At 41.7% G+C, this 72,089-nt stretch overlaps 1 protein-coding gene across 2 annotated transcripts; it reads left to right on the forward strand.

Moving 5' to 3' along the window:
* Positions 1 to 12,137: 12,137 nt before the first annotated feature.
* BTBD3 (BTB domain containing 3) lies at positions 12,138 to 32,507 on the forward strand. Of its 2 annotated transcripts, XM_074916556.1 has the most exons (5): positions 12,138 to 12,241; positions 24,160 to 24,415; positions 25,000 to 25,090; positions 25,592 to 25,710; positions 29,879 to 32,507. In XM_074916556.1, exons 2-5 carry the CDS (start codon positions 24,273 to 24,275, stop codon positions 30,909 to 30,911), a joined length of 1,386 nt encoding a protein of 461 aa, XP_074772657.1. In that variant the 5' UTR covers positions 12,138 to 12,241; positions 24,160 to 24,272; the 3' UTR covers positions 30,912 to 32,507. The 2 variants fall into 2 exon arrangements, with proteins under 2 accessions (XP_074772657.1, XP_074772570.1); XM_074916469.1 differs by lacking the exon at positions 12,138 to 12,241 and having other exon boundaries at positions 23,161 to 24,415.
* Positions 32,508 to 72,089: the final 39,582 nt, after the last annotated feature.

Consider the following 72,089-nt stretch of genomic DNA (forward strand, 5'->3'; position numbering starts at 1 on the left):
CTCTTCACTGCACATTTGGTTTTCTTCATTAATTCTAATTAGTATTTGGCCAAGGAAAGCTCTAGCTGTGCTTCTAATGCTACCTGTCCCCAAGTGACCAGCTAAGACATACTTCACATGTCATTACATGGTTTTCCTCTGTCTTCACCCAAAATGTCTCACTTATGGATGAAAGGGTCCCTCCTGGTAAATGATCCCCACACATCCCAACAAGTCTGTCAATCCTGTTCTGCAGGGCACGTGTCCACCCCAGATACCTGATGACAAATGAACTATGATTGATATCCCCTTTATACCCTCCAATGGCAGCCATTAACCCTGCTGGACTTGTCCTGTCACACACTGAACACTACAGGGAGGATGGTTTGCCAGTCTTTTATACCTAAAACACAGCTATTTATATCCTGAATACTGTACAGGGATGATGGGAAGTAAATCATCAAAGATGTTTTGATTACATGAATAAGATTCAATTTGAAGTTTATCCTAATGATGCAAATATTATTCTATGGCGATGCATGCATAGTCTCCTACCATGCTGGAAGCAGTACATGGTAGGGCTTTGCCCCTTTCAGATCTGCCTAATTAAAGAGAAGAATCTGATCAGTAATTTGTTGGGAGACCTCTAAGCCAAATTTGGCATGAGGGACAGAGTAGTCACTTTTACTCATTACATCACAGATTTTTCTATCTGAATTCACAGAATCATTCAGGTTGGAAAAGACCCTTGGGGTCATCGAGTCCAACCATCAGCCCAACTCTACAAAGTTCTCCCCTACACCGTATCGCCCAACATCTCATCCAAATTCACACCAAGCCTGCAGATCACACTGTCCAGGAAGGAAGTTGCACCTCAGCTGTCTGGAGCTGTCACCCACAGGCAGAGGTGGCTTATGTTGGCAAGGCTTTAGAGCTTCCTTCAGCTCTATTTTATGCTCCGATCCTACCATCTTTTATCATATTCCAACTCAGTTTCCCACTTGCAAAACACCAGCTGAGTAGTCTAGCCTGAGAAGGAAAACCCACAGCAAGGAGCCTGGAGATGGGGAGCCTTGATGCTACCCCAAGGTGCACCACGCTGCCTCCTGACTTGAGGAACTGGATATCTGGGTGGGTTTTCTGTGAGATGAGGCTTCCCAGTACTGATGCCCTGGTTTAAGTGTTACATACTGGTATGTGCTGCCTTCCTCCAGTCTGCTTGCAACAGGACAAGATTTTTCTCCTCATATTGCAGAGTTGCAGAAGCTGATGAAAAGCTGAGATGTTTCAGTCTGTAGCTGGTGATTGCAGGCATGGTTTCTGAACAGCAGATACCAGCTGATGGCACTCATTACTATTATTTATTACGCTCTGTAATAGATTCGTAAGACCCCACTATCAGAAGAGATCAAAAATAGGGTCCTTCAACATACAGTATTTTGAGGAGCTTCTCCTTCCCCCACTACCTATAAATAGCCTCACACTGGATGTCTTTAATTAAACAGAATGGTTTATACTATCATCAGAAATATAAGTCTGGAGATGCTGATGCCCTCATCTGGTATTTCCTGCCATTGTCCTGCATGTTGGTCATCTTAAAGCCTTAAAATATTTAAGGTACTTCTGACAGAAACAAGGAATGGCAGCTAAGTCCCGTTTTCCATGTGTTCCCAGGTGGGATGCACCTATATCATGCATATATAGTGGGAAGCTAGCTTGAAATGCAGGCACTTTCATGCAAGCAAAATATGCATGATGAACTATTTTCTACCAGGCCTGTGCTAGGTCCAAGATACAAACCAATGGCATTGCTACATGAGGAAACATTTCCATTGAATGTGGGTTATTTTTCCCCTTTAGTTTCACTCCTTTTGTCAGCACACTTACCTATAGCAAATATTTAATTTTATTCTTATAGTCACCACTGTTTTCAAGAGGAATGGATAGTTCCTACAGCACAGCCATCTGCTCCTTGTTGCAGGCTGCTAGCAACCCACTGTTTTTAAGCACAGCTACATCTACGAGTACACCTGAAAGCCTGTTGACTCGCACCCCATCCCTTTTCCTTCCCTTTTCCTCTACCTATTTTTAACACACTCTCAAATCCGTGCTTCCCCTGCCCCCCCCCCCCCCCCCCCCCCATTAGTTTTTCCAGTTTATGTCTCTTTGTAGAATAAGAAGCCTTGACTCACAATCTGTGCTGTGCTTATGCTGGCAGCAAGCAGAAATGCATGTGTGATGCTGGGGGGGCAAAAATAAGAAACCCCTGATTTGGGAGGAGTGCTCCCAAAATGCCATGGGTATGTTTGTTTTCCTTCATTGGGTGTTTTTCTGGTTTGTCTCTCTCCTACTATAAAGTTCCAATTGCAAATAATAATTTAAAGAACTATATCATTTATTATTAGTATCTATTTTATTTCATTAAAAACAAACAAAATAACTACTCATTTCTGTGCAAGCATGTTCTTTACCCCTTAGGCTGCCACAGGTTGATTAGCCCACTTTCAAGCTCGGAAAAGCTGTGCTGGTGGTAATGTGCTTCTGCCAGCCTCCAGGAAAAGCAAAAAACAAAACAAAACAAAAACCCCACAACATTTTTTTTACTTAGAGAATTGAAAATCAATGTTAGTTTTACTGGCTGAAGCTCAGCTATCACAAAACTTAGGCCACTCTGCAGGTGTAAAGCAGTACAGCTGCTTTGGCTGGAGAGTGCTACTGCCAGCTGAGCCAGCTGGGTTTTATTGCGTATTTGATCGAATTAAAGGATATTCGGGTCTCATGTCAATTCTGACAAAGAGATTTGTAAGCAGCATTAAGGATGGCAAAAAGTCATGCATATGACCACTTATTATTAAAAAATAAATCAAGACTTGCATTGTCAGCACAGTATCCTCAGTCTGTTACTGACCCTAAGACCTGTTCTGCCCCTGGTGAGGTCAAACAGGGTTGTTATTTGTGTGGTGTGAGCAGTGATCACCCTAAAACCCGAGAGGGACCCCACTGTTTGCACCAGCAAAGAGCCTGCCCCATTGGCTCCAGTGGTTACCAGTCCTGTAAAATCCTGGGGGCACATCGCTTATGGGGACTGGGAAGTGTAAGTGATGGGAGACTGTCCTGACCAAGGAGGGATGTCCCCTGTGGGTGTCAGTCCAGCCAAAGACTGAGGGATCTTTATTCATACAGTTTCTCATACTGTGCAGAAAACCAGCTCAATTTCTTCCACTAAACTCAGATGAGCAAACTAGACTTTTCATCATATCCTTGAAAAAACAAATAAAAATTGCAATGTATCTGCCTGCAGGTGATGAGTACAATTATATCCCCCGCCTTTTCTCTTCCGCAAAGAAAAAAAGCATCTTTCACTGCAGAAAAATATGTCCTTCATTTAACTAAGCCGGCAGTTGTCAGGAGAGGAAAGCTGCAGATTAATGGAGGAAAGAAAGAGCAAAAGAGCTCCCAGAACATTGTACAAAATAAATAAAAAAAAAATCTTAAGATGTTCACCTCATGTGGAAGTGTGTATAATCAAAGAAAAACCAGCAGTATAATGTCCTGGTTATTTCCTAAATGGGAATACCACATACACTGCAAGGTATCCCACTCTGAGAGCTGCAGTTATATTTTTCTGGTGATATTTTTTCCCTCCAGAACAGGAAATCTGGCATGTTTAGAGGTTTGTCTCCTTGTTTCTGAAATCCTTGAACTTTTTTTTTTTTTTTCCTTTCTTGATCATATTATGGTCTGGTTTTATCAAATTACTCCAGGGTTGACAATCTGCAAGGGCACCAGTGCAGTTGCATTAAACTGGTGACCCATGTGAGAAATCACATAGTATATCATTAAAACTCAAATCATTTAGAAAAAAAAAAAAAAAAATTTCCATCTCCTCTCCTGGAGTTCATGTAGTCTTTGAATTTTTCCTTCACTTTAATATTCCTTCTGTCTATAACCCAGTTCACTTCCAAACCCTGCTGTTCAGCTGTTACTGAAACGTCATCTTCAGAAACACCGAGCGAGGAAATGTTGATTTGTTTTGATCTCAGGGGAAATAATCCAGCTCAGCGACAAGCCCACCAACAGCAGCTCTTAATACACAGCTAGATAACTTGCAGAGAAACCACCTTGCTGTTAGGCTGTGTACACATAGTTAATTGCATTTAATTCTTGAACGCTGATACAACTCATTTCAGCTGTATGAATTACAGGGGCTTTTTTGGTTCACTGGATGAACCAAAGGAGACTAGAGGAAAAAAAAACAACCCAACATAAACTGTTTGGTTTCATTTTCAGGTTCTTTAATCCTCTTTGCTACATGGCCTTTTAAAACTCGTTGTAGTTTTAATTATGAAATGGACAAAAAAATGTCGTTTCAAAATGAAAAGCGGAAACATTTCATGCAGATATTGCCTAAAGATAATCCCGAGGGGGTGGGGGTGGGGGGGAAAGGTTGAAACGCAACATTTGCGCATACCTCCAATTAGGCTTTTGGGTAACTTCTGCCCAAACCTACATCGTTTCAGCTGTGAATGTGCATTTTGCTAGGCAGAACTGGGGCAGGCACAAATGCGAGGCCAACGCACACCAAAATGACCTTTTTTTTGCCCCATAATCGCACTGCACTTCTCACACTGGTATTATTACAAATGCCGACTTTTCCACCTCTGTAGATTCTCACGGTATTAATGCAACCATGCTGGGAAGAGCTTTCCTAGGAGCAATTCCTTACTCACAAAATGAAACTATTCTTCACAGCCCTAGAAATGCACAAGGTTTGGCCAGGACTGATGCACTTTTTACCAGTTTATCAGGCTACCTGCTGGCCAGCCAGCTTTCCTAATGCAAAGTATTTTTTCAGAACAAAAGTATTTCAGATGAAAAACTATTAGAGCAGCAACGCTATGCCTGCCTCACTCCAGAGGTCTCCCCTGCCAAGACCCAGCAGGCTGGTGGCACCATCATGCACCACGCACCGACAGTGCTATGATGGGACCATCATGTACAAAGCATTTGTCATCCAGTGGCTTCCTGAATACAGAGGTCAAAGCATCCTCTGTCATCCAGTGGCTTCCTGAATACAGAGGTCAAAGCATCCTCTGCCCTCAGTGAATAAATCATGAATGGATTTGAGGCTGGCATTATTTCTACATGTGGGGCATTGCAGTCATTATCCTGCAGTATATTTAATTTCCATTTGAAGCTTCTTCTAGACTACCTATTGAGCTTGAAAGTTAAATCACTAATCCAGACATCTCCAGTGCCAGTTAATGTCAAGGGCTGAATGCCTCCTGCTTCCACAATGCTTGTAGTTGAAACGTTGGCACTTCAATAAAACAGTCCTGAAATACCCCACAGTGCCAGAGTCTTCCCTCTACCTTGTTGTCCCCACACTGTTCCCACTGCAGGCAACCACCCACCCTCCGGTGAGGGGCTCTGGGCTGTCAGGGAGATGTGGGAGAGGAGATGAGTGGAGGGATGGAGGAGAGGAGGGTGGTGGGGGAAATCCAGACTGGAGGATTTCAAGGACCATGGTACAAAGACATGAGCTGTCAGCCAGGTTCAGGGACCTTGAAGCAGCTTGCTACGAAATGAGACTAACAAATAAATAAACCCTGGATTTTAATTAATGTGTTCTTTCATTCATGCACAAAATTAAAAACCCATCCATCCTCAATCACCATCATCTTTTTTCCTTTTTTTTTTTTTTTTTTTAATTAGGAGGTTTTGCTACACTAATTGTTACATTTGTCCATTTCCATCAAATCAAATCAAACTAATGACAGCCAGATGGTCACAGCTCTCAAGATGCCTCACTCAGGGCTAATCCATGCCCTCTGCTGTGCAGAAGCAAGGAGCAGAGGGAGCCTGTCATCTTCCGGGCACTGAAAGGATGGGATTAAAAAATACGTAGTTAGCAGGAGGCAAAGCTGGTGAATATTGCTCTGACCAGCTCTCCCCATGGAGCTGAGGTTGTATTATCCACCGCATTCATACACTGTCATCAAAAAACATGCAAAGGTGTGAATGGGCAAGAGCAAACTAACATCTCTGGAGCAGAAACAAGTTGTGCTTGATCTCTTCAGTCACTCTGAAGGATGCAAAGATTTGTACGTGCCCCCTGCCCACAAGCTCCTGGCATGCTGTGTAGATGCTCTGTGCATCCCCTTGCACACCCTCTACCTCCTCCTTGGTCCGTAACCCACACACACAGAATTATCAAGGGCAAGATTTGTACTCAGGTCTCTCACTCCGCAATAACAGGCTCGAGATGTTGTTCTTGACAGCTCTTGATAATACATGCATATTAATAATTACAGCAGTTTATTTAAGCAGCAGTGGGTCAAACCTGTTGTGTTCACTTGAATGATACTTGAAATTATTAGAGGGTGCACCCAATGTAAGTTAGCATAACGAAGGCTGCTGTTATTAACACTCTGCCCTTCCCTATAGCTGGTTTAATTTCCTCAAACATTTTTACATCCTACTCCTCATCCTGCCTTGGGGTTTTGTAGTAAAATTCAATAACTATTTTCCTTTCTAATTCTTCTATTAAAGCACCATCTTATTTCGCCATCAGAGCTCAGAAGTGAGTTAAGCCTCCATGCAAACTCATCTACTGTTAGCGCTTCCCCCTGCTCGGGGCTGACAGCCCAGCCAGAGACCAGGGGAGCTTGCGCAGCTCTTTCATCACATCCCACAAGGACCTGCTTTTGGAGACCTCCCAGTTAATAAGAGTTTCTCTGAGGACTCTGAGGCAGGCTTTAACACCCACAGATTTCAGGAGGCTTGACTAGTTGACCACTGGAGCTGACTTTTCAGAGTCATTGTTGGCCTATTAGTTTTGTTGGATATTTTTTCCTAACTTCACTCTGGTAGATGCAGCATGCACACACATCCAGAAGATAGACCACCCATCCTATACGTTGCCCCTATACACAGCCAAGAGTCCTGGCTGAGGAGCGCTTGCCTCCCCAGGGCATGGGGCAGAGGTGTGCAGCCTCTCAGCACACCACCAGCACGGCTTACTGGGACGTGGGCACCAACGTACAGGGCAGGGCTCTGCCCCCACCTGCGATGCACCCGTGTCCAGCCTGGTGCCAGCACACAGGCACGCAGAGCCAAAAACCTGGGCAACAACACCCCGATAGAGGAGGTTTTTTAATTCTGTGTGCTCCCAAGGTCAGGAGGAAAACCACTGGTCTGCCACAGCCATAGTCACCACCAGGTGCAGCCTGCCTTTAATAGGAGAACCTTAGCCTTCCATCTTTCCCTTTTTTGATAGGAAGATTAGGAAGAAAAAAACGCTACCATGGACTGTGGTTCTTCGATCTTGGCTACAAAAAAAAAAAAAGTGAGTCATTTGTTTATTTGTCTTTTTTTTATGGACACAGGTAGAAGCTTGTTAACCTGCCATTCAGGCAATGCTGTCTCTCTGTAATTTGAATGGTTGAGCCAAAGTTTCAAGCTCAGGGAAGCTTTCCTTCATGCCTTTCAGCCTCTGGGGACATTAATGTTTCCTCTGAGATAACCCTTGAGCTCTGTCTCCAAAAGACAATGCTGAAGAGCAGGTTTTTTGGGGTTTGGATCCCTTGGTTTGCATCAAATGCCTTATTCTGGCATGTTTCAGAAAAGCAGATGCTCCCACAGATACCCAGGGGTTTCAGCTGCTTCTCAAGTTCTCAAGCTACAGCTAATGATGTCAGGAATCTATCTTCAGGCTATTTAAAAGCAAGTATTGCAAGCAAGGTTGTGATGGGATATTCTCTGTGTCCAGGCTAGGCTGACTGCCTCAGTTAGAAGTCAGCATTGGGAAGGCTCCCATCATGGGACTTTTTCCCATGTCTTAAACTGTTTTACAAATCACAACGGCCAATACTTTCACATCCAGACACCAAAACAAGTGGCACTGCACTCACAAAACATAGGCAGCACCTGTGGCGGCCACCAGTATCACCGGCCCTCCTCAGACAGGCAAGGAAGGGTTAACAGTCACCTGGGACTGTTGCACCTGGGGCTTACTTATGATGTGCTCTGGCTATAAAAGGCTGCTGGAGGAGCACAGCCTCTAGACTGGGAGGCTGGGAGTTGGGTCCTGGTGTAGCCTTGATGCAGGAAAATGTCTGGTGGGAAAGGAGGCGTGATAACTGACTGCTGATGAAAGTAAGTGATATTTAGGGGAGAAGGTCCTGGTGCTAGGGTGTAGTGTGTGTGGTGGAGAGGTGCTGGTGCATGTTGTGTGAGGCTGGACAGTTCTTGATAGGAGATGTTGGCTTTCAGACAGCAGTCAGATACTTCTGCTAATATAACATTTTCCTCCCTTGTGATTGACACTGGTATCTACTTGTCCACGTGCTTTTATTTTGGAAAGGTTAACAACTATTTGGTTAAGCCTGAAGGGGTTTCTGCCCCAACTCTTGACAGAAGGGCAGAATTGGGAGAGATGAAGAAAGCTGTCTCTAATACACTGGACTGGAAACCAGCATCTTCTAGCTGCCATTTCACAGCCTGTGTAACCTGACCTTATGGGTCAAGGGGCAGACAAAATTCAACGCCATCTGCTATTAGTTAGTTAATACTTAACCCCAAAGTTGCGGTCAACAGCCTCAATGAGCTACAGCTGTGCTGGAGATAATGGGTTTAGCTTTGGGAGGTATCCAATGTCTGAATAAACCCAGGGGATGTGGTAACCCCCAGGGACATTTGGGATGGTGCTGAGCTGACCCCCCCTAGACATCCGACTCTACTTCTTGAAAGCCTTCCCTGACCTTGGGATGCCGATGCATCTCTCTGGCTGGTCCCAGTTTGGGTGCCCGGTTTCCAGCCTGTACATCTGCAAAACACCTGGGTGTTTAACTGTGTGTTTCAAGGATCTTGTCCTGCCTGCCAAGAGCTTGCAGCAGCTGCCCAGGCTAATTTTACAAGTCAGGTGTTTGCCTCTGACAGGCAACTCGTCATATCTTTATGACTAGACATTATTATATTGTTCTTTCATTTGATAACTGCTCCAGTAATGGCTTCCATTTGCAGTAAATCTCTTGCGCTGTCTTTTTCCCCCCTATTAAACATAAGATGATAACCTTTGTGGGAGGCTATACTCAGAAATTCAGCAAAGCTTTAAGATGCTGGGGAGGAGGGGAGATGGGGAGGAGAAACGTGATCAGAACTAGCAAAGTGCCCAGTGGGAAGATGATCTGGAGAAACTAATTATACCCTGGAGCACTTGGAAGACCCTACCCTACATGCAAGTTGAACTGGAAAATGAATATTTAAATGGTTCTTCAAGTTAGTAGGTCTTCAGAAAGTGCTGCTCAATACCTGGAAAATATGCTTGTGACACCAGAACAGATGAGTCTGAATGTGAATCAGCACAAATATTTGGCTTTATTTTACCACCAGCACAGAGCAGAATCTATCCCAGTTATCCCAGCTTTGCAGACACCAGCTAAAATACTTTGAGCAGCTCTCCCCAACACACAGTCAGTTCAGCTTCACCCTCCCCAGTAGCATAGCCCTTGGTTTGCAATAGGTGATGCTGGAGCTTGCCCAGAAACCTGGGCTGGGAGCAGGCAAGACCCCAAAACTGAAGGAGCACCCCAAAGACCTCTGCTCTTGGGCTACAGCTCCTCTTCCTCATGAGATTTTTAATACATATTTTATATATAGTTAGTCACCCTGGAGGGTGACAACATGAGGAGAGAGGACATCAACACCCAGCAGCACCAGCAGCTTTGTACTTTCCGTCCCCTCTTGCAAGATGGTTTTGCTGGTGCTGCAGCTGTGGCCAGGTCTGGTTTATCTGGTAGCTCATTTGCTCTGGAGTTGAGCTGAAACTTGCTAGAAAACTGCAGTGCTAGGTAACTAAACAGAAATGCAGCGAGCTGTGCACATGTCTGCCTAACTTGGGTAACCACATGTCTGTGTGCCTCGAAGCAGGTAACTAATCCTTGAGTGTGCAATTGCAGGAGGAAGGGGAGAGACTACAGCTCTGCACCTCAGTGCTTTGGTGCCAAGCAGCAGCACTGTGAGCATGTGTTTGAGCTGGACCATGCAGACAAGGTGTAACCTGTCATCCCGTGTCTGTAAGTCCCCACGAGTGAAGAGGGCTGAGGATGTGGTGGGACTGGTGCTCCGGTGCTGTGCACGGCCTCCGGCATCACTGGCTGTACAGGAGCAACTTCAGCCAGGTGTGCAGTCTGCTGAAGGGTGGTGGTGATTGCTGCAGTTTAATTCAGTGTTGATACTGGCATTAAACCAGAGCCTGGAGGTCTCTGAGGTATGCTAGGGAGTTATGGTTCAAGCCCCTGTGCACAGCTCAACAAGATGGGCTGGAAATGCTGGAAGGAGCCCAAAAAGGAAGACAAGTGTTATGGAGTGGAATTTGGGCAGCCCCTGATGCCTCTCAATCAGAAGTGCATGTGTGGAAAATATCCCAGGATTTGATCTTCTCACTCCTGGATGTGTTTGGGTTATGGCCAGAAGATATTTTCCCACTCCAGGATTTCAAATTCAGGTTGCAAAATAACTTCCTCTGAACTGGAGGAAAGGGCTGCTGCCTACCACTTGCCCATCTGAATTACACCAGTTACAGAATGGCCTTTTACCTTCAGTCTGGAAAATGACAGTGGTTATCTACGGTGTGGTTAAGTTCACTTCAGACGACGAGTATTTTGTTAGCTTCCCAAGTCCCAATTAAATCATCATCATTTAGACGCTACAGTTTAAAGCATGTACTCTGCCAGTAAAATCCATAAAAGCTATAAAGCGTGTGTGTGCATATGCAGTCATTATTGTTGCTATTTAGCTTCTTATCTATTTTAATAGCTAACATATCAAAATGGGAAAAGCAAAGTACTGAGTATCCACAGATATGCCTAACTTCTTATTGCAAAGGTATCTTCTAAAATAAACATGTATATAATATAGGTAAATGAATGCTCATGGAAGACTAAAATTGGAACACAGCAGCAATTCCAGAAATAATTGTTTCTTTAGGGAGAGGAAAAAAAACCCAAACCACACAACAATCCACCCCAAAGCTTCAAATAAAGCCTTTTGCTATGCTTTTAAAAATAAATGCTAGCAACGCATTTTAATTTCCCACATGATTAGATACACCAGCATTATGAGAAATCCCTTATTTATGAAGCTCCTGGATAAACCCAGATTCTGATCCTGGAAATGCCTCTATCCTGTCGATTATTTCTTCAGCAGCCCCAAAATAAAAAGCATTGTGCCTTTTTTTTTTCTCCTTTTTAACCCAAAATCCCTACATGCAGAGCCGGATGGGAACAGCTCATGCAAGGAAGGATGTATGGCATTAAGCTCTTGTTGTGTGATTGGGTTTATTTGGAAAAAAAACCCTAAAAATATGTGAGGGGGAAGGATGGCTCATCCCTCAGGCTGCCTGTTGATGGCCCTGGGATGAAATGTGGGCACTGCAGATGGATGATTAGGGATTTTTTTTATTTTTTTTTTTTTGGGGGGGGGGGGGAAGTAAGAGTGAATGAACAAATGCAATGTTTTACGTGGGAAAAGTATTTTATTATTGTAACTTTCCAAGTCCAGAAAAGCTGTTTTCTAAAGCACATCGCAAATTCCTGTCCTACTTTTTTAGAGGGTGAATCCTCGAACAGGTTGGATGCAGTAAGGCAAGCACATGCTTCTATTTCAGGCACTAATGAGATTTTTTTTTCATTTAAAGAAAGGTGCTGTTAGCTTGCCTCACACCTTTTCTAAACTTTTTTTTTTTTGGGGGGGGTGCCAAAGCCCTATTTTGGGGGGGTGAAATGTCAAATCTTTGCTGCTGCTGGGACCCTGTGGGTCCTTGGGTGAAACAGCACCTCGGTGGGCTGTGGGGCCAGGCCCTGACTGGCCTCTTGTGGGGGGAGAACTGGCGGTGCCCTGTCCTACGGCGGGGCCTTATTTTTGAAGGGGGGAAAAAAAAAAAAGAGGCCGAACTGGAGGAAACGCGGCTGCCGGGGCACTGCCCACGCACGACGGCCCCACTGGCGGCGTGAATTCACCGCGGAGGGAGTGGGGGGTGGGTAGCCCCGGGCGCGGCCTCACCGCAGGGCCCCGCCCCGCCCCAAGGCCGCGGGGCCTGAGGACTGCGCGCCCCCGCCGCCACGCCCCGCCCCGCCCCTCCCCTCCCGCCAGAGGGGGGCGGTGGCGCCGTGCGCGTGCGCGCGGGGCGAGCGAGCGCGTCCTCGAGGCGGGGCCGCGCGTGCCGCTGCGAGGGGCCGCGCCGCCCCGGGAGCGCCCTCAGGTCGGTGACAGGCGGGGGGGGGCGTGAGGCGGCCGTTACCGGGCGGTCGCGCCGCGCGGTGATGGTGGTGACGGGGAGGGAGGGGTATGGTGGTGGCGGCGGCGGCGGCGCTGGGAGCGGGGAGGGGGCCGGGGCGGCCCCGCTGGGCCCCGGGGCGTTGCGGGGCCGGGGGCGTCCTGCGGTGGGTGAGGGAGCTGCCGCCCGCCGTGCCGGCGGGTGAAGGGGCGCGTTGAGGCGGCGGCGCCGCGGCGGGCCGGGCTGCGGTGGTGGCGGCGGGGGAGCCGGGGCCGAGGCGGGCAGGCGGCCGTTGGTCCCCGGCCGCCCTGCAGGGACGTCTCCGTGAGGGACGGGGCGGAGCGGCCGCACCTGAGCGCCGGGCGCTGCCCGCGCCCGCCGCCAAACTTGGGAAGAGAGAACCGGGGGAGTTGGGGTGGAGAGCGGCTCCCCGAGCGCCCGGCCCCGCTGCCGCCGGGTCGGCTCTGAAGCGGTCGCCTTCCCCGGCACAAAGAACCCCTTGGGAAAGGGTCTTTCCCGATCCAAGTCACTGTTGGTGTCCGCAGCCGTTTCATTTATTTTTTTTTTTTTATCCTGAGCGTATGCAGCTGCCTTTTGTGCAGACCTCGTGGAGGTCCTGGGAGCGAAGCGGCGGTGATAAACCGCTCTAACGGGCGAGTGTTTTGGGTTCTAACGTGAAGTGCGATGAGCACCGAAGCCGGGACCTGGCAGTGCCAAAACGCCTGGCCAGGGGATCCTCCACGGCCGCGGCTGGAGGCCAGCGCTTCCCCTTGGAGAAATCCGGAGTTATGTCAACCTCGAACTTGGGGTTTGGGTTTTTTTTCTCGGCTTAAAGTAACGCTGCTTTTAAAGTACTAGTATTTTAAGTATCGATTCAGTAAACTTCCTAGAGGAACAAATAATAATGGCACCCGGTTTGACATAAATACCACCTCCTCTTCCCCATGCTGCTGGCCAAACTTCCTTACGTACAGTCTTACAGACTTACTTATAGTCTGAAGACTGCATAGTTTCAGTTAAGGGCCTGCACCTTTACAATTTACTGTTTTCCTGTTTGTTTTGAGAAAGTCCACCAGTGTTAGCCTTCAGGTTTATAAATTCATTTGCCTGTAGATTCCTGAACGTTGATGCGTTTAAAACCAAGGGAGAGTAGTGGGTTGTGCTCACTTGAAGCGCAAAAAAGTTTGAATTGAAGTTATGATATTTAAGTGTTCCTAAAATGATGGTTACTAACATGCCTGATTAAAACAACAGACTGACTGTGTCTCATCTGAAGAGTACTGGCACAGGTTTTCTATGTTGTTGTTAGTCTTCACCATACTTTGACATACAGATTACATGCTGAAAACTAACTTTAATCCCTGTCCTGGTCTTTTTAATGCCTTTCTGTCGGAAGGGGTGATGTTGGGTTATCAGTATACAATATGATATTGAATGTTACTTTTAAGTTTTAGGCTAGAGGCAGGCTCAAAATAGAGCTTATTTTGGTGGGAAGGAAGGGGTCTCACCATTTCCTACAGAAAGGATGTGCAGTATGTCACAGTGCATAGTATCTTGGGTTTACTGGGTAATTAAACTTTGCATATCAAATGTCTTAGGGCCTTACTCATTTGAAATAAATTCTGCCGGATTGCCAAATGTAGAGCACAGTACTCTTTCGCTCTTTTTTTTGTTGTTGTTTTGTTTTAAATTCCCCCATAGTAAGTACCCTGCAGCTAACTGCACAATAACTTTCCTTGTGTTTCCCGTCCAGTGATCCTCAGCTCTGCCCTGGAGGAAACACCTTTCAAAAGCACTATGGAATTCCTTCAGCTTGCCTTTTAAGGCTGAGGAAAAAGATTCAAGTTGCAACAGTGATTTTTTTGTTACGTGGACACTTGTTGTTAGAGCTTGTGAGCAGATATTTTTTCCTGAAGTTACCAAACAATTGTTATGCTTATGATGAAAGCATCAGTGCTTGAGTAGGCTCAGTTAAAATGGAGGCCTGATGATGACAGATTGTGCGTTATATTTTCAGAAGTAATTTAGGTCTTCACCTGTTGTGTGAACTTGTGCAAGTGGCATGTTTTGCAGCAGAATGAAGTTCATGCCCTGCATTAGCTTTCTCTAATAATTCAAGATAGTTCTCCTGTCATACTTTCTCCACTGTTTCCTCAAACCTTGCCGGCATACCTGAGCAGTCATGGAAGCCCTATTTTGTGAGTCACTATATATGTGATAGGCAACAGTTTCTATCTCAAAGAGCTGATAGATAAGGCAGAAGAAGGAAATAGGAGATGAGAATCTTGGAAGGAAAAGATTAAAAGCTTTCTGTGGTGGAAGTTGTCTTCAGTTCTGTTTTCTGCCATAAAATTGAATTCCAGTCCTGTGCCTTAATTACAAAACCACGTTATATGTATGCATATCAGAAAACTGAGTAGGGGGGAAGCTTAAGTAAAGGGTGACTTCATTTGTATTTGCAAACTTCCCATTTTCTGGGCCTGACTTGTCTGTTTTCTGATCCTGCTGCCCTGTCTGAGTTTGATAACTCAGCAAGCTAGAGTAAAAGAAGAACAAGAGCGTCTAACCTCTGAAAAGTGTTTGCATTTTAAAACACCGGTGAACTGGTTGGTGATCTGCGAATGTCTGCTGGCTGTCCTGGGTATGTAGGGCATAGAGTCACAGAAAACAGATTTGGAAGACATCTTGATACATCACGTTGTCCAGCCCTGTTACCTTTTTCCTGAGATTACCTGGTATCCTGAATAAATATTTCACCAGAGGATCGTGTACCACTTCAGTAGAGGGCTGAATGACTTGTTGATCCTCCTGTGACAGGGTATTTATGTGCCAGGTTACAGTCTGTATCCACCCTAGCTGCAGTTTCTCCTCTTCACATCCAAAGCAATTTAAAGGAGTCATCGTCTTCAAAAAAGTATATTTTCTGGAATTACAGCTTTGCTGCCTCCCTGTTTGCTCAAAGTGTGCTTGGTTGCAAAGGTTTTCTGAGTGTGTGAAAGCAACTCTTCAGTCAGGTAGCTTATTTGCTTGTGCCTGATAGGTGTAAGAATTTTTATATAGGTTTGCAATAGTTGGTGGAACAAAATCCCTTTAAAAATCTAATCCACAATATGCTAAGTGCTTAGTGGTGTGTCACCTTGCCCTCTTAGCACGGGAGGAAAGTGCAGCCATACTCTTAACGCCGGGGAGGAGCTGAAGCTAGCTGTGTATTATTTACAACAGAAATGTATGCAGTGGCTTACACTGGCCCTTTGTTGCAGTATTTTGCCTTCCTCTGGAGTCCTCAACATACAGTTCAACTCGGAGAGGAAAGAAATTTCTGCCCTGTTAGCTTGCTCAGTTTCTGTCGAGGAACGTAGTTCAGAGGGATACCCTGTAATGTTAGGGTAATATAATGCACTTAAACATCTACAAAGTGCACCTAGGTGTGTTTGATTTCTTAGTGCTATTTGATTTTTGTCTTCAGTAACACTCTCCTGTCAAACCAAGGTGATACTACTCCATGTATACCAACAAAAAGGTTTTCATACTGTATGAAACTTTATAATACATAAAACTAGTGTTATGTGTGTTTACCTTGTACAGTCCCTTAATTGTGCTCTTATGTTTGATTACTTGCTCCTTAATTTTTTTATTTTTCTCTACTAAAGTTCTGACATGCCCTAGGGTCTCTGAACAGAGTTATTGTGAAGGAGAACAGGCATTTAGGAGATCCTGACATTGCTGGACAAATATGTCTTAATGCTTAAAAATATATTCTGAAACCAAATTTGGGGAGTATGTCTTGAAAATTCATTACTGCATAGTAGCTGCCGTTCACTTGTAGAGAGGAGGAGAAACTGATTGAAATACTAAAGCATAACTGATCTATTAGACAAGTGTGACTGAAATACTTGCAGCAAAAGAAAGTAAATCTGATTTTCTGAAGCAGTTGATAAGAATTTGGCAACATCTTTATCCCCCTGTGCAACAGCCATTCAAACAGAGGCTGTGTGTGCTGCGAGAGTCTGGAAACAAAGGCAAGTAACAAGATCCACAGATTCTAACGCGTGACAGAGGAAGTTTGATTCAGTGCAGTGGAGTTTAATGGATGTAATGTTTGGTTCCAGTCCTTGAACTATTTATTTGGATGCAGCTCAGGTTATCAGCAATCAGTCTCTCATATCTAAAAACTGGAGTTACTAAACAACTGTAAAAACCGTTCAAGCGTTTTTGCTCATGAGTTTTGATTCTCACTTTTGAGAAGAGAGCCACCATGTTTGAGAATGCCTTTCTTATCAAATGCTTGGTTTGCCATTGAACTGACCTGTTCCTCTTTAACTGGGGTAGTCCTCCTCTCTTGTTACCTAAAATGCAGTGAGAACAAGAAGCTGTGCCAGTCTTTCCCCATCTAAAATAGTGAATGGTTCCAGTTATGTTGTTCTGCTGTAAACACAAGCGTGCTGTGTTGCTGATCCACTCTGGGATTTTAAGCCACGCATTCCCTAAACTTCATCAGATGTAAAACTACAGATTGAAATATAGTTTTCCCATGACAGACCCTAATGACCTTTACAACACCTAACCAGGCTTTCCAAAAGTCCTATTTTTTTTTTTGACCTTGTTGGAAGGCGCTGCTAGCATGGCGCTCCCAGGAGACTGAGGTTTGCAGGCCACAGAACAACTGCAGCGTGGGTCATAGAAATATCCTCTCCCCCTTTTTTGTCCCCACAGGGTACTTCAGATGCTGTGGTTTGGTGTGGTGAATGTAAGTTATCTGTACGTGAAAAATGTAGTCCTTGAGTTATATGCCAATGTAATCAGCTGTAATGCAGCCCTCCTGTGGATGCTCATGGGGTAGTGACTTCTAGTGCCATCAGTCCTCAGCGAGGACCCACTGAGAAAGTCTCTTCTCTTTATCTGTGTTAGTATTTGCATTTTGCAGACGTACTGTGTGTAGTGGAAAAAAGACATTTGGGAACCACTGATGTGGTTAGAACCTGCACTTTATAGAGCTTATATTAATTTAACTATTCTGTTTAAAAAGAATAGTTTCTGTGCCAAGTTAAAATTAGTATAAAAGTTTGTCTACATAGGCAAGATTTGCGTGTATGATAGGAAGTTCTGTCTCTAGTCACCCGATCCCAATCTCTCCCTTGAAATAGGCAGCATATGAGTACTAATTGTAGTAGTGGTTTTTCTGAAGTGCACAAAGATCACTAGCTTCTTTCTCACAGGGCACTGAACGATCATTAAATGCTAATGACTTTTGATTACTGTTGACCTCGGTCAATTTAGAATTAGTGACCTAGAGACGAAAACCACTGTATCTCATTACCAATTTCCTGAGTGATCTGATCTTTCCTTTGTAAGTCAGTTTTGGTAAGAGACAGAGTAGAATTAAAATTGACCTCTGTCTTAGAAAACGGGTTGAATGCTTTCAGGTTTGCAATATCATGTTTAGAAATAAATAAAAAAAAAATGGCAGCCACTAAGGAAGAACTTACGTTTTGACCCCAGATAGTCAAGAGCAAAACTCAACATGAAATGAAATGGACAAGCTAGAGTAGTAGTGATGGGGAAGAAATGCATAATTTGTCACTTTTAAATTAGGAGAAAAGCAGTTACCTCCTGCAACCTTGAATTCTTGTTTCGTAGTTGTGGGTTTTCTCATCTCAGAGTTCATTTATAATTCTTGTTTTTACTTTCAACTATCAAGAGGTAAATTAATATTTATAAAATAAATTGCAAATTCTGCTCTGGGATATTTTTTACCTGCAGTTCCCAAACTATGACATTGGGGAATATGTCTCAGCAGGCTGGTAAGATCATATATTTCATGTTGTAATGAAGCATTTCAGATTATTTCTTTCCATATGCACAGAAGAGAATGTTTGTGTGATAATTCACTGTAACGGGATCAAATATGTTGTTCATTGTAGGTTGTTTAAACATAAGCCTGCCTTTATATGGTTGTGGTTTATATGGACTGTCATTCGTGCAGCAAGCATGGTATTGAAATAATAATGAAAATACAAGATAATTTTAAACTTTTTTTTTTCTTGCTTTTATATACTAGCTATATTTATTTTGACCCAGCTGGGAACAAAACCTTTAACCTTAAAAGCAAAACTCCAACAGTGTAGAGAAGTCTTTTGTGTTACTTTGTGTTTGGCGTGTAAATATAAAGTTATTGAACCTCTCACTGGGGTTAAATTGCAGACTTTAAGCAACTAAGCAAGAAAGTAACAGGAAAGAGAAAAGACAGTGGGAGATGTTGCGCTTGGTGTAGGAACAGGTTTGTGAAGAGCCAATTGAAATCCACACAGAAGGAAAGTAGATGTTTACTTGCAAGTAAACATAAGGCTAAATGTTATTCTTAAATACAATGTTTTGTTTTGATTGCTTCATCTCAAAAATATTGCTGTGAAAAAACGAAGTGAAAATGATTGCAGATACAAAAAGGACGTGTTAAATAAGGCTGCTTTGGTAGGAAGACCAAAAAGAAGTGCCATGCAGACACAAGCAAATAATAAAAGAATGAAAGAGTAAAAGACATCTGAATGCTCATTCTTTACGCTTCTATTTTATGTAAGTTCGTGTTTACCTGTTGACTGGGCTGCTCAGGGCTTTCTGCATTTGTTTAAAGCATTAAGGAGAAAAATTAAAACTATCTTAGGGGATAATATTATGCAAAGTGTTTAAATCATCATACATCAAACACTAAGCAGTTAAGACTATTTGCCAATGAGTGTGTTGCTGGTGTAGCATAAGGCCTATTGCAAAACACCACTTAGCTATTTTGGACTTTGGTTTAAAGCTTCTAGTGTTGGTTCAAGATGCAATTCTACTCTGAGACTATTCAACTCTTTCCCAGCTCTGGGCTCTTCTGGGAAATAAATGCTTTCTTTTACCCTATATTCTGGCTTTTCTGGGAGTCTTTACAAGTTTTGCCCATCTTTGTCCCAGCTTTTATTTGTCTATGTTTTTCTGTAAAAGACCTTACTGAGTTAGACCTTAGGGTCAGCTAAGACCCCATGCAACAGACAGAAGTGGATGCGATCTTGGTTACTTTCAGTGCTGACAATCAGGAACTTGGGAGAGAGGAGGTTGGAAGATTTTTGTCAACTGTAATGCATTTTTTATTTGAGGAAATCAAGAGTAGAGCCATCAGTCCCCTTTCCAAATGAGCATTTTTACAAACAGAAGGGTTGGAATAGTGATCAGGAAGGATTCTTCCAAGTGACTAAATAATTCATAGATAGGTAAACAGAACTAGGCTTCTCAGCTGTGTGGGTTGGGTTTGTTGAGGTTTTTGTTTATTTATTTGTTTTTTGAACTTGTACATTCAATTTAAAATGAGTGTTTAAAGTCAACTTCAATTAAAATTAGCAGTAGACAGGTAGATTTGTTAAACAGTAACGTGGTGTGTGTACTCTGGTTAATCAAGATGTATCGCCTCAAATTTGTTTCCTTGTAAGAGGAAATCCAGAATTTAAACAAAGAATGTTAATAATGCATAGGCATAATAACTGCCAAGGGAGAGACTTGGCAACTTTACAAAAAAGAAATATATGCATTTTCTCATTGCCTACTTGGAATTCATTCCTTTATGCATGATCTTGTTGTAACAGACAATTGAGAATTTTGATGACAGCTTGTTTTTTGTAGAATTGTCCAGTTCACATTACTGCATGAAGAATGGACCTGTAAATGAGAGATACAGAAAAACACAACTTACTAGAAGAAATTAAAAAAAAATAGAAAAACTTGGATATACTTGCTGTTGCAGCAGGAGAGACTGATGTAATATTGAGGAAGAGTACTCCCATCAACCCTGGAAATTAAATGACTTCTCAATTGCAAGTTACCTTTAGAAAAGGCATAATTATAGTAGTACCATACTATTAAAAGCTGCACCAAGAGTTGAGCTATGACATGGCTACTGTGCCAACCTTCACAATGGTGCCAAGGTATATTATGGTCTTAAGGGATAGATAAAACTGGGATCACAGGTATACTGCACACATTTGGATTTGAACAGCAGAATTGATCTTCATTTGTTCACAGTGTTTAGTCAGGAGCTGATTTCCAAGGGCTTGTAATTTGTTCTAATAATTTGAAAGGTGCGTGTAACTTGATGCGTAGTATCTCAGCCTCGGAATATAGTCTTTTACTTAATTCTTCACCTCTGGCATCTTGGCTTTTCATTAGGACAGTGTTAAGATTTAAGCATGGAATTTCCTACATCTTTTAAATGAAAATATTTCTGGTTTTACTACTTTGATTATAAAATAAAGGTTAATGTGCCTTTGAAGAAACTGTATTTCCCTTTTTCTAAGTTGTACATCTCAAGTCTGGTTTTGTTAATATATCAGGAATGAAGAAAAATGAGAATTGCTGAAGATTAGGAACACATTGTAATAAACTTTCAGAAATGGATAGATCTTTGAGTGAAGGAAGGTGTCAATTTCCTTGATCCTCTTGCTGGAGACAGACTGATTGAAACTTGGGATTTTTGACTAGTCTTTCAACAGGGAGTAGTTTATAGGCTGCGTTTACTGACTGCTAATGTATTGATTTGTAAATTCATTAACAGTATGTATATAGGAAAAGAAGAAGACTCAGTTGTCGGAAAAGAAATGGAAGTTGCTGCCAAAATGGAAAGAATAGCGAGTGCAACTAGTGCTGATTCTTTAGGGGGGTTTCCTAGTTTGCATGCATCTCCGATTGGTTTAGGAGACTTAAGTTTCTCAGCTGAAGAAGTGCAGTGGAAGGTGGTATAAAGCCTGCAGTGGGTTTGTAGTTTTTCATAAGAACTTTTGGAGTCTGCTGTGGAATCAGCAGTATTTTCCAGTTATAGCAGACCAGATTTTGGTGGGTGGCTTAAGAACAGGCAAAGATGGCAGTTGGGCTTTTTATTCACTGGGGTGGATTTTTATCCTGTCATGCTGATATTTCTTGTGTACTGGGGGTCTGTCTGACTTCTGGCTTCAGGCAGAACATGCTTCAGCTGCAGCTTCTCCCTTCCTCCCTTTCCCAAGAAAGCACAATATGCTGTACATGTGTTATGTTTTACAGAAGTCAGAGGTGTGGTGGGCTCTTACAGGTTCAGGTTTATGATCTCTCTTTCCCAGTCTGAGTTGATGGGTCAGTCTGTCATTCTCTTCTGTAGCCTCCCAGTGACCTTGTCTGGTGTGTGTATAATCTTTGGGTTTGTACTGGTCAAATGTAAAAAATGTATGAGTACCTTGATTTTTATATACTTTGGTAGTCTAGAAAATGGATCTGTGGAATGAAAATCAAATCTCATATGAATCTCCTAACCCCTGCTATGTTTTGTCAACTGCAGTACAGAGAACCAGATTTTCTGAAGAGTGCTTGGTTTTTCTGTACCTTTAAGGGTTCCTTTTGAAAAAAAAAAAAAAAAACAACAGGCTTCTCCCTTTTGAAATGTCTGTCCTGTGCAATGGCAAAACTGTTATTTTTGTAACTAGAAGGGCTGGAAATTTTCATAAGGAGAGGAAAAAAGCTTATGCAAACTCAACAAACCCAAATTTTGTGCTGAGAATACCTGCTGTGTCCCCATTATAAACTCTCAGCTGTAAGGAGTTCTAAACAACCCATCTGTAGGATGAGTTTCTTCTCCTCTGTCCCTCGTTTTAACGCTCTGCAGTTCAGTATGGCTTAGGTTGTTAGTTTCCCTTCCATATCAATCTGTTGCAGATTAAAAAAAAAAAAAAAAGGGGGGGGGGGGAAGGGGGGAAGGAGAGAAGCAAAAGCTTGCTAGTCTTTGGAAATTACATAACCTGCTTCTCAATTTATTTAGGAATGTATCTCTGCCTTTCAGCCATACCAGGCATAACCCACCATCATCTTTTAAATTATCACTGAAGGAGATTTTGCACTAAGACGTTGGGTCGTGAAATGTAGTAGCTGAGGCATGGACACGTATCCTTCTGTTTCCCCCTTCCATGAGCAGTGACTTCAGACAGAGAGGACAGATCTGCGTGTGTGGAAATGGTATCATCGCAAACCACTGCAGCGAAGTCTCTAGATGGCCAACTGCCCGGGTAGTTAGTGCTTAATAGGGAATGTCTCCCGAGGAGACCTGATAATCTTTTGAAATACCCGCACAGTTTCAGGTTTAAAGATGTTCTGAGATGGCGATCCAGAGCTGTAGCTGTGATTTGGGCAGTTGTGATGGTGTTTCAGTAAATAGCCTGAGTAACGTTTCTGTGCTTCTGTGTAGGTCAGTGGCAGATTTCTGTCAGGGATTTCAGCAAGGTCAGCCGTTTCTCCACCAGCCTCTGATCACTTTAATTTCACTGAGGTACTCTTGTCCAGCAAAACTAACAAAGGCTAAAAGTGGCTAAATTTGCTTTGAAAACAGTAAATTTTTTAATTTAAAACTTGAAAATAATTATGAAATCATATCCTCCCCCCATATTTTAAGGTGTGAAATGTTGACACTTAATACCTAATATTTTTTAATTTCCCTGCTTCTGTTTTTAAGTGTCTGTGATTGCTTGTTTTTTTTAATATACTTGATCTACTGTTAAGGAAATCTGATCTAAACTGAAGTTCTAAGTAAACTAATGACTGAAAATTAGTCGTCTTTCCTATTTAAATGGCTTGGTTGGCATAGCCTATATCCTATTTATCTCAGAAAGTATTTGTGAATAAAATCAGAGTGTGTTTGCATCTCGAGGAGTGATTTCTGCCTGAGACTCCAAATCATTCAGACTTTTTCATTTAATGCTTTGAAATATTGATTAAATATACTCACTCTGGTTTGCTTTAATCTGATTGCACATCTAGAAGTTTTCTTCTGATGTGGTGCAGCCATGTCTGGTGTAAGCTGGTTTAATTAGCACTGATTAGTGGTTTGGGACCCCTGTCAAAGGCTCCAAAGAAGGAGTTAAAGCTAAAGCTGTGACTTCATCTCTATTCATGTTACACTGGAGTAGAAGCTGCGCTGAAAGGAATTGTTTAACTCCATCGCTGTCTTTGCTGCTGCTTAGTTGATTGCTTTAATTTGGTTCTGATATGTGTAGCGTGCTTTTGCTGAACAAGTGTTACAGTAGGGATTTGTGGGAATACTAGAGACAAATGAAGTCACGCTAATACCGACTGCCTGTTGAAATAGCTCCCACGGAAATACTTAGACTCAAATACATTTTTCTACCCGATTTCAACTTTTTATTGCTTCCGCAGTGAAAATGCAAGCAGCGTCAAGGAAAGCTAAAGCACACATGCTTCTGGCCCGCCGTGCGCTTACGCAACGGTGCGTGCCGTTTACTACTTTATTACTTTGTGTTACGTCTGAAGCGAGGAGCGCAACTGCTGTCGCTTTAATGTCAGAGCGGCATACGTTACAATAGGTGTCACTGTGCGGCTGGGTCCAATCGTTATCGGTGACTTCAGCTATTGGCTCCGAACGCTGGCTGACTCCATCTGCAGGGCTGCAATACCTACTCTGTTCCCATCCCTTCAACGCACAAGTTGAGCTCGCCGAGCTGACTAGCAGCGCTACCCTGCGCCTCTTCCTATCCTCCCCTCCGAAAGCCGGTGCTACGGCCACGCGCGTCCCCTCCTCGCACGGTGTCCGCGCTCTCAGGCGATTCCTGATCAAGAAAGCTGGAAAGAAATAAAGCTGGCAGGAATGATGGGGGTGTATTTAACGATTCAAGTACTGGATCAAACTTAAAGTCAGTTTCTTACTCGGTGCACCGGAAAGGTCACCTTGTCTTGCTGGAAAAGAAGCAAACTCTCAGCTCTGCTGCTCTCTGTTTAACAGCTTCCACGTGCATTTCTTAATGTTCCTGGCTAGTTAGGCTGTCTAGCTTTACAGACAAGTATACTCATGGTAGATGAGAAAGGAAAGAACATGAAATGTCTCACCTTCTTCTTGATGCTTCCAGAGACGGTCAAGAACAGGTCCAAGAAGAGCTCTAAGAAGGGAAATAGCAGCAGCAGCAAATTGCCTCCAGTTTGCTATGAAATCATTACCTTGAAGACCAAAAAGAAGAAGAAGATGGCTGCTGATATTTTTCCCCGAAAGAAACCAGCCAACACTAATACAACTGCTGTCCAGCAATACCACCAGCAAAATCTCAATAACAACAACACTATTCCAGCACCTAATTGGCAAGGACTTTATCCAACCATCAGAGAGAGGTAAGTTATAGGGCAGTTTATTTTTGCTGTTTGAATGGAGTGGTGAAAAGCAGCAAAATGTTTGTAATGCATGTTTAGTTATTCGTTTGTTTGCTGAAGAAAACAGTTCTCTTTTTTTTTTTTTTTTTTCTTTCCCTGTGTGTGTGAAACAAGTATTTTGGTAATGGAAAATATTTTAATACCTCTTTTCCAGACAGTGCAGCTGTTTGTCTTGAGTAAATAAAAATGTTGCTGGAAGCTGCAGCATACCCTTAAAGATTTGCTTTCAGACTTTAGTGGGGATTTTCAGTGATACATGCTCTTGATTTTGATTTCCACTTTTCAAAAAGTTCTCAAAACTTTGGAGTGTTGGGGGTTTTTTTTAATTGCATACACACACACACACCCCCTGCACCCCCATCTCTGCTTACTTTTTTCTTTGGTATATTTCTGTGATGATGTGTAAAGCAGCTTAAAACAAAGTGTGACCTGCTTCTCTTTACTAACATGCAACTTTTAAGTTGTTAAGAAATTTAATTTCTTGGGTCTGGGGCAAGCACGGAATCACCGGGCACCATAAATTAACACGCTGCCTCTGTTTGTAGAAATGCAGTGATGTTCAACAATGACTTGATGGCAGATGTTCATTTTGTGGTCGGGCCACCAGGTGGGACCCAGCGGCTGCCAGGACACAAAGTAAGCAACAGCTGCATTATCAGCTCGGGTGGGGATAGCCAGAGAGAGCTCCCACGGTTACGCTGGGACGTAGCGTGGGAGACTCAGAGCTTCTGGGACAGGCATAGTTCTGGATTTTAAAGGCTCCATGCAGTAGAATAGTGTGTCCCTTGCTTTCCTTTGTGGTTTTGATTTAACAGTACACTTGTGCTGAAGCAGTCATAGTAAAGTTAGGAATACTGCTTTGTGCTGCTGATTAATATTACTCTTGAGATTTTCTAGAAATAGTTAACTTTAGTGGTGGATGTGAGCATTTTCCAGTAGCTAATGTGTATATGCCCAGGAGAGTAAAATGCAGGGAAAAATGTGTAAATCTGTTCTTAGCTTTGACTTCATTTCTTACTGAAGTGTGTCTGTAGTCTGTCAGTGAAGCCAAGCATGCTCAGAGTGGCTCTCCCACATTGTTTTTGCTGGCAGTGCTTTTAGTTTAAAACATGAAATAAGATTTCCCTTTCTCAACAGTACGTCCTGGCTGTTGGGAGCTCTGTATTCCATGCGATGTTTTACGGAGAGCTTGCTGAGGACAAAGATGAAATCCGTATACCAGATGTTGAGCCTGCTGCTTTTCTCGCAATGCTGAAGTAAGCACCATTCATCTGCTGGATATGTTTTCCTTTATGATAGATACGTACACTTGTAACGTTATAGTTAAAGTATTAGACTTGCATATAAACAGAAGGAAAGCAGTTGCTTAAATTATTTCTCTTTTTGTGTTTCAAGTATTTTAAACTTTTACCTCGTTTTGCTCTTCCCCTCCACTTCCAGGCATGCATATATTAGACTAATGTAGGCAGTTATAAATAGCTATTCTGACAGGGGATCTTTGGGCACATTGTACACTGTAATGCCTATTGATCTGTTTTGTCACTACGCATATTACACAAAGGAATGGAGTGACTAAAAAGAATTGTCAGCTGTAACAAAAAAAACCCCGTTCTACTTTGCAAGCACAGTGAAAAGTTAAAAACACACCACCACCACCCCCTCCAAGCCCCACAATCTCTGGGTTTGTATATTTACATCATTCCAGATCTTTTATAAACTTGCTGGCTTCAGGTCTTGTCTTAGAAAAATGACCCTAAGTTATTGAGTATAGCCTCTGAAAATTAAATAGATACCATACCGATGCATTTGAAAAGTGATAAAAAGGATGTTAACATGAATAGGATTTTTTATTCTAATGGGGGAAACCAGACAGTTTACATGATCGTTATTTTTCTTCTTGCAAACTGTGTAAGAAATGCTATCTTTTCCCAGTAGAGCATAATGAAGCAGCTTCCCTGCTGAACTGTCCTTGAACGTATCTATAAACTGATTATTTGAGAGATGCCCTATCATGGAAATGCTACTGCTTTGAGAGTTTTTTCCCTTCAGCTTTAGTAACTGCCATTGCTTTCTGATAAAGAATATACATTAATATCTGATAGTGATCCTTTTAATACACTGCAAATTTTCTTGCATGTAATGGTTGTAATCACTAGCTAACAATTTGTTGTGTTTCATAGATTGTTTTGACTAGCTTGTGATTACAGAATGTTTGGGGTTTTTTTTTTACATTTCAATGGCACTGTAAATGAACAAAGTTGCGTATAGTTTGTTGCATAGAGATTTTATAGGTTATCATGAACATCAGAAATGTTCTGTGCAAATATCAGTAACTGCCAGGAAAAGCCAAAGTCACACAGATGTTCTATAGACCTGGAATATAAAGTTAAGATATGACATTATGTAACTAGGTGCATTATGGATCCCTGCTTTGGGCCTTTCAGGTTTTGCGGGTGTTTTCTGCAGAGCTCTGACTTATGCTTTACTTTCATGCAAAATTTTACAAGGCAGAAAATACAAGATACTCGGATTCCCCTGGGCCCCCTTCCTTTTTGAACAACAAATCTATTTCACTGTGGCTAAACATGATTTGCCATATGAAAACTGAATGCTTTCTGAATTTATCATTAAGAAATGTGTTCAGAGAGCAAACCTAGAAACAAGAGTATCAATGCTGACATCTAGGTCTTGGCATATTATTTAGCCCATGGAAATTTTGGGAACTATCTTTGAGTGCATGGCCAGAACCATGGGATTCTTCACTTTCTCAGCTTTTTTTAAAAAAACCAAAAGCCCACAAAAAGTTTGTGGTCTGTGTGGACATTGCGTTAACCTCGCTAGTGCTAACTTCTACTGATGCAGTGTGCCTGAACCTGCAGAGTGCTCTTGTGTCTGCAAACGCCAGGGCTGTCTGCAGCCATGACGGTGCAGGGAAGGGAAAGGGGTGTTGCTCAGCAGTGCAGCATTCCCCTCATCGCAGGATCCAGTGCATGTGCTGCACTGGGTGGAGCTTGGGGGGAGCCGTGGTCCCCTTCACTCCTCTCCCCCTGGGAAGTCATCCCCATGAGTGTTGTTTGCAACTGCCGTGAGCAGAAGACTCACAATACCGTTGCTATAGAAGGAAAAGACTTTACCTATCCCAAAGCAGCCCTCTCCTTTCCGCAGTCAGGAGGAATGCATCATAATCTTTGTCAGAAAATACATTGAGTTTGGTTTTATGTTTGGCGTGTTTTGTTGTTTTTTTGGTTGGTTTCTTTTTTCCCTTGGACAGTGCATTCTTACAGCATAAATATTTTTTGTGTTTTACTATATAGTGGGCATTCTGACAACAAACATCAGACAAGGTATTGCCAGATGTAACATAGGAAACAATACCTCAACTGGTAGATACTAATTACTCTCCCAGTGAAAGTGCTTTGGCTGTTCTCTACAGTTTTAAAAATAGGGTTAAATTCATATTCTAGCTGACACACTGAATCAGTGTCTTTAATGTATTATCTTCTTTTAATCATGACTGTTCAAGTTAGAACCATGGTCTCATCTTATCCCAGGATGACTGTGGTACTAAACCATCAAACCCTGTGGTCTAGCAGAATCATCTGAGAACAGGGTGAAACTGGAATATCAGTAATTGCAGACCAGAGTTGAGGTGAACTGGCAGAGTGAGAAGAGTAGAATGGTGCTGAACAGCTGATCTGTGCTGTGTCTGCTGTAAAACAGAGATATTAGTTCTTTATTTTCATGAATATCAAACTAGCAACTTTTGTACAATTTCAGTTTAAAACAGATGTCGTTCTCTGCTGTTCTAGCAGGCAAAGAAAGTAATGGAAGGGAGAAAAGAGTTGGAGAGCAGTGAGAAGAATCATAAAAATGAATGAATTGACACATTGAAAATTTTTTGGACGGTAAAGCAACTAAGCCTGTAACCAGCGATGTATAGTTGTGCTCTTTGTTGTTAAAAATAGCCCAGCTGAAACCAAGTGATACAGGTAAAAAAAGAAAAAGGTTTGGGTCTGTGGAAGTACTCTTTTTTTTTTTTTCTGTAACCTCTTAGATTTTATTATACTGGTTGAGCAGTGTCTGCTCTGAGCATGTTTTCAAGCCACACTTAGAAGGATAGTACCCTACACCTGCAAAAATACAGATAAAGATATTTACAACTATAATCAGATCAGTATAGGTACTAATTCCACTTCATAAGCACATCTGTTCTGCAAAAAACTCATTGTGTTGGGAAACCTGCTAACTAGAAAATTTTAATTAGTACAGGGTCGCATACAACTCCAGCTTTACTGGAGGAAAACGCTTCTATCAACCATAACCATCAAGACTTGCTTATCCTTATGAAGAGTAAAATTGCATTTGGCATGGTTTTAGCACATTGCATTCACCAGCTGCAAATGGGGCCCTGAAGCATGATATATTAAAAAGAACAAACTGTACAATGCTTCATTTCTCTGAGCAATGAATCCCAGCAGTTTAGTCACATAAATAGAATTTCACCTTCATCTCTTCTACCACACTAGCGTAGCAGTAAAGCTTTTTTCCTCCTTATGCAATGAGACTGGGAGAAAACACTGTGCTAGTGGATCTGGGATATTGTAAGCATTAAGAAACCTGAAAATTAGAATTCTGTGCCTTTTCCTTTTCTTACATGCTTCATCACCCTGGTTAAAAAAAACCAACCAACCAAAAAAAAAAACAACAAACCAACAACAAACCAAACAAAAAACACCACAACAAAAACCAAACAAACAAAAACCAAAAAAGCCACCCCCCCTAAAAAAGCCCAACCCAGTAGTTACGAAAACGAATAGCACCTGATAAACTTAGATAGCATTTCTCTTAATCTACCTAGTTACTCCCAATGCGTTTGTTTTCACAGAATTGTCTAGGTTGGAAAAGACCTTGAAGACCATCTCATTCAACCATAAACCTAACACTGACCGTTTTCATTCCAATATTTATATAAACACCTCAGTAAGTCGTCATTCACCTTCATGGCACATCCAGTCTGAGTACTCTTTGTAAGACGTGTTCCAGAGTGTTGTGTGAGCCAAGTAAGGTAACCCTTGAGGAGTGACCACCTGGGGCAGATAGCCTCACATTAGCCAAAGTGTGCGTGGAAGGAGCACAGAGCTGGAGGGGCCAAAGCTTGTAAACATAACCATTGTCTACACGGCAGGTACCCCAGATGTGAAGTTTGATTCACCTCAGATTTAAGCTCATTCTCTTCCATGGTCTTACAAGAGTGATGAGTTCAGTTTGTACTTTCTTTCTGGATTTTATCAATGTTCCCCAAAAGCGCCGCTTAGTTTTAATGTGGAGCCATTTAAATATTCCTTGTTTACAATATTCAGATGTTGTTGACAAATTATGTTTTTGCATGAAGCAGCAGCGTCACATGCGTGTGTTTTATTTCAGATACATATATTGCGATGAAATTGATTTGGCTGCAGATACTGTACTGGCCACTCTTTATGCTGCCAAGAAGTATATCGTCCCTCATCTTGCCCGCGCCTGCGTCAACTTTCTAGAAACTAGTCTAAGCGCAAAGAACGCCTGTGTGCTGCTTTCCCAGAGCTGCTTATTCGAGGAACCTGACCTGACCCAGCGCTGTTGGGAAGTGATTGATGCCCAGGCTGAGCTGGCTTTGAAGTCTGAGGGGTTCTGTGACATTGATTTTCAGACACTTGAAAGCATTCTCCGAAGGGAGACTCTGAACGCCAAAGAAATTGTTGTTTTCGAAGCGGCGCTGAACTGGGCTGAAGTGGAGTGTCAGAGGCAAGAGGTCACGGCTACCATCGAGAACAAGCGCAAAGTCCTGGGGAAGGCTCTCTACTTGATACGCATTCCTACCATGGCGCTCGACGACTTCGCCAACGGCGCCGCACAGTCTGGGATTCTGACTCTCAACGAAACCAATGATATCTTCCTCTGGTACACGGCTGCCAAAAAGCCAGAGCTGCAGTTTGTCAGCAAGCCCCGCAAAGGCCTTGTTCCTCAGCGATGCCACCGTTTCCAGTCCTGCGCTTACCGCAGCAACCAATGGCGCTACAGGGGCCGCTGTGACAGCATCCAGTTTGCTGTTGATAAGAGAGTGTTTATTGCTGGCTTTGGCCTGTATGGCTCCAGCTGTGGATCGGCAGAGTACAGTGCCAAGATTGAACTCAAACGACAAGGAGTTATCCTAGGCCAGAACTTGAGTAAATATTTCTCAGATGGTTCTAGTAACACTTTTCCCGTGTGGTTTGAATATCCAGTGCAGATTGAGCCTGACACCTTTTACACAGCTAGCGTGATTCTGGATGGTAACGAACTCAGCTATTTTGGACAAGAAGGAATGACAGAAGTTCAATGTGGAAAGGTGACTGTTCAGTTTCAGTGCTCTTCAGACAGTACAAATGGCACTGGGGTACAGGGAGGGCAAATTCCCGAACTCATATTTTATGCTTGAATGAAAGCGTGTGGAGATGAAGCGTTTTGCTATGAAGAGCCTGTCTGGTTCAGGCCTACTGACGCTTAGCTTTTTATCTGCAGATATATGATCAGTACAGGTAATGTCTAACTAAATGCTGTGGGCCGGTTACTGGCTTGCTATACTTGTAGCATTGTTGGTGATAAAGTTTAAGTGTAATAATTAAACTGGAAGCTCTTAGGAACAAGCAAGTTTTAAAGGCTTTATAAGAGAGGTGCCTGTTTGCTGGTGGTGCTGACCCTTTCTTTGATGCACCTGTGAATTACAAGAGGCTGTTCCTCTCTTGTATCTCACTGTCTTCACTGATCCATTTTCTCTTTCTCCATTTCCTGCTCTCTGCTTGTAATTATTTGGGGAGGCAGGGCTAGAAAATGAAGAGCCTTGTATTATAGCGCTCTCTCTTCTGTTTGCTCTTCAGACTTAAGAGATTCCAATAAACTGAGCTGCTTTTGATCATGGGAGCTGAAAGAAGTGCTTCAGTTGTAAGCAGAAAAAGCATAGGTTTAAACCTTCCATCCTGTGAGATTCTCCTGCAGCCAACTGTTGGGGTTGGCTACAGGGGAGGATGGAGAGAAGCAAGCAGCTTTCAGGAAGCCACACGGCGTGCTGACTGTGTCCACAGTGCTGGGACGTGTTTACAGTGAAGGGGGATGGGGACTTGGCAAGTGACCCTCAAGAGTTCATTTTCTAGGAATCCCACCTTGAAGGCAAGGAAGTACTAGCACATGTTGAAATTGTATATGCAGGTCTTGAAACTCTACTCCCATGACCCAGTTTTTGCTATGTTGAAGTTGATTTGCTATTTAAATGGCTTTTCTTTGAACCCTTGCTAAATAAATGGGAATTAATATCTAGCACCCGATGCAGGATAATTTTTTTCTTTGTTTTGGGTGGGGTTTTTTTCTTCTTCCTAAACATGGTAGAGGCAGATTATAGAGGAACAAAAGAATGTACCAATCCCAACTTGGACTTTTTTCTGTAATACGAGATTTCTTCTTTTTATGATCATACATTACCAGTGGAAATTTAGAGAAAGACAAGAAGATTCCCAGCTGTGGTCATACTACGTTTAGTGTATATCATCAGATAACAGTGAGGAGGAGGAAGAAGTCTTCTCTAATGTTTTAATGTTGGATCTCTTGCAACTGCTTATGGTTACACATCAATCAAAGGATTATGTGGTGCAGAACTTGTCTGGTTTGTTGTTTTTTTTTTTTTCCTTCAAGCTTCAAGTCATATGTCTGTATCGCTTTTGGAGAAGTATTAGGGATCGTGACTCCTTTATCAGGGAAGGAAAACAGTATAAGGCACACAGGTACTATTTAAACATAAGAAAATCCTTCACCATTACACTGGGGACAGTTGCTTCTCAGAGGGACACTACCTATTGTAAAGCACCTCATTCTTATTTCATCTCTGAAGTGGGTTCTGGTTTTTGTGTATGTTTTAACAACATGAGAGGACCAAATGATTGTTTAGACAGACTGAAGATTAATGTTAAAATATATCAACACATTAATGCAGCATAACCCTAAATTCAGTTGTCAGTTTTGCAATAAAAATGTTTTTCTCATATGATTTCTTACCAGTTTAATACTATTACTCTTGAGTGTTTCTTGACGGTTGGAATCCTGGCCCCTGGCCATCATAAAGTGCCAATACATCTTTGCAGTGTCCAAAATACCATCTGAAGGAAAACTGGAGCGTAGACATCAAACACTTAATAGCCAAAGCCCAGATCTTCTCTTTAGGTAATAAAGGGAGAGCCAGGTAAAAAATTGCCCTGCAAGATCTATGCTTTTCACCCATCTTAGTGTTTAATGTTTTATATACATACATACATACATACATACATACGTGTGTGTAAGCAACGTTCTTTCTGAAATGTAAATACCCTCAAAACATATAGAAAAATGTTTTGGTTTTTTGTAACAGATGTACATAATCCAGACTGTTAGCGAAATCTAAACAGAATGCTCCATGGAAAACTCCCAAAGAGAGATTAAAAAAACCTCCAGTTAATTATATTTAGATCTGCAGCCTAAAATAGACAAGAGTATAATTGTATGGACTGGAGGAAGAGTTGCTGAAAGACTGCAAAAAAGACTCTTGAGATTGTGATGAGGTAATGGTCATCTACTTTTAGACAACGTCTGAGCAGCAGTTCCATTTATTTAAATACATGTGAAAGCAGAGAAAGACACTAATCAGCTGATTAAGTTTTCTTACAGCAAGTGGTTGATGTAGATGTAATTACTCTGAGTGATGATCAGATTGACAAGTTGCTTGCAATAGCAAGCTGTATTCTGAGTTGCTTGGAAAAAAATCAGGTGCTTCAGCTGGTGGGACAAATCAGAGAGTACTGCACTCGTATAAATAGGCTTGGGTTCTCACTTCTAATTTCTTTTTGGGTTTTTGCTTATCTGAAAATAAAGGTATCTACTACATTCACTGGCTGGAACAGAAGTTAGGAGATCACAATACTGTAATATGTAGAGAACAAGCTGTTATTTAACTGTTATTTTTATTTGTTATTTTTAGAAATTTTTTTGATGAAGTAGGATGAAAGCAACCTCTAGCTTAATTTCTTCGAGTCCATTCCAGGTTTTAGGAGCTGGTGCACATAAAGTTTGTCAATATGGATTAATTAAGCACCCAAAACATTTAATTAAGCACCTTTTGACACTTAGAGCGTGAGTTGATTCTGAGCACTGCTCGATGCTGACAAGTACTGGTATGTGAGAAGGTGGCTAGTGTCTGTCACCTGAGGACATCAGGGCACTTCAGTAGGTGTCTAAATGTGGATTTGGTTGGTTTAGCAGTAGCATCCAATCTTGAATACATTGACATTTTGCAAGCATCAGCCATATCAGCCTGGAATGTATGCATAATGTCTGTTGATAGAGAACCTTTAGTAGATTCTGTCTTAAACTGGTCTTGGCCATCTTTGCTACTTGTATGTTTGATTTTCCTGGTGAGGGGAATCTGTGATAAGAGAGTATAATGTAATATACTTTCTGCATATCTAAAATAGTATTTAAGTAAACATTTTAATTTCTACATACTTATTGCACTGAACTGTTTTGGGATTTTTATTTTTTATTTGTTGTGATCAACTCAGCTAACTTCAGGGCCTAGCACCCATTTGTGCTGGAGCAGTGTTTGACCTTAGCAGGCTTACAACATTATTTATAAAGAACAGATATATATAAATATTAAGTACCTCATGTTGAATGTTATTGTACTGTATCTTTAATGTCACAGTGCAGATCTTGTTGGACTCATGAATGTGTATAATTGCGTTAAACATACAAATAAAAATGGTTCTTAAGTGGTTGTTTCCTGCAGTATCTTTGAGGCATGAGCTGTAAAAGCCTTTACTTAGAAATCCCTGAAAGAGGTAACTATTGCAGTACAGTTGTGCACAGATGTTTGTTGAGCTTATGTATTCAGAGATCTTTTGATCCCCAAAGAAGTAAAAGTCTAAGGAAAAAACAAGGAAGAACAATGAAGATGTTAATCAGTTACATTGTAAAAAGGTTGACGATTAAGCTAATGAGCTAGAGTGAATGAATTAATTTATGTGTTTTATGAAAGACCTTGTCTACTAGCATTAATATTTTAATGTTCTATTAATATTATTAAGTATGTGCAGATGAAGGGGGAGGGTCTCGTGTTGATCCTAAAAGACAGTTGGCACGGGAAAGGCCATGGTTTTCAGTCTCTAATATATCAGAATAAAGGACGTGGTTAGTGCCAAGAGGCTGTTCTCTGCTGAGAAGTTAATTATATGATATTCTTCAGAATTCTGACTGTTTTCTTAATGATTTTCTTCCAGGAAATTTGAAACTTCATTTTAAATACTTCTAAGGCCAGTGAAGCTGAAGCCCCACTTCATGATGTCCATCTCCAAGACCTTACTAGTTAATGATAAGAATAAGTGTAGAGACATGGAAATTTGAGGAAGTCTTCCCCAGTAATAACAGTACCTTCAGACTTCATCCAGAATTTGAGTAAAGCACATTTGCAGTCATCAAACTTGTCACTTCTTCTAGAATTCTTACTGCAGTACTTGGTACCATGGTGTCACATTCTTGATCCAGGAAATTCTGTGTCCAGTGCTCCTCATGAGTTTGGAACTGGTTTTGAGCAGGAACTGTCTTATGCCTTGTTCTGTACTAATGATTCCTGCTCTTAAATGTGTGGTAGATACCGGTGTGGTTTGGTGCAGGAAGTACCACATCAGCAGGAACACAGTGTAGCTGGGTGCGTTAGAGGAGATTGGTGCTGCTGGCAGCCTTAATTTCTCTGATAAACAGGCAAGAGCTAAGTGGACAAGATGAGTAAAGGATGGCCTGTCTCACCCAAAGGGACATTCTCCTCTATTTCTGGCTAAGATCTGACAGAAATGCTAGGACACTTCCTTTGGAAATCGATGTTAGGTAGAGCTGTGTCAGTCTCTTGCACTGTGTTCAGTAATGCAGAGAAGCATGTGTGTATTCACACCAGAAGAAAAAAAAAAAAAAAGTAGTTTGAAGCAAAAGGAAAAAAAGCAATGGGATATTTCTGGGGTTGGGAGGAAGATGAGTCTAAGAGCTGAATTCAGTTTTTTGTCTCACAGGTAAGATCCTGCTTGGTGGAGAAAGTGGCGGTGATGTTCTTGCTTGGAACCTCCTCGGGAGCTGACAGCCAGTGCCTCTCCCGAAGTCAAGGGCCCATCTAAAACAGGCTCCATGCAAGTGCTCAGCCCTCAGGAGTAGGAAACCAAGATGTCCTTGCTTCTGATAGGCAAGACTACTTATCCTACAGCCCAGGACAAACCTCCACCTCCTTACAGAAGCTGACTGGGACTGCTGTAAACAGGAGGGTCTTTTTGGACCTCTCAAGCTCAGGAGGCCGTGAGATCCAGGCACAGGGGTGAGACAAGGGGTTCAGCCCATCAGCATTATTAGGCCCTAGTGAAAAGCAGCAGCTTTTTTTAAGCCAGCCTATTCTACCACGCTTGCAAGCATCAGTGGGAACGGGAATACCTGCTGATTTCCTGAAGGCAATGAAAGGAGCTGCTTTCTCACATGGCAGCGTGACCATGTTCAAAATAAAATCAAAAAGATGGCTTTTTGGCATGCTGCTCCGTTTCCAGAAGTCTGAATTTATTTTCTCCCCAAGACTTCCCCATGAAGTGAGGCCCTGGCCCAATTGAAATCAGTAGGAGTTGTCCTAGTGACCTCAATAAACCCAGGGTTTTCATTTGCAGTGTTCAGTTTGGGTGATTATTACCAAAACACAACATAAAACTGCCTAAGAAAGGGAAATTAATTTTGAAATCCCACTGTAATCTGATTATCTAAAATATAGGTAGAAACCTTTCTATTAAATCTCACAAAACTCCTGCTCATCAGATTTTATGTGCTTGCCTGCAAGCATTTCTACTAGTATACTTTATCTTCAGCCATGAATCTATAGGCAGAACAGTAAATCTGTATGAGGCTTTATGTAGATTTTTACAATCTGTGTATGGACTTCATAGCACATAAGATGCATAGTATGGATAAAGTATTTTTAAGATAAGAAAGCGTGTGTAAATTCCCATAGTCTGCTCAGTATGACAGAAAAACAAACAGCTATTTTGCTTGAAGCCCCGGCATTTTGAAAGTGCTTCTTGAAGTCTGCTGAACTTGTTGATAGCATCAGAAATGAATTTATATTAAGCCTTTAATTGTAGCATTTTAAAACTAGCTTTCTAATTGTTTTCTATAGACAAAGAGAACACAGTTGGCTTTCAGGGATCCTCCATCCTGGCCCAATGGGGGTTGCATATGAACAGATATTAGCAAATGCAGGGTTTTAGATCTCATTTTGAAGCTTTGCAGTTATGTTAAGTGCCGCTTGGGGAGCATCAGCCTTTCAAAAATAGCCACGAGTTTGACAAAAAACAAGGGTGTGTATGGGGTGATATCTTCAGTGGTGATGCTGTGGTTAAGTACAAAGGGTTTCTGTTTCCCTGAGGGGAGAACACCTTGTGTTGCCTTGTGCCGACAGCAGCCACGTGCTGAACATCATGTCTAACGATCCTGCAGCCACGTAGAATTGGAAGGCATAAAATGCAATGGGGTGCCACTGAGGGGAGGCAGCAGTGGAAGCTCCCAGAGGCAGGGCTGCTGTGAGTAAGCTGATTTCATGAGGCGAAGAACTGGGATCCTGTATCATAACACACTCAGTGATGGAAGGTTATAGCTGGGCTGCTGAATGGCGTGTGATCATGATTTTTCACAACTGTCAATCCTATTTTGCATTTTATTGTTCCTCTGGGAGAGTGTCCAGCTCTCCTCTACCCTGAGCTGCCTATTTCTGCTCTGTGCCAAAGGCTTCCATGGGATCGAGGCCCAGCGATTCCCTGGGTGTTGAGACTGAGGGGACTGGGAGGCCCTGGTGGAAAGGACTGGCTGAATGAAGCAGGGGGACATCCCAGAGCTTCGGTGAGCTGCTTGCAAACTCTCCTGGATGTGCTGAACGCTGACCTAGCACGGCAGGAGAGGGCAGGACAATTCTTGTGTATGTATGTATGTATGTACTTAAGTGTTCCCTAGCCTCCCTTTCTCCAGCCAACTGCTGGTTGTGCTTAAAAGGGAAAATGAGCATTAATTCACTTTTTTTGTAGGGTATAAGAATTGTGATTCTGCAAAGGCTAATCTATGCTTCTGTCTTTACAAAGTCAACAGTCCCAGTGGGCTCAGGGGAGGTGGTGGAGGGCTCACGTCTGCCTTAAAAGCATACATGGAAACATCTGCTTTCTTCTCTAAAGCCGCCTTCTTAGGAAGTTGTGATGCAACAAAATAAATTCATAGAGCTGGAGCTTGGCCTGTCTGTCTAGTTTCTACAGTGGGAATTTTTATGAATAAAAGAACCAAGGATCTGTATTTAGCTTAGATATACTAAATCCTGCAGAACCTCCAGAGCATGGGAGTAGCACAATATAAAGGCACTTCCAGGTGTGAGGATATTGCCCTTTGTTTGCAGACTTGGTTCCTCCTTGCTTTTCTTCTTACCCACTGGGGCATGCTAGCAGTGGTACTTACATCACACACCATTAGTGCTGAGGAGGAGAAATGAAGGTCAGAGATCTGGAATACAGAGGAGGAGTATCAGAAATAACAGCTCTCATCAGGCACAGACAATAGACAGTAAACTGGCTTCAGAAGAACTGTTCAGGCATCATGGGAGCCAAATCAACAGACATAAGGTAAGAATACAATCACGACAACTATTTAAATTGTTTTTAAAAGTTGCTTAAGCTTGAGACTTTCCTAGACCCCACAAAGGGAGAAGTTGTTTTTCTGTCTTAGAATAAAGCCCATAAATGTTTTTGCTTTTGTCCTCCATGCTTCATACAGTATTTTCTTTACAGTATATGCTACATAAGCTATTTTTCCTCCTCAGTGCCAGGGCATGAGCAGGCTGACTGACCCTGCTTAGGAAAAGAATTTTCAAAGATAACTTGTAATTGTCATTCTTCTTCGCCCCTCTATGCATGGTCTTTGTTGGTTCATAGTGAGATGGCAAAGAGCAAGAGTCCTGAGTGGCAGGTGGGAGAGGAAACTTCCCCTGCACCCCCACTGTGTTTGCAAGGATGGCAGTTGCAGGGTGCTGTGTTTGCTTATCAAACATTCATACTGATTTGATGTGAATCAGGCATGGGCTCAACATGAAGCCTTTCTGATGAAGTCCTGCGATTTCTGTGTCACCTTTCTGCCAGCTGTGGGGGGATGGATGATCCTAGATCCGGCGTAAAGCCTGCTGATGTTTTGAACAAATATGAACTGACAGAGTGAGTTCACATTGGGTCAGCATTTCATGGAGTTTCTGAGGTGGTATTAGGAGCTTTAAAAATCATTGAAGTGCAACACAAGGTATTTAAAAGTTGGGGTTCCTACCAGCTCATGGCAGTCATTTTTGTTCCCACTTTACAAGCAGAACTCCCCAACAGAGCAGTCACAGTGACTATGGCTATCACTAGCTCTGGAGTACTGGGAAAAGGCAGACGCTTAAAACTGGAAACTGGAGCTCTAAAGGCGAGTTGTGGAATGGTCAGTAAAACCAGCAGAAAGATACTTGTGGTGTTCTGATTCCTTCCTAGCATTTTCCAGCAATGCAGTCTGAGCTGGCAGGCTTGTCACTGGTTGAAGGTGTATTTTCATGTAATGGTATATGACTCCCAACGCTAGCAAGGCTGAGAGCAAACACCTACTTTTTCCCACCTAGGAAAGCTGGCATCCAGCACTCCATATCTGCCTTTGTAAGAAAAAGGAGAGTTTCTTTCCAGCGCTGCCAAAAAAGTGAATTTAACTGAACTAAAGCTTTGAATGAAATGTGAGTGTGGCTTGATCTAGGAGGCAGGTTTACAGAATGAAGTTTAAAAATATGCAACGCAGGAAAGAACTAGCGTATTAGGTTCCAGTAGGACTGATGAATTAGTAAGGATAGTCTATCCGTAATTTCAGTGAGCTGGGCAGACAGTTAGGAGAGAGGAAGATGAGCGTAGAAAGAGCAATACCTGCATAGTCAGGCTGAGATCAGGACCCTTCAAAGGAAAAAAAGTCAGCTAAGTTAAGGGAAAAGAAATCTCCTACCCTTGGTTTCTGCCATTTGTCATGCTGCTCAAGCGACTTTGTAGATAATACGCTTTTGCTGAGCTCCTGTTAGGACACCATAGTTAGAGCAGTGAATTATCCCAGAAGGCCAGAGTGAGATCTTTCAAAGGTCATTATCAGAACTGGTTTCTCATCAATACACTACTTGATTGGACAAAAAGACTCAAAATTGCAGGGCTTTGATTGCTGAGGGGGAAGCTTTTAACCGCTTCCTGCTGTTCTGTCATTTTGTGCTAACCCCAAATGGCCCCATTAAATTGATGCCCTGTTTCCCATTCACTGCCCACAAATCACTCTTCTCCTGTTAATGTAGCAAACATTTGCACATGATAGGAATTGGAGTGGCTAAACAGTAAATCTTGAAGCCAGTAAAAGACTCAAAATCATTTACCTAGTGATCGAGGTTTTGATTTCCTCCTCCCCGTCTCTAGCACTTCATAATATTCAGTTGTGAACTTCATTTAAAAAATGCAGAACCTCATGTCTGACTTAAGAGAATCTTTGCCCAAATACTGTTCCCAGACAATGCAATGTGAGTCAATCTGATTTCTTTGTGGTAACTAATTACTTGCAGCTAATCAGAAGATCAAAGGCTAGAAGTGATGCAACTGTTCAGGCAGTAGGGTGTCATCACTGACACTGTGTGACACTGAGTGTTGCTGCTGTGGGTTAGATCAGCAGTGAAAACAGGACAACAGCTCTGTTTTCTCAGGACAGCAATCCAGTGAGAGTGTGCCTGGAGCCTGGAAGCCCTTTGTGCTGAAGAGGAGCTGGTGTCTGAGCCCCGGAAAGATTTTTCTTCACCTTTGATCGATGTCTGAATTTACAGTCTTACAGATTTGCTCATGTGTGCACTCTTCCATCCAGAACTGAATCGTGCCTCAGGTCCTTCTATTGAGAACATTTTACTAAAGTCTACTTTTACTGTCACATTAAAGTAAAAGATGCTGACTGTGCACTGCAGCGATATGTGATCCCCTTTTATACCTGCCCTGCTGCAGAGTTCCCCCGGCAGCAGAGGGGAGTGTAGGTAAGTGGACAGTCAATCCTAAAACAAGACTAGGTGGTGAAGGAATACCCTAATAATGGTCTCAAAGTACTTTGACATAACTGGAGTGGACAGTTAGGAGCAAGCACCTTGTAATCTATGGTGTTTGTTGTGAGCAAACAAGGAAAAGATTAACCCTTCTGCTGTCCTTCATACAATACTGTTCACTCCTCCATATCTGTTTCCCCCCTACAAAAATGGGAGAATGAAATTGAGCACCTCTGCAAAGTGCTTTGGTATCTGCTGATCAGAACTGCTCTATAGGTAGCAGGTATCAGGACAAGCACAGTAAAGCCTCCCTTTCCTCAGGCAGCTGAGATCGCTGGTGCTCTATGTCACAGAGATTTCCAATGTCCTTAAATGTCACTAAACTGAGAAAAGTAATGTTACCGAAAACCAGGATGAAAGTGGCCTCAGATGTAAATCCTTTCTAAAATCTTTGTAATCTTCAACTCCTTTAGTTCCAACGGATCTTCCCGTAAAATGAGCTCCCAACCAAAAGGTAAATATAAATGCAAAATATCCCCAAAGCAAACATGTTACTGGCTTTTAAAACAAGTCCATTTAAATAATGTGAAAATATATTAAAGAAATAGAATCTGTTCCGCTTTATTTTAAAAGATGAATTAATGCAAATATCACAGGTTTATCCTGCATTACTCCCTCGAGAGGAGTCACTGGGGAAGCAATTTGTTTCTTGTTAGCTAAGACAGGGAGCTTTGAAGTTAGTGAGTTGTCTGTCTTTGTGAGTAGCCCATTTAATCTTGAAGAAAAGTGTCAAATCTAAGTTGGAGTGAGTTGTGTGTCTGTGCATTATTTAAAAGCTCTGGCAAAAAGAGGTCTTTGACATGCTGCAAACCAGCGGTGTGAGTGACAGTGGAAATGGCACAACAAATTTCTGGAAGAAATTCTTTATTGGCTATTAACAGGGGCCGTGCAGCCCCAAAGAGTTAGTGTCATGAGGAGGACCTCTATTATGCCTTTTTTTTTTTTTTTTCCCTTTTAAATTTATTACTACTAGGCTAAGGGCTCTTTCATCAGTTGCTTTTTGGTGGTAGCAGGGGAGGATGCTTTCAGTGAAGACTGGTTGCTGGGAAAGCCACCAAAAGTGGCTTTTTTTCCCCAAAGACATTCCCCATAGTTTTAGGGATGTTCACACACTCTGGCTCCTGCGGCTATGCCCATGAAAGTGTTTCTGGAGAGGCACTGTAACTGGATTAGCTAAATGGCCTAGAATTAATTTCATTTCAGCTTAGAGTATTTTACTGTTTTAATGTATAGGATCACCCGATGATCAGCTGTTGACACAACTGTGTAGGCAGTGAGTTGTGACTGGTTAGGTGATGGAAGCAGGTACTTCTTACAGGCTGTTTCCCTGCACAGAAAACTAAAAACTGTTGTCTGAAACTACAGAGCCATCGAGTTCATAGCAGACTCCACCTTCATCCCAGAACTGTTTTTCATAAGCCAGTTTTTCTACTCTTTAATTAGAAATCAGACCCTCAACTATCAATCAGCACAGTTTCACTGAGCTGGTATACATGAGCTCTACACAAGTGTCAGCTTTTAGCCTGAAGACACCAGCCTTGGGGTATCAGCTGCAAAGAAAATCTCTGCAATGTGAATGGCCTATAAAGCAATTCAGGGAGGTCAGTATGCATCTGAAGATAGTTCAAAACAACAGCTAGAGGGGGAATATAAACTGTTTACTACAATTGGATTTGCAGTGAAATCTACTGATGCAAAATTCATAGCCAACATGAATTAATTTGCTCCTGATCATTTCTTACAAAAACTTCAGCTTCTCCCCCCTTCCCCTAATGACTTCTGTTCAACAGCTGTGGATTTGCAAAGCAAACTGCACTAGCAGAGTAGACATTAACGTTTTGAAATGGCACTAAAGAAAGTGAATTGAATTGCCTTTGAAACTTTAAAGTTGCTGCCAGTTTATACTGAATGGAACTTGTGGTGTTTTTAATGGGCTATACTTAATCTCTGAGTATCTTTCATCTCATTTTCACTCGTGTTTGAGGGAGAAGTATTAGCTCTATTTTATGGATGGAGAAATGAGGCACAGGACATCTGAGAAGTCCTGGAAATGACCCTGATACATAGCACAGTCTTACTCACAAGAAGGCACTCTCTCACCTCTTTGTGTTAGTTAGATCAGCTGCAAGATCTCAGACTGGTTTTCCCTGTGTGTTACAGAATTTAGGTCAAGTTCTTATTGGGGACCCGGTGGTGAGTGAGTTGTGCAATGTTTGTTCTGGTTTGTCCCAGCACCACTGCAGGAGAGGAGAGCAGGGTGTTGCTGTTCCAGAAGATGTTGTCTCTGTTCCTCCTCTGAAGGGTGAGCAGAGGGCTGTAGTCGAGTTAATGGCCTCTGCAAATGCACTGTAAAGTCAATTTATGTAATGACCTGGAATTTATATCTTCGCTTATGAAACAGGAGCTGCTGGCTGTTTTAATGACTAACATGTAGTGCAAATACTATACTGACCTGCTTTCTTTCCTTGGATATTCCATGCGTGCTGGCAAAGCCAAGGAGAACTGGGCTGGTATCCAAGGACAGAAGCTAGTTGGTCATCTACTTAGGCTACATTGAAAGCATTAGGAATGAGATGTGAGAAGAGTAAACAAGCCTATTTACCATGTGCAAAAGAGCTGCCTTACAGAATCGTATCTGAGAAATGAATAATTAAGGGCTGCAGTCAATTGCCTCTCCCAAAATTGCAGGCTTACCTGCCCTCTCTTCCCTCATCAACTCAGGAGTCAGCCCTAGGAAATACCTTAAAAGGACACCTCTGCAGTAAGGAGGACTAGTCCAATGTAGCCTGTGGAAAATGTCCCTTTTGTCTGAAGAGCTGAAGGTGTGAGTGGTGATACTTGTGTAAAAAATTACAGTAAGAAAAAAAACATTGTAAGAATATTCTGCAGCTGAAAAGAGCCAGGATTAATGAGTTCATAATGTTTGCTGGAGAAACCTCTAAAATGTCAGAAGGAAATGAGGTAAAAGAAATGTTTTATGGATATAGATTTTTTTTTTTTTTTTTCTTAAAGCCTGCCTTGCTCTATAAGCTTATGTAAGCAGTTGGTGCAGTAGAGCATCCTGGCTCTAAACTCTGACTGGTTTGGCTTCTCTGATACCATTAGCTTTCAGTGCTACCACAGGAAGACCAGCTGGATTCACCAGTGAATTCTGGTGAGCTAAAAGGAAATCTCACACCTAGCTATGAAGCCTGCAAGGATGAGGATGGGAAAGCAGGGAATTTCAGTGGTCCCATGCTTGTGTGCAGGATGTGAGTAAAGATGAGGGTGGGCTCTTCTCAGGATGATTGTAAAGAATCAGTGCAGGGGAAGATCACCTGCAAACAGAATTAGAGTTGAGGTGGTTACATAATATCATACCCTATTTCTGGAATATAAGATTCTGTATCAGATGTGAAGTAAGTTTTGGAGCTGGTTCAGGGCTGAAAATGGTCTACAAAACCTTGGACCATGGAATCTAGTACAAATTGTCACTAGCAACTGAAGGCTAATTCAGGCTTAGAAATTTGTGCAGCATGAATTTTGTAGCTGCAGTTTACCCTTTCGTAGTTAGAGAGCTGTTATGTTAATAGTATAAACCAGGCACTGTGCAGACTGAGTGGGAAAAGATCCCTCAAAAAGTGAGTTTACAGTAGCTGTGGAGGGAAGAAAAGAGAGCGGTACAGGGCCACAGCTGGATGGAAAGCCTTGTTAGTCAAAGCAGCGTCTTCTGTAAGACCTTCATAGCAGAATTAAAAATACATCAGGTCTAAGACTTTAATAAGTGGTTTCCAAAGAGGACATGTGGCAAAAGGAGCTCAATAGAGCAAGCAGATCCTGCTGGCCCAAGTGGCTGCAAGCCAGGAGCAGGGAGAGTGTGGGTCTGCACTTCTGCTGGAAAATTATAAATAAGGGGACAGAGGGAAAGGGAAGGTGTAAGTCAAGAAGGAGCCAGAATTTAATGCTTCTCAGGATTTAAAGCTAATCGCAAGCTAAGTTTACCCTCATGATTCCTCCTCCCACCCCACACCTCCAGGATCTTCTGATTTATAGCCTACCAGATTCCTGTGCTTTTCATGAGCATGATGTACATGAATGGAGCAGTCTAATATTTCAGTGGCTCCAGAAGCCTGACAGTGTTTTCACATTGCTTCTCACTCCAATAAATCAAAGTGTTCAGAACTACAGACTGCATACCCAATAAAAGTTCTATGGTAGGGACCGATGGCTGTTTATGCTTTTTTACGGCTGTGAATGTCCTGGATGGCATTCCTGCTGACTGGAGTGCCTTGCAGCAGTTATATAATTGCAAGTAAAAATTTCACTGGTTCACCAAATTACTGAACCAGAAGGGTTTGCTTACTTAAAGGACCAGAGGGAAGAAACTGGAAGGGAGACATAAAGGCGAGAGGCTGTATAAACTGTTGGGTTGTGATCAGCATTTTGATCATTCTAGGAATTTGTCAAAGGGGAGAGGGGGAAAGTTGTGTGGTGAGAGATGGGTGAATAATTAACCACATATAATTTAGTCACTGAATTTCACTGATTAGGATTATCTACAAATGAATTCGTGTGTGTGTGTCAAATGTTATTCAACAGCTCTTTTCAGTGAATAATTTTCAAGTTGTAGCTTTATACTGAGGAGCTCATTTGGGTATTTGATAATTAAATACTGAGAAAAAAGTGAGAGCACTAGCACACCAAAAAGTAATCACATAAATGATGCGTGTATAGTCTCATTGACTTCTTAAGGTGTAAGCCAGGGAAAATTTGTTTGATTTGGTCTTTCATCACTGTCTAGTCTCTGAAGAGGTCACTTTAAATCTTGAGAGCAATGAAATTTGAGGCATTTGGAGTGCATTACCCAGTCCTATCATCATTGGATAAACTCAGCTTTTGGGGACCTGAATACCTATCTGCCTGCATATGATTATGTGTATGAAATACTCATCCAAAAATCCTGTACAGAAAACTAAGCCTATTTATTTGACTTATTACTACTGTTAGTCTTACTTCCCTCCCATCCCTTTATTAAACTGCTGTGCTTCTCCTAGACTGCATTAGAGCTTATTCAAAAACAGCAGTTTCCTGTAAAATATTTGCATTAGAGCCTATGCATCATTCTCAAATTTAAAGATCTTAATAACAATTTTTAGTAGTAATTTCTGAGGCTCTGAGGAAGATGCTGATGTTTTTTAACCTCCCCTCCTTGTATAACCTTGAGCAGGTTAATTGCTTGGAGAAGTTTTGTTATCCCCATTTTACAGCTAAATCCTGTTTGGATGATAGAAATTGCTTGTATGTAGTCATGAAACAAAAATCTGAGAGACCTACATGACAAAAACTGCAGTAGTTGTTAGGGGAATGCATGCTCCAAGGCTCTATAGTACCTCTATCCACAGATTCAGTGCCATAGCAAAATACAGAACACAGCGATCTGCAGATGCTGTTGATGAAGTAAAGCTGCAAGTCAGAAAAAAAAACGTAAGAGCACACATTGTTTAGGTGAAAGACTTTAGTGGACATGATGTGGATTTTCACACACCAACTTTTGTGATGAAAGATCAGTTGCATTTTAACTGTTTAAATTGGCATCTGTAAGAAACCTTTGGACAACCCAATGGAGCTCAAGCCAGAGCAAAAAATTTTCCTGAATTCAGAGTATTTAGCTTTGCTTTGTTTTATTAATAGATGGTACATCCATTCATGAAGGCGGAAGTTTAAAATAAAATAGAATTGTATATTCTAATTCTATGTGCCATGTAGCTTTCTCCTGTGGAGTTCCCACTCTAAGTAGCACAACTGGCCTTTCAGAAAAACATGTGCTCTGCTCAGCTTCTGTGCATGTGTTTGCAGCTCACCAGCAGATTGCTAATGTTCTTTTTTTTTGTTTGTTTTGGTGCTTTCTCTTAGCAGGCTATGCTCATGACAGTTTGAGTACTTGGAATTTGAGGTGAAAATGCCCAGCCAAAGAGATCAGTTGAGAGAGAGAGAAAAATCAGCAGCACATTAAAATAAGAAAACCAGGCTTTTTGTGAAGAACACAATTGCTTGTTTGCATGTTGCTGAAATGCAAAGGTACTTTTAATAACTCTTTAAACCTCAGCTTTTTCTAATAATTTTTATAATCTTTATAATCCTCACCTAGGGTTGTCAGGGAGTAATTTGTGGCTTCAGTGTGTATGACAGGGAGAAAAACAAAACTGCTTGACAACATAAAAGGTTTGTGCCTCTGAAGTTTTATGCAGCCATTGCTAAATCTTTCATGCTTGAAACAATGATAAAAAATGATTGTCAGCTGTGAAACCAAAATTATATCAATCTACTTCAGGGCTGTGGGTTTTTTTCTTCATTTGAAAACATGACCCAGCCTAGTACAGTTCACTTACCAACCTCAAGTGTTCTGTCAGGATTGAAAAGGGATAGAACTAAGTCAGGAAGGATAAATGTATTTCATGCTTCACAAACGTATGTTGGGGGTGGGAAGGAGGGAATGCCAAAAATGAAATCAAGCAGGTCAGTGCCTGAATACCTCATTCTGATTGTCTTTATATAACACATGTAACAGACAATGTAGCTGCCCTTTGAATTTCCAAGGGGAATATTCAGTGTAGAGTAGCTGAAACGGAAGCTAAATGTTACTGTAGGCTTTAATTCCCCAGCAATACCACTGCAGGTAATTTTTATGGCTGTAAATAAAGCAACCCTTAAAGCTGGATGCTGAGAAACAGAAGTTTGGGTCTTATTTGGTTTGTCTTCTCTATCAAAATCTGGTCCTAAAAAATATCTTGTTAACTACTTCCACACCAGCTCTTTCCTACACACAGGCCTCCAGAATGTACCAAAGAAAGGGACCAAGCAAAGAGCAAGAAGAAATGTGAGGTTTAATTTATCATCATCAAGTCTGTGTCACGTAAGGTACGCCCATGTGAGAGAGGTGGCACATAGCTGCCTGGTTGCATGCCCGTGGCAAGATGGGTTGTGCTGCTGGGGTTACTGGAGTTGCTGTGAAAAAGAAGTCCTCAGACCTAGATGGGGAGACGACAGATAGATGCCAGCCTGTTAGGACTGAAGCACATTGACCTGCTGTTGCTATGCAAAAAAGCTGAATCACTCAGCACCTTGCTGCTCTGTGAGGTTACTTATATGGTTCATTTTGGGGTCTTGCAAGAAAAAAAAAAATCCTCTCACCAGTTGTGGCAGGGGGACTGTTGTGCATTGCGGATAATTCTGTGTAGTGGTGGTTGTTGGAGGGGAGCAGGAGGGATACAGCCTGGCTACTGCACTCCTCGGACATGAGGGAGATGTCCCATCAGCCTAGTGCCCTCGGTAGTCCCTCTGCAAGGGGTCTGTCCCTCCCCATGTTGCATGCTGATCAGCCAGAGGCTGATGGGAATCAAATTCTCCCCTCCAGAGCTCTGTTTTCTTCTCACTGGTGAATATTTGCTGCTCTTCTCAGCCGCTTGCTTAGCAAAGTTGTGTTCTAATATCCTGATTATAATTTGAAGCTGATTAGCATACATGCACACAGTCAACCTCAAACATATGGGAACCTTTCAGAGATTATGTTAATTCTGAAGAGATGCTACTCAGCGATTAGTCACAAAGTCTGCAGTATAAACGGATACTTCTCCCTGCCTCTGCTCTCCTTCCCATTGCTGCTGTGTATTTTCTGTACCACCTCTGGCAGAGGAGTTGGAGGTCAGACAAAGAAAGAAATAAAATACAGTTTAGCAAGAAAAGGTTATAAAGATAAATGGTACTATTCAAATGTGAAGCACTTGTGAGTGTGCTGCATAGTAAGAAGTAGTGCATGTTGATGAGCTGTGTCACCTTACTTGTTTGCAATACTTCTTCATCTTCCATTGTTTTGCTGTAGAGCCAATGACAAAGATGACATTAAGCCATTTTATCCTGAAAATCCAACTGCTTAATTTAGACAAGGCTTTTTCTGCTCTTCGGCTAGAGAGGGCAGGTCTGTACCAGAGTCTTGCAGAATCCTTCTTTGAGAAAGAGAATCATTTCACCCAGTTAGACAGGCAGGTATTGTCCTCTCAGAATTAACTTATCTATTCACAAAAAAACCCATAACAAACAAAACCATACAACCCCCCCACCCACACATTATCAGGTAATCTCTTTGCTCAGGAGGCTCTCCCAGTAAGATCTGGGCCTTTGAAGACATGTGTCTCTTTGGCTCCTTCAGGGACATCTCGGATGTTAGGCAGACAAAAAATCAACTTGTTCCTGCAGATAGCATCCTTCAAAGACAGTCCCTGTGCGGTGGGGCTGCGCTGTATGGCATGGGGAGAAATAAAGCACTAAAGCAGCCTGACAAGACCTGAAGGCAGCAGCTGGTATTGTTTTACTTGTGCATCTGTATTATAAGATTTTATACGATTAAATTGTTCCACAAGGTAGCTGTAATGAAGTTATAAAAAGTCTCATCAATGTTCCAGCTGGTAGGTAGCAGAATGTGAGATGGAACTGATGGTCAAATGTATACTCTAATCAGTCATGAAAAATTATATTTAATTCACTTAAGTTTACTTGAGAGAGACTTTAAACTAAAGGTTTGGTCAAAATACCCTCCAAACTTGGAACTTTTTTTGGCCTAATTCCTAAAATCTGAATACTCCAGAGCTTCGCATTTGACATTTCAAGCCAGGACACAGCTGATCCTCATGGCTTAAACCTCTAATGAACTATCAAAATTATCTCTTCTACAGTGATACACCTTTTATCTCCATACCTTTCCATGGCAAGCACCATAACTTTAACTAAGAAGCTTCTCATTTTAAGTGTCTGGGGATTTTTTTTTTTTCTTTAGTAAGCTTTTATTGAAGATGTGACTGACTTTTTCTTTTTTCTTTTTTTTTTTTTTTTTTTTAAATCTTCCTTACAAGAAGACTTATTTTTAGAGATGTCCTACTTCTGTATCACCAAAGATTGGTGCTTGGGACAGCATAGCTTGCTGAATTTACTTATAGTGAGAAAGATTTTCTCTATCAGCACCATCCTGTGTATGTTGTATGTCAATCAGCAGTGCCAAAAAGGAGCTACCACGTTCCGATGAATAAAAGGTGGGGGGGTTTAACTTGGCTTTTATAGTAGGGGGAAGCATCTATAGGAGTAGTTGCCCTTCAGAATAGAAGTTTACTGCACTGTCATTTGTTTGTGCTTCTCTCCTGATAGTTTCTAAAGGTCTTACATCCTCTCCTCCCTGAGTACCTTGCATCCCCTGCTTGCTACCCCTCGTCCCACAGTTCAGGTCCTGGTGTTCACAGCTGCCTTTTCGCCAAATATACAAAGATGGTGGAGCATCTCTCAGGCATGTGGAGAAGAACCGGACTGTATCTCATTCTCAGTGGAAGTAATAAACCATGGAGAAGCTGTGCTGCTCACTGTTGGTCTCTTCTTTATCTGAGTTTGGTTTTCCTGCAGTGGAAGTCAAGGTGAGGGTAGAAGAGCACACCTAGAGATTTGATCCAACCTAACTTTGAGTCAAGATGTTTCTCTAAATATCCTAATATTACCTTGACAACAATGACACAACCTCTATAACACAGTGAATTTCAAGCCATTCAGCAGTGATGAAAGAAAGGAGCCAGAGGAAAAATATACAACCAACCCACACTAAAAGAATAAGCACAGACTTGCCCTGCTGATTTTCTGATTGTATTAAATTTGGTGGGGCTGGTCTGGGGTCTCCTGTCTTCAGCTTTCTTTTGTGTCTGCCCCCCTATCACAGAAACTTTGACTGTGCCCACGTTAGCAAGTCCTGAGACACAGCAGAAGTAGTTGGGTGGAGTGAGACTGCCCAGTGCTGGGAACCCCTTGCCCATGATGATGGGTTACTGTAGACTAGCTGGTGTTTTCTATTGAATGTCTATTCACAGTTGGGGCACATTAGCCACTCTACTGGAGTATGTCAGGAAAAACTCCCATTGATTTATTCTCCACCCATAATTATTTTCTTTACAATGCTTTTTAGTTTTGGAAAGAGCTAGATTTTAAAAATGTTCAAGTTTGCTAAGAAAATCAAATCTATTTTTCATTTTCTCTTTTTTTTTCAGCATTCTCATGCAAAAAGTACTTAATTTTCTCTCCTAACAAAAATGCAAAAGCAGAATAACATAATATAATTATGTGTATGTTACAGTATCCACTAACACTGTCAGAATCCATTCATCAGGATGGCCAGATTCTTTTCTACATTTAGAAGTATATTCTTCTTGAAGTCTGTTTGTCTGTTTGCTGAAGTTTGAAAGTCTGTTACTTTCACAGGGATAAACTTCCAGATCTTAGGTCTTCTCATACCTCTGAACAGTACAACATGCCTAAAGTGACTGTACAGAACACTTCATAAAAAGAAAAAAATGAGGTAATCTATCCTAATCAGGTCTTGTCCTGAACCCATTGTTATGTTAAGATCTTAAATGAAACAAGTTCTCTTTCCCTTCTGTTATACATCTTTTTATCATTAGCTATTGTAACTGAATGTTGTTGCTTCTATAAAATCAAGTTCCCCTTCAAATCTGGCTGAGTCTTTGGCCACAATTACATTGCAGCAATGAGTTCCACTTAAAGAGTTTTTCCCCCTAGGTTTTCTAACCACCAAAAATACCTTCTTTTTAAAAAATAAAAAATTAGCCTTTTAAAGCTTTTTTTTCCTTTAAGAAAAATTAATTGAATAATTCAGGATGGACTCTTCCTGTCCTATATTTTCAAATAAACTCACATTCAGGAAAAGGCTTAATTTGGAAGATGTCATACAGAAAGATAAAAGCTTTGAAAAGCTATTGGAGTTTTTACTAGAAATAGGTTGTTAGAGAACCAAACAAAAATAAATGATCAAAGACAGATCTTCCTTCTTGAAGATCTCATCATCTAAGTTGCAAAACTGGAGTGGGAATAAAAAGTTTTGCCCCATCACCGTTGCATCAAATTCAAGGTTAATGTTCTGCAAAGGAATTACAATAATAAGGAAAACTATCTCAAAGTAAGGAAATTAGGCAACAAAGGATACAGAAAGACTAAAAGCTCTGTATCTGGTAGACCTATGGATTTTCTAATTCACTAGCTTCTCTTTTACCACGTCCCATTCCAACCACGTCAGAAGATGGTTCAAGAAACTTTACAGCAGGGCAATTTATACAAAAAAGTGCCTGCACGGTTTCCAGCCCTTATTGCGTAGAGCGAGCTTTCTGCTGTTCCACCTGTTATACTGAGTACATACGCATGTGTGCACACATACAAAACCCCCTCTAGGTGTTTTGGTTTGCAATATCTATGGTTTTTTTCAGGCTTTTTGAAAGGCAGCTGAGCTGCTGACTTGTTTGCTACTTTGTGGCATAAAATCCTTGTGCTAATAACACACTGCTGAAAAGAGCCTCTCCTTCAGTCACCTCTAAATCAGTTGTCTTTCATTTTATTGAGTGCCTTCTAGTTATTGTAGCAGAGGATGACTAGACATGCTCGTGTGACCTTCATGAAATTTTCGTATTTGCTTCTATTTCAAAGTCATTTTAAGAAACCTTTTTTTACTTTTTCACTTCAAAATCTTCCATCTTGAGTACTTCAACAACCAATTGAAGTTTTGTTGAGAGGAAGACAGGAATGAAGACAAAAGTAATTTAATCATATCCAAGGGAAGTAAGTTCATTTTCTCAGCCTAGAGAACTGTCTTCAAGCTCACCCCTGGTGGAAGGTCCATGAGTCCCAGGACTGCAGGTGAATGATGCTCACCCAGAATGATTTTATCTAGCTGAAAAGGGAGTTAAGTGTTTGTCAATTTTGTCTAAACTGCCACGTTTCCCTAGAAATAGTGTTCCAGGTTTTCATAAGCCTGGAGACATTTTTGTCATTTCAACCTCGTTTAGCTTATTATATCCTGCCAGCCATGTCTAGATAAACTGCAATGAAGGCTTCTGCCTCCATTATAAGCCCACATCTACTCTATCTTCAGTACTGTGGCCATTATAAAAGCCCAAAAATTTGATCCGCCATTGATGAAAGGCAAGTTTCAATTTGTGGTTGCTAGCCTGCAAAAAATGATCTACAAATGGCATGTTGCAGGCTGTTATTTTGTATCCTGCAGGATGGTGTTCAAGTCCTCTCTCTTCCCTTCAATATGAAGATCATTCCTCCAGATCAGAAATTACTATCGCTCCAAATGACACGGTGAACTATACCAGAAGCTTAATTTAGAATAAAAATGCAGACAGTAGAATAATGTTTTATGTCAAATTCTTTTCTGTGATTTGACAAAAATGTTAATTTCTCACTGAGCTGGAGATAGGACCAGTTCTTAAGAGAACAGCATGTTTAGGAATATGTTACTTTATTGTTCAAATTGGTAGATTAGTCCTCAAATGATTCCTGCTATATTTTAGTAGGGAAATATTCTCTCTTCCATTGCCTTTTTTTAAAGCAGCAAAGTGCTTACTGGCCACCTTTTTACAGCTTTTATTTTCACCAAGCTTTCCTGAGATTCTAACTGTTCAATATTGCAAATCCATGTTTCCCAGTATTGATGAATCTGGCTCTTGGAAAGTGTGAGTTACAATGATCAGCTATCTGATTAAACCAAGAAAAAGAGCTGCCTTGAGGGTTTGAAACAAGTGCCCTTTGGAAGATTTAATTTCATGATCTCCCTAATCAGTATTTTGTAAGTTCAGTGTACATTTTAGGCACATCTTTTAAATCAGTGCAGACTGCATATTGGTTTATATTGTTATCACAAATTAGAAGTACAATATCAGTTTCTCTGATGCAGGGAACTCTGAACAGGAATCATTTGCATTTCTATTTGAGCATCCTGGAGACAAATATAATGAAATGAATAGCCTTTTAATTTAATTGGCTTCCAATGTGAGTCTGAGAATAGAAAGCACAATACATTGCGCAGTTACTGTAGAAACGGTTGAGGTCAAAAGCTCAGCATGCAGACCCTACATCAGTCACCATTGCTCCTGTGCAGTAATTTTTTTCAATTCTCACTGCATCTCCATCAGACCCCAGGAAGCCAGATAATTCGGCGTTAGTATTCCAAGTGGAAGTGCTGGGTCATTTGTCACTGGTCAGATCATGCTATGGAATCCATTTTAAAAAAGCTGCCAAAATGAAAAACTACAATGTACCAGTGCTCTTATATATCAACCACAAGAATAAGACCAGGGGGGGGAAAAAAAAAAGAAAAAGAAAGAAGAAAGGAAAAATCTGTTTCCTTCTCATAGAAGAAAAAAAGAGACAGAACGAGGCAAGAAAAAGTAGTACAAAATGGATAATCGTCTGCCAAGAAACCCTTTTTCAAAAACATATTTCTGTTATATATTACAGTTAAGATTTATGTGCTATTTAGTGGAGCCAGCCTTCCTGAATGCAATGACAGCAAAAAGGGAGAGAATATCATGCTAATATTCAAAACTCCTACACCCTTTTGACTGTAGAAATAAAGAGATAGAGCTCTTCTAAAACTTTAGCTAGCCTAGGAACTCGTCAATGAACACATAAACCCTTCTATACCGAGCTAAATGTAGAAAAGGGATTTCTTTACTATTTTTAGACTGGCTAGTGCAAGATCTCCACTGCTGCTTCAGCTTGAATTCATTCATCTGTCTGCAGAAAAGTTTGGAACTCCTCATCTGTGTCTGATCCTATATGCTTATGCTGATACAAAAAACTGACAGAAAGTGCTTGCATAGCTAGCAGACTCAACTGAATAAAGGGGATCACATCAATATCCCATTTCATTTTTGGATTGCTGATTTTTGAAAGCACGGAAGTTCTTCTTAGGAGGTCTTGCATGAACAGTTGTTGGCATTTTTAATATTTCCTATTACAACACTAAATTATTACATGCAACTGTATTATTGTTTGCTGAAGGAGATGGAGGAGGTGGTACTTTCCCAGTTGAAAATATCCTAGTGGTCAGTGTTCTTTCCAAGGAGGTAGAGGACTTGAGATCATCTCTCCTCCTGTTTAGAGGAGATTCGGTCTCTTGGCTCAGGTGCCCAGCCTTTGTGCAAGCCCTGGCTCAGTCCTCCTCTTGTGCAAGCCCAACTACTGTACAGAAAAGCCAGATACACCAAGACAAAAATAGGGCACAAGCTGGTGTGTGATTTTGTAACCTGGCAGCAAAGACACTCACTTGGGAAGGACAGGATCCATAAGGAGTCTGATCATTCTGTCTGCATTGCTCAGCACTAGCAGGGAAACAGTGCTGTGAGCAGAGGTTGAAAGCCAGATTCCCCATATTGTTTGTAGACACAGTTGTTTGTAACAGGGTAGTCTGCAAAGAGCAGCTCCAATGGGCAGGGATGAGGCCTTCCCAGAAAAGGGAAAAAGGGGAGATGGTTGGAGGACACTTTATATGGTCATCTCTGGTGCTGGAATGTCTAAGAAGCAGAAGTGGTGCAGAAGAGCTTTAGATCGTGTTATTTAGGTTCTTATATGCAAATAAAGGAGTGGCATTTTGAAACAGTCTGAACATGATGTTGAAGATTTTTGTGGACAGGGAAAACAGACCAGTAGCTTAAATCTGTCCTTTAAAACACACACACAAGCACACATTTCCCTTGTTGGCCCTGTCAGTCTGAGAGGACAGTGGACTTTCAGATCAGTTTGCACTCAAAGCCTCTTCTGCTCAGTAGAATGATAAGCAGAAGTTTGCAACCTGGCCATTCCTGATGAGGTTAAATAGTGACACCTGAGACCATAGCCTAGCTGCTCAGGGATGCTGCCGTAAGCCATGTTAATGCTCCATGTAGATGTTCGCTGGGAACTAAAGGCATTGTAGTTTGATTTAGGTATAGAAGTATTTCACAGAATCATCAGGGTTGGAAAAGACCTTGAAGATCATCCAGTCCAACCATTAACCTAACATTGACAGTTCCCAACTCCACCAGATCCCTCAGTGCTACGTCAACTCTACTCATCAATCCCTCCAGGGATGGGGACTCCACCCCTGCCCTGGGCAGCCCATTCCAACGCCCAACAACCCCTTCTGGAAAGAAATGATTCCTAATAGCCAGTCTAACCCTGCCCTGGCACAGCTTGAGGCCATTCCCTCTTGTCCTGGCACTTGTTCCTTGGTTCAAGAGACTCATCCCCAGCTCTCTGCACCCTCCTTTCAGGTAGCTGTAGAGGGCGATGAGGTCTCCCCTCAGCCTCCTCTTCTCCAGACTAAACCCCCCCAGTTCCCTCAGCCGCTCCCCATCAGACCTGTGCTCCAGACCCTGCACCAGCTCCGTTGCCCTTCTCTGGACACGCTCGAGTCATTCAATGGCCTTTTTGTAGTGAGGGGCCCAAAACTGAACCCAGTCATTGAGGTGGAGCCTCACCAGTGCTGAGTCCAGGGGCAAGATCACTTGTCCCTGCTGGCCATGCTATTGCTGACACAAGCCAGGATGCCATTGGCCTTCTTGGCCACCTGGGCACACTGCTGGCTCATGTTCAGCAAGCTGTCAGTCAACCCCCCCAGGTCCCTTTCTGACTGGCAGCTCTCCAGCCACTCCTCCCCAAGCCTGTAGTGCTGCTGGGTGGCCTGCATAAACCAGTGCTTGGAGGGGTTTTGTGCTATCTGGGGAGGCTGTCCTGAGCAAATGTGCTATTGCAGGTTTCATAAAATTTTGACAGCTAAAGCACCTGGACAAATTGGATGCTTCCTACACACATAGTCTACATTGTCCACTGTAGAAACAAACTCTGCCTAATTGTGGTCAGGCTGCTGTGAACAGGTATCCATAAGGTAGACTCATGCAGGTTGACTCTTCTGCCTTAAATTTAAGCCCTTAATTTGTTTGAATTAATTTCTCTCAAGTACCCTCACATAGACACCCCTCAAATCAAAGGGATTAGCCTCCAGTTTAACTTTATTAAAAAAGATGATTGGGGATAAAATGAAAGGAAAACATGAAAAAGTGGATTTTTAAGGGAAAAGTTTCAACATGCTGGTGAAAAAGAAATGTCATCTAAGGTGAATTTGCCACAAGTGGGGTGATACTGTGCCTGCCTGGTAACATTGCATAGTGTCACCTACCATTCAAATGGTTTCTGTATCAGCTATGTTTCACCAAGTCCAAAAGAAGAAATATTTGTCACTTTAAAACACATTATCACCCCTGGTTAAATTATTTCTCCCTCTTTGATAACTGATATTCCTCAGATAATGTTGAAACTGGAAGCAAAGCTTTTCCTTTTCTCAATATTTGCTCTAACTATTGAGAAATTCTGATCTGTTGATGAAGACAAGCTTCACATGAGACTGTTTCCCCTAACTTTGACTAGTCCCCTATTTCTCTCTGCCATTCAGAGGAAATCCTAGTGTAGTGACCTTTGAATATTTATCAAGTGGTATGAGGTAACTGAGTGTTGTAGCCTACCTGTAGAGAAATGTTCTCTGTAGAAGCAGATTTGATAATTATACCAGAAAAGAGAACTTGTTTTCCTTCAATGTAAAATGATTCACACCTGGCCTATCCTCACTCTGCAGTACGCTAAATAATGCATGCATTTTCTAAAGGATATTAAAACATGGCTGTAAAAAAAAAAAAATGAAACCGAGAGAGGAGCTCATATAATACACTACATCAGGGTAAAAACGAATCAGTATAAATGGAGAAAATGGTTGTGTCAGCCCTCATGGAAATAACACATTTTCTTCATAATCTCCTGATAGGCAGTTCCGAAGAGCAGCTGTCCTGATACTGGCTTGAAAATAAAAGGAGGCTGAAAAACAGTGGAGCCTACTAGCTCTGATCTGCACAGTACCTAAGCACTAGGAGATTATTTCAAAGCATGAAATGAAGCAGTGTGTGTGTGTGTTGGGGTGGTGGAGCAGTCAGCAAGGAGACAATTGGTGGCACTAAGCAAGCCTGGAAGAGTGCTGGTACTGCAAGGGTTAAGCGCAGAGTGGGGCAGTTCTACCAGGACCTCCTGCAGCCTAATAGGTAACTGGCCCAGGTGCAAATCTCACTTCACCACCACCTGAGTGGTTGAAGACGTCTTCGCTACCCCTTCCTTTAAGTCACGGTGGGGTTTTTTTGTGATTTCAGACTCCTAAATCCAGTTAAAATAAGTATGGGTAGAGAAATACCTCCTTCTTCCCAAATCAGCTTTAAATGGGAATACAGCACAACTACTTTATATTGTGGTAAATCTCAAGGCAATGGGTGGCCTGGCAAGAGTTACAGGGAGAATCTCTGTCAGGCTTTGTGATATATACCTAAAAAAATCTTTGCTTTGTGTGTTGACATTTATTTTCCTCTTCTTAGCATTTCCCTTGCTAATTGCCTCTTTCCCTTGGCTTATCAATTTGTGGCTTTTAGGATGCCTCTGTAGCTTCACGGCCCTTGGGATGATTTTCCCAGGCGTGCTTTTGTCTCTGCAGCAAGTTTAATACAGGCTGACTGGCCTTGTTGTGATGGTAGTGCTTGATTGCTGAGGACTGGCTGGTAAGAGAAACAGCACAGGACTGTGATGGCTATGTGGAAGTGGGATTGCAGCAGCAGAAAGTATGAATTGTAGGGCTGAAGGATAGGAAAGGTGGAGAATGCTTGCAAACAGGGCAATACATTGGTGGCTTTGTCAAGAGTAGCTCTTGGTAGGAAGCTGGATCAGTTAGTGTACTCAACAGCTACTATGCATCTTTTATGAGCGACTCCTTCCAACTGCTAGTAGGTTTGTAGGCTGCTGTTTCACTTTTTTTAGGAAACTTGGCTATCCTGTCATGTATGTCCCTTTCATGGGGTATTTTTCTTGACTGGAGCTGTAAAAAATAATCATACCAGCTCATCTTGTAAGAGTCTCTGGTCATGCTCTGTCTCACAGAAGGAACACGAGAGGAGGGGCAATGCAAAAAGAAAGAGGGTACCTCAACCTCCAAACACACCACAGAATTCCAACAGAATTATTTGCTAAAAAGGACAAATTCTGCCTTCCTGGTTTTGGTACCGTTCCTGGGAACAGCTGCTGCTCTCCATTGAATGAATGCCTGTGTTCAAATTTGCAAAATATTCCATGTCCTGTATGGCATATATGCATTCTGTAGATTTTATCCTGGAAGTAAAGTGAAAAATGTAAGAGGTCTAGTCCGTAATGTAATGAAAGATTTATAAGTAGCTATGCATTTTTAATGCATATAAAGTAATAAGAGCTGTACAGTAAAAGCAGAAATGTGACATTAAATGGTCACTCTTGCCAATTTTCCACAAGGTATTATCAAAGCACCATTTCAGCAGCAGGTTTGCATGACTGCATCCTTCAATAGGAAGACAATGATTTGATCAGGCTCCAGTCAAGGCCAGGAACATCCTGTGCTTGAGGGCCCACTCAGCTTCTGTTGTGTAACTTTAAAAGAAGCTCAGCTGGTCAGACCAAATGGCTAATCAAGAGATGCTCTGTAACGCATCCTTTTATTTCATTCCCATAACTGACAACTTCAAAGCCAGTATTTAAAATAATAAAAAAAAAAAAAAAGGTGGTTGTGATCAAAGTGGAAAGGAAGTGTTAGCACAGGATGGATCTGTAACCCTCTGGCCTGGGGTACCACTTGGCAGAGAAGAAATCTTCTGCCCCTTCTCTTCATATATATCTTCCAGTGAATTAATCTTTTTTTCACAGTTTTCTTTTTCCTGAGCATCCCACTTTGTCCTTTTGCAGTTATCTGCCAGAAAGATGTATTTTCCATTACTAGCTGCATCAGAATTTCCTAAGGTTAGGTAAACTGGTGCTTCTGGGGAATTATTGAATTCAAGTTATTTGGTGATACTTCTGCCTGCTTCTGCAAGCCTTGCAGGACAGCTAAGGCATATATCATTTTCTGGAACATTCAGATCACTGATTTGTCTGATAGCCTGGCAGTGTTTTATTCTTAAATTGTATATGAACAAGTGTAAAGATTTCTGAGCATAATAAAATCAGTGTGAAAAGAGACTAAGGTTCATCACAGGATTTCTTGCAAGTTAATTGTTGGAAGCATTGGCATACAATCTGGCTTGCTTATCAAATTGATTAAAATTTTTGGAACAAGAGGCAGCATTGTATCTAAATTTGGTCAGATTTGTCTTAAGAAAAAGTTTGTTTTAGAAATGTAACAAGAAAAAGCGAATGCAAACAGCTGGTATCTTGCTGTTTTGTGACCTGCCTTAAATGGTCTGTTTGGAGAATCCTACTGATGGGAAAGGTCTGGTATGTGTTGCTTTGCTGAATGCTCCTTGATGCATCCCTTGTGGCGCCTCCTGTGGCCTAAATGAAGTTTTGGTTCAGCAGTTACAATTTGGAGAACAAATATTGATTATTTAGTGCCTAAACCATGCCAGATATTTTTTTTTAGTTTTGCACTGATTTCTACTATTCTGGTCTTTGCCTTTATGTATTTGGCGATATGTGTTTTGGAGTAGCTGCAGTATCAAAAGCTGCAGTATTGTTAACTTTCTGTCACAGAGCACATGTGCTGATGCGTCCTCCAGCTTTTCCTCTTTGGAGCCCTGGCACCCTGCTTTGCTCACGTGTTTCCTGTGAGAAAACTAAGCCTGCCTGCGTGGCCCTGGCTTGTTTCTATTTGGCCTGAGAAACTAATCTTCACAATTATTGTCACCAATTCAAGCCCATCCAAGTTGCTGGCTTTGAGAATATTTTAAATACTGCTGCCACTGTTTCAGAGACCCAGATGTACTAGCTTGAAATGTTTATGCTATTAAAAGAGCTGTGAGAAATTTTGGATGAGGTTTGTGTTGACTTTGCAGCCAAGATTTCACCCTTTCATTACTAAGACTAGCTTTCAAACTTTTGATCAAACCATGGACTAACAGATTTATTTCTCCCACCCCCCAAAATCTAATTTGAAAATATAATCTTCAACCTGAGACTCAGACTGCAATTGCTGCTGATTGGAATAGTGTGAGGGAAATAAGACTGTATAATTCTTTATTTGATATCATTAAATGAAATGCCAGCATTAGTTAAAATATCCACCAAATGCCCCAGGTTTATAGCTCACGTGCATTGTTCACTAACTGTTCTTTGGTATTTCCCTAAGGGTGGAAAGGACTTTAGCCAGAGGAGAAGAAACAATGGTCTGATCAATCACAGACTTGTTGAATTGCAAATAAGAATCAGCAACCAGCTCAGTAAACACCTCCCACCAACCTCTAATGCTGGTCTGTTGAGCTTTCTGCAGCCCTCTAAAGTCATTCTCATATGATTCTTCACATAATGTACCTAATGAAATCTTTCTCGCTGTTTTCAGTTTGGGGGCTTTCTTATATTGCCCATAAGCAACTGTAAGAATGTGTGAAGTTGTACGTAATTTGTCCCCAGCAAAATGGTGCTTTTTGACTTGTTGAGGCTCTTGAAACAGAGATGCTCTACCTTCCTGTCAGCACAATGCCCACCATGTCAGAGCCAGGGTGACACACCCGTGACAGAACCACTAACGTAAAGTCTCTATTGCACCTGAGTACAAGCAGTTATTATCTTTTATATTATGATAAGAAATCAGTAGTGGTCTAAGACGTGGTGCTAAGCTGCTGGTGTAGTGAAGTGCTTCATGTTTTTACCACTGTCTTGTCAGAATGTGACTATGCAGCTGGGTATTATCTCCCCTCATCTACTGGTGAACACCAGCGCAGCTCAACTGGGATCTTAATGCTTTAGTATCATCGAGTCCTCTGTGACACAGCTGTCATGTTGGGAGCTGCCAAAAGGGACTGCTTTTGTTGCTGCAGAGACATGCTGCTGGGAGCATCTGCAGCTCCCCATGGTCTCCTCTTCCATTACAGGGAATTCTCAGATGTTCCAGGCACAGAACAACAGTTCAACCCTGGGTTTTCTTTTTGCTGTCTGGGAAATCATTTAACAAGTTTCTGCCATGCATTTGAAACAGAAGCATTCGGTGAATTTTGTGAATGTTCCCCCTTTTGACTCACTCTCATGATCAGATTGAGACTGAATGCCACCTTTGGAAATATGCTTCAGAGAAACCAAAGCCATTGAAGTCCTACCTGGATTCCTGGTGAAATGTAAAGGACTAGGAGAGATGCAAAGAGACAGGATGACCTAATCTTCTGTCTGTAAGATGAAAAACTTGATGTAATGTGCAAACTACTGCTCCTGAGCAAGACAAGCTTTGTTCAGTGGCGCTTTTTAGTTAGAGATGTGCTGCTGATGGTTTTGATTCTGTTGAGATCTGGCTGTTGGAAAGGGCTAACACGTTTTATCACCCTGGTCTTGGATAAGGACATGTCTAAATAGAAAGCCATTTGGGAAAACGCTGATCCATGTCCTTTATTTTTTGCTGAAAAAGTTTGGCAAAATTGGATTTTACTCTCGACTCATTAATAGTTAAAGAACATAATGAGATAGCAGCAAGCAAGTTGTGTGTAAAGAGATTGTAGTTGCCTACCTTTAAGACTGTTTTCGTACAGATGTCTGTTATTATAATTTAGCTATGCTATGCTTCCTGATCAAATTTTCCTAGAATTCTCTGCTGTATGCAAACATAAAAGAACTTGGAAGATGCTAAGCTTTCCAAAATATTAATATGTTTACATATAAGTTACATATGTAGGACTAGTGAGCATTCTTTTAGGCCAAATGCATATCAGAATGTGATAAACTGATTAATTAGCTAATAATCAATTGCTGTTGGTCTTAGGGAAGCCTGTGCCCTGTGGGTTTGGTTTGCAGGGGTCATTTAGTGTGGCACTTCTACTGTCTTCAGCAGAGTTATCTCTTCTGAATTTGTAGCTGGTGCTCTGTTTTCAGAAGTGTGCAATAAGTACTTCTAAGAAACAATTTTCCTGACTGATTTTAAGCAATTACCCTAGAAAAATACTCCATGATCTAGTAGCATCTATCCCTAATAAAGCAAACCCAGACATCTAGTTCACATTTCAAAACCTGCATGGATGAATTCTACCTCTGATATCTTGTAAGACTGAAAAAGTACGAGTAATGGCAGAATGTACCCACTGGTAATCCGAACATTAGGAACACTTTTCTCCTGCTTGGCCTGGGTGAATCATCTGAGGCTTAATTTTAACCTTTTGCCCAGTAGAGTAGGAGGTTGAGCCCAGGGAAGGCTTCTACAGGAGTTAGGTTCCTAAAACATGTGGGTTTAGGATGAAAATGGCAACAATGCTGGTGCCAAGAGGCTTGTTTCAGGCTGGGTTAACTTGCTTTTATTCCTAGCTCATTCATGGTTGAGACTGAAACTGGTATCTGGGATGGTTTTGTATAGTTTCAGCTCTGTCCCTCTTATCCATTTTTCTCAAATGTCAAACTGTGCAGCAGTTCGTTCTTAGTGGGGGAAGGGCAACTGGTCATGGTGTATATAGTGATCGCCTGACACTTAGCTCCTTACCAAGTAATGTAATCAGTCATCACAAGCAAAGCTGCATTGGTGCGTACTCACTCCTTCAGTTTACTTCAGTGTTTGGTTGAAGAAAACAAAGGGTAATATGCTATTAGAGGAATCTCATAACCTGGCAATTAATAATACTGCTGATACAGACTATCTCATGTCTTAAATTTAACATGTGATTTAGATTATATAGATAGCCCCAAACTTTACTTTGAGTTTTGTTTTAATTCCCCTTAACCCTCCTGTGTATATACAGCTCTTAAATGATCACAGTAAGAACGTACAGAAAGAGGACTGAATCTTCCTCATTAATACCACACTGTATTGTACCAAAATTGGATATTAATGTAATTTATGATCATGTACTGTTGTCAGGGCCCTGACATATCTGGACATAACAGTATGACTCTTATAACCTTGTTACAAAAAGCAATTAGGGGCAACATCCAGCTCTACAGTTACGTATCACATGGAGATGTAAGAAGCTTCCAACAGTGAATTTAATTAGCAGCAAACACAGAGTACTTGCTGACCTGCAGTGCAGATAACACAGTTCCTGTCTGGCACTATCGGTCTCCTTCTATAAAAGGGCACCTAAACCTCTCTGATGCTGGACCCCTCGATAACTAACAGGCTTCCAAGGGACGGGAGCTGGAAACTTTCAGTCTGGAAGGTTGAACTGGAAAATGCAATGCTGGTAAATCCAATCTCATACCAAGCAACACCATTGGCATCTTTAAAATGCTGAGGAATAATCCAGGAGGAACTACTTGCTAATGACAGCAGTTACCGGACATTTCTCAAGAATATATAGAACAGATTTTGGTAATCGGTTGCACTACACAGAGTAATAAAAGTAATAAAACGAGTTGATGCTTTCTATGTCTTAGTGCATAAGGGTAAGGTGGGTCTTGACATGCAACTTTGTACAAAAGGGAGTCTTGAGGACTTGTGTTGGCTGTGATGAAGGAATTCCTTATTTGACATTGAGGAGATAATAAAAATAAATTAAGCCAGACCTGGTTTTGTTAAGGTTTGCAGTGTTAAATTCCAATCCTCTGAAGTGTCTAAAATACAGAAGCAAGCTTCTTAGTGACTGTGCACCTCTCAGACCAAAAGAGCTGATAATTGAAGCCATGCTCACCTGGGATGTAAATGAGGAGGAGGTGAGATGTGCTTTTGCAGGGTGGGAAAACTGTGAGCCTCAGTAATGGAGTGTTATAGTAGCTGGCCTTTACTGCAGACACAGAGCTGGTGCCAGTGCATTAAGCATAACATCCTGACCTAGCTGAGGTGGAAGAGCCCTGAGCTTATCCCAGCCAAGTGTCCCTAGCCAGCACATACTTCATTCAGTACCTCTGGAGATACAGACCAGGCAGCTGTCTGCTAACAGGTGGGGTCTCAGGACATGGCAGGTTGAGTATCTACTCCCAGTGAATTGCTGAGTGGCTCTAGGGCTGCTTTGGAGAGCCTTCTGGCTATCAAGCAGGCCTGCAACAGGTGAGGTTTAGACTGGACAGTAGGAAAAAGTTTTCACAGAAAGAGTGGTCAGACAGTGGAATAGGCTGCCCAGGGAGGGGGTGGAGTCCCCATCCCTGGATGTGTTTAAGGGTCGTTTGGATGAGATGTTGGGCGATACGGTGTAGGGGAGAACCTTGTAGAGTTGGGCTGGTGGTTGGACTCGATGATCCCAAGGGTCTTTTCCAACCTGAATGATTCTGTGTGATTCTGTGTTTGCTCTGCTCTGCAAGGGGCTTGGCAGCCACACAAGAAAAATGTCTCTTGGGGTATTTCTGTGGTCCTGTGGAAGAACTATACCTACCGTGAGAAGGGCTGCTCTGATTTTGCTGCTGATTTTTCTCTCCTGTTCCATGCTGCATGTTTGTACTGAATGCCTGTTGGGTTTCCCAGCGTTTATACAGTCAGGTTTTCTGCCTATTTAAATCTGCTTATATCCATTTCTGAACCCGACTGTGCCTGGTGCCTACTTACAGAGTCATTTCTGCTGTGATGATCGTGTTGAGATGCTTTCAGGGGATTACTTGCAGGTGGCTAACTTTAACTTGAGTTTGATCTAGAGTAACAGCAGAGATTTTTAGGATTGTTCTTGAGTGAAGAATCTTCTAAAATCTTCAAGCAAGATGTGCAGAAGAAGTTGGAACTCAGCTATATGTGCACAGAAACAAAAGGCACAGGACTTCAAATAGTTTGTTTTTTAATCATTATTTAATAAATTGGTAATAAGTGGGTTCCCTAATTCTCATCTAAGATGACTTTCATCAGAATAACTAGCAAGAGTAACTACCTCTCAGAAATGTAATTCAGCTATTCACACTGGGATGTTCAGACACTCTGAGGCTTGGATCTCACCAGCAGTCTGAGAGAAAAAAAACTGGTTTTGAGGCCATAGCCTGTTTTAGAGCAATTTCAGATCTACCAGTTCACCTCCATCCTTTTTGTACCACCTCAGGAAAACAGAGCAATTAAAATCTTCTCAGTGTAATTTTTAGCTCTGTGCTGCAGCCAGCAAGTGAAAGGCATGAGATAGCCTCGCAGACTGCTCCCAGGTCCAGACTTTAAGCTCAGGAATAATCTATAGGTAAATACAAGGAGGAGGATAGCAGAAGGCCTGTGCAAGATTTCTCTTCAGGTCTTTGTCCCGGTGTAGGTTTGTTCTGTGACATTATGTGAGTACTGTCATTTCTTTGGCTTCATATCAATCTATGAAGGGACAAGCATGGGCCTTCATGTCCTTAACGCGGCTGGGGTAAAAATTGCCATTTTAAAGCTTGCTCTGTGCTCTGACCTGCCTTGCGAGCGGATGTCTGGGTGGCCAACAGAGAAATGGGCAGCAAGGCATTTCTTGTTTGGTTTTAGTAGCACTTGGCTGGACTCATCTGTCTCCCAGTGGCAGGAGGTGTTTGCAAATACATATGTGTGTGAGTGCTGGGATAAGGTGTGTCCTGCACCATATGGTATGTGCAGATGTATGTTGGCAGGTGTGAACTGTGTAACTATATTTGTGTGCATTGAGGATAGTTTTGGAAGAAGAAAGAGGCTGCTGAAAACTCTGGCTAGGTACTCACTTTTCTTGTAATGTATTACTTTAATTTAAATTCACTTTACAGTCAGTGCACATGAGAATTATTTTGAAGGTTTAATTTGCTAGCTGCTGAAAGCAATAAGGTGGCTATCAACAGAGAAGAAATAGCTTGGCTGTTTGTTAATGCTCTTGGGCTGTACTGTAAGTACTCCAGGCAGCTGTAATGGTAGAGGAGCAAATAAAGCATTGTTGCTTTTAGAATCGTTTGTTTTATTGTATCAATAGTTTTCTGTTTCTAGATATTTACACGTAAAGTATTTTCTGGGGCAGATAGCTAGGGGACTCTGTGGCTTCTCAAAAACATTCAGACAGAAAAGCTGTTAAACCATCTAGAAAACATAACGTTTGGTCTCATATTAGTGGCAAAAACTTCATTACATTTATTATGTTTGGATTGGTGCTAATTTTCTGGCCGTTTTGGTCAGCAGAAACCATACTGAATTGCCTATATTTGTACTGGGAATTTAATTTCTTAGGATGGTGAGATTTGATTTTTATCTGCTATAAGCAACCATCTGGAGTAAGTTTATTTGTGTTACGTGGCTTGCATGTATTTATACTTCAGACTGAGATCCCTTAAATTGAATTCTCTGAATTTTTACATATCATATAAATGACATTTGCTTGCAACACAGTGGAGTGATTACAGTGAATACTAAAATGGCAACATTCTGCAGTAAAAAAAATTACAATGTAAAATGAACATTCATTTACAACAGAGTGTAAATTTATACTATTTAATGAAATGCATTCACTGTGCAGTGAAATACTTCTTGTGCCTATTGAAATACAATTACAAAGCACTGAAACTTATAATATTTAACAGAGACATTCTGTTACACAGTAAAAATTGTCATGTTTGTTAAAATTATATTTGATAGAGTGAAATAAACATGGCCTGTGCACATGTTTATTTCTCTAGATAGATAAAATTAAAAAATTATATCATGACATCAATCTGCTATAGACCAGAAGTCCTACACCTGGGCTTACTCAGTAGCAGTCATGTTCCACAATGCAGCAGTATGTCATTAACTGTTTCCTCGTCATTGAGAAGGTGCTTTCCTCAGGAGGGGTATGAGGGGACACAGCTTGTCAGGGACCATGACTGCGTATAGAAATTTCTGGAGCAGGTCTCGCATGACAGATGAGCAAATGCTTTTAGCACGTAGGTTAACCTTCTTACCTGTCTGCATGGGGTTGATGGTGCATCACTTACAAGGAGAAAGAGAGATTGACCAAGAGGTTTCTTTACAAGCGAAGTGTCCCCCATGTGAACAGTTATGTACAAGTTCTCTCTAAGCGGTAACAGAGTTCTCTGGGTAGACATTATTTTGTCACTATCCAAATAGAATATATTTGTGGTGCTTGGCAATAAAACCCTATTGCCCACATGCTGGACTTTTTTTTGAGGAGGGACTCTTCCAGCTTTTGCAGAAATGGCTGCAGCAAGGAATGGTTGTGGTGACATTATAGCTGGGGGGATATGTTATTCACACAGGTGCTGGAGATTACTGAAGCCTAAAAAGAAAATGCATTTGTTCCAAGCCCAGTACCGTTCACTGCTATAGAGAAGGCTGATAACACAAATGCATTTGTCCTCTCACAACTCTGCTTTCTGTAGACACATACTGAGAAAGTGTGCATATTTTTGGACAGATTCAGAAATGTTTTTAATAGTATATGCCTGGTAATTGCACTGATTCATGAGGCCATAATTATTCTAGTGAGATACAGGGTTTCTGGCTAGGCCTTTAGGGGGCTGTTCCGGACAGTCAACAGCCCTGCTACTGAAAGTAATTTTTCCTTTGTTTGCATGCAGTCTTCCTTTGAGAGTCCTCATCTGTCCTGTAAAGCTTAGGGAAAAGCCTCCTGGAGATAGCCCCCGCCATCAGGCTGTGCTGGCACCACAACTCCAACACCCATCCCTTTACTGGGGCTGGCATTGAGGCTTCCTGGTGCCACCTACCCCATGCAGGGGCTTCCTGGGGAGGCACAAATCTCTGCAATCCTCAGGCTGCTCCGATTGCAAAACCTGCTCCTTGCACATTGCACCTCAGGCTCTGGAGAGCACTGGAGGGTGACTTTAAGACCACACCAGCAGGTGGTGATAAGCAGACATTCACTCATGCTGTTGGGGTGAAGGTCTGTGCTCTGGAATCACTGGTGCTAAATTAACATATTTATTTGCTGATACCAGTGTGACAATCCTTACCTATCCACAGACACCAAAGAATAGGCAGGTTCTCGCTCCAATAAAAAAGATGAAACGCCCCTAAATTGTGGTGGCTGATCATCACATATTGCAAGATGCCCTTTATCAGTGCAGATTCTGCCCTGTTTTCTCTTTGTAGCTGATGTTAAATTCCTGACTGAAGATAACAACTTATCATGGTTTACATGCCTGCTTTTATTCCATAAATGTAAGGAGACTTGACTCTCTTGGGCTAATAACTGATTTCTGTCTTCATCTCAGCCAAGGAAGCTGTTACATAAAATGAATGCAGTAAAGATGAAGCTGGACATCCCCTCTTTCCCCTTCAAAGGCCATCAGATCATTATGTCGCCAAATGTTGAGACTTAATATTCTGAAATAGCAAAATCTGATGTCCAGTTCCTTTTTTATTTTTTATTTCAAAAGGGGAAAACTTGCTGTTTATTCCAACCAAATTGTTGGTTCAACTTGAATTGGCAAGAGATTCAAGAAGTTTCCTGGGTTAACTTGTGGATTCACTGCTACTGATTTTCTCTGAGCTGCCTGTACATTGCATAAAGCGTCTTGCCAAGGCAACCCTGTGTAGTCTTTAGGCCCAGATACGCAAAGGTATTTGCTCTCTGCTTTCAGTTAATTTTCCATTTCACTTCAGTCCCCATTTTTTTTCCTGATTTCCCCTCTAGCATATATATTCATTATATATTCTCAATAATGTCTTGAGGCTCAGTGACCTCCTTGGCTGTCTCTTTGTATAGAGCATGGGCAAGGGAGAAGTGGAGGACTCTGGGGAGACAACTGGGATGGAGCTGATAAATGGGAAAGGGGAATGTCTGGGGGAAAGCGACAGAAAGTGGGTGAGTGAAGGAGCTGTGCCCAAGGAGGAACACGGCAGGGTAAGGGAGAGGTTGGGCTGGAAGGAGGGCACAGGGTGCTGAAGGAGGGTGAGAGACCCTGAGAGGGCATGTGGCATCCAGGGAGTTGAGAGCTGGACGGGGAGGGAGGGGGGGTGGAACCCAACACTAAAACAAACCTAATTTGAAGAAAGGCAATTTGTGAGGAAAATAGGAAGAAGGAAGGAAAAGAAAACGATGCAGAGGGTGTGTATGGATGGGGCATTTCTAGCCTGAATATCTGCAGTTGGCAGAGAGAGTTGCAGGAGGAAGGCAGGGGTCACAGGGCAATGGGAGAAGAGCAGTACCATTGCAGAGCCTCTCTCTGCTTGTCCTCCCCGGCTCTGCCGTCCTCCTCCCTGCCCCCGCCTTGCCTTGTCGCTAAATTTATTCTGCTCCTAGTACAGTTTCTGTGCTGAACAAACCAGCACTGTACAAATTAAGAGGACAAGATGTTCAGAAGTGGCAAATTCACACTTTTTTTTTTTGTTTGTTTTCCTAGCACATAAAAGCAAATTTAGATTGGTGGTGGGGAGGGCAACTAAACTTGGGGGGGGGTGGGGGGAAACTGCACAAAAAACCATTTCAGTACTCAGAACTGAGTGCAACATATCAAAGCAGCTTATAAATGAATCTTCGAATTAACAAGGTGGGATGCAGCAGCACTGATGCTAATAATAAATGCAAGTTTCTTCCCATAAAGCCTTGAGCAAAACCACCTTTTTTTTTTTTTTTTTTTTTTTTTTTTTGAGACAGGTTCCTTTTTTCTTAAGATTGCTATTTCCTCAAATACAGAACAAAATTTCCTAGCAATATTTGGGCACTGCGTCCTCAGTTTCTCTGGGTCAGGTGTCGTTTAGCATCCTCTGTACCCCTGTTGTTTTGTCTCTCTGTTGAAATAGGTTTTCTGGCATGGAGTGCAATAGCTGCCAAATAGAAGCAACGCAGAAGATCAGCCTGGGAAAGCTGACAGCAGCTCAGGGCTTGCTGTTTGGTTTTCAAACCAGGGACCTGCTCAGTACAGCTAGGAGCAATTCTGTGGAAATGAAGAACAGAAGAAAATCTGTTCTTTAAACCTAAGCTCTTGCCAAAGAAATGCCAAAGAGAACACATCTGGCTGTCTTTTACGAGGCACTCACCAGGCCCAGATTTTTGAAGTTATTCAGGAGCCCAGAGATACAGTTTGGAAAATCCCCTCCAGGCTGGAAGTACCTAGTTTCCTAATTCCTCAAACCAGAGGGATTTCTGTGTGTAACTGCTTCTGTAAATTCAGTCTCTAAGATCAGACTCCTGCAGCTGTGCCATAGCTGTGGAGGGGACTGCTACCCCCTTCCCTTCTCTGTGGCTCAGTAAGGATTACATTTTTTGAGTGCAGTGGTTAACAATTCAAACAGGGGGAAAAGAGTCCTGGATATGCTACTGCCAATTGCTAGGTATAATAAAAAATTTATTTTGACCTTATTTTTCCAAGCAAAGTGGCTTTTCAGAGGAAATGGTTCAGAATTCTTTTAAGGGGGAGGATGGGAGGGGAAACCCAAATTTATTTACCATGTCAAATCCAGCGAGGTTCACTGAAGAAGGGGAAAAAAAAAAATTATATGAAACTTTGAGGTTTCAAGACTTAAGAAGTCATTTTGTTTAAACTGGAAACACTACCTTTTTTTGCCCATTTCAAACATGTGCAAGAGTCAACCTTGCCAGACTGCCAAGGTGTTGTTCTCTTGACTTTCTCAGCCATCTCCAGCAACAACTTTCCTTTTATTAACAAGGAACTAAGAAGAAAGGGGACCTGTTAGAAATCTGGAATTAGAATTTAATGTCCCTTCTCCTTCAGGTTTTTCCTTCCAAGTGCTAGAGTTTCTCCAAGGGAAGAGGTGCATTGATACTCTCCCCATGAGGAACAAAAATCTCTCTTGTCAAGGTAGTAAGTGCAGAGATGCAATACATTGTCATAAATCCAGCCCAAGACTCTCTTGCAAAATAATTACACTTCAAGAAAATTTTAATCTCATGTTAACGAGACCCCCTACAATCTTTGTGCTCTCAGTCATATTAGAAACTGATTTATAGTTAATGACAACTGCAATGCCACTACCTTTGCATGAGAGAGATCTTCAGCTATCTCCTCAGAAGGGTTTGAAAAAAATGAAAAATATGAGAGAAAGGTTTAATGGCTGATTTGCCATGTTAATAATAATAAATGGCTCTCACTCATTAAGTACCTGGAAGCATAGAATATATGAGCAAGAAAATAATCTTTGTACGTAGAGCATTCAAATTACAGTAGAAAAGATGTTATTTGCATAAAACCGAGTGCATTCTAGGTGGCATAATACTTTGACCAGGATTTAACAGTTCACGGAGTTCATACTCAAAGTAAGGATGTTTGCAGGATGAATGTTGTCAAGAAGTCTGTTAGATATAGGTTAGTTTAACATAGAATTCTTTTGTTGTTATTCTTGTTGCCTTCTATGCTTTTTTTTTTCCTCCAAGATTTACCAAATAAATAGGTCCCTAATGAATCTACATTCTTCAACAGCATTAAAAAATATGGATCTGATTAATTAAAATCTCCTTATCCATCATAATTGCAGTAGGTATGCAAAAATATAAGATTTATTATTCAAGGAATTAATGCATTTCTAGAACTCTTTGGGGTTCATATGAGAGTTGGAAATGAGCACTGTATAATAATTTGTTTCAGGAGAGCTAATTAAGTCAGTTCATTTATTCAGTTATCTAAGTCTGGTCTAATCCCATATACCGCTAAAGCCTTGTGATGCTCCCAACTTCATTATGGATTTGAATTAATATGAGGACACAAACAGAAAATGTTCCTTTCATTTAGTAGTGCATGGGA

The sequence above is a fragment of the Athene noctua genome, chromosome 1, assembly GCF_965140245.1.
Source record: "Athene noctua chromosome 1, bAthNoc1.hap1.1, whole genome shotgun sequence".
NCBI classification, from domain to species: Eukaryota; Metazoa; Chordata; class Aves; order Strigiformes; family Strigidae; genus Athene; species Athene noctua.

Excerpts from the sequence above, each read along its gene's own strand:
- BTBD3 (XM_074916469.1), top strand. The coding sequence starts at position 24,102 with ATGGTAGATGAGAAAGGAAAGAACATGAAATGTCTCACCTTCTTCTTG. Across the intron at positions 25,091-25,591 it reads AGCGGCTGCCAGGACACAAA|TACGTCCTGGCTGTTGGGAG; the intron begins GTAAGCAACAGC and ends CTTTCTCAACAG. Across the intron at positions 25,711-29,878 it reads GCTTTTCTCGCAATGCTGAA|ATACATATATTGCGATGAAA; the intron begins GTAAGCACCATT and ends GTTTTATTTCAG.